The following is a 72,089-nucleotide window of genomic DNA, read 5'->3' on the forward strand; positions in this document are numbered from 1 at the left end:
ACCTCCAGGGCCCCTGTGCAAGAACAATATATGGCTCCCATACCTCCAGGGCCCCTGTGCAAGAACAATATATGGGCCCCCTCACCTCCAGGGCCCCTGTGCAAGAACAATATATGGGCCCCGTTACCTACAGGGCCCCTGTGCAAGAACAATATATGGGCCCCCTTACCTCCAGGGCCCCTATGCAAGAACAATATATGGGCCCCCTTACCTCCAGGGCCCCTGTGCAAGAACAATATATGGGCCCCCTTACCTCCAGGGCCCCTGTGCAAGAACAATATATGGGCTCCCTTATCTCCAGGGCCCCTGTGCAAGAACAATATATGGGCTCCCTCACCTCCAGGGCCCCTGTGCAAGAACAATATATGGCTCCCATACCTCCAGGGCCCCTGTGCAAGAACAATATATGGGCCCCGTTACCTCCAGGGCCCCTGTGCAAGAACAATATATGGGCCCCCTTACCTCCAGGGCCCCTGTGCAAGAACAATATATGGCTCCCTTACCTCCAGGGCCCCTGTGCAAGAACAATATATGGCTCCCATACCTCCAGGGCCCCTGTGCAAGAACAATATATGGGCCCCCTCACCTCCAGGGCCCCTGTGCAAGAACAATATATGGGCCCCGTTACCTACAGGGCCCCTGTGCAAGAACAATATATGGGCCCCCTTACCTCCAGGGCCCCTATGCAAGAACAATATATGGGCCCCCTTACCTCCAGGGCCCCTGTGCAAGAACAATATATGGGCTCCCTTATCTCCAGGGCCCCTGTGCAAGAACAATATATGGGCTCCCTTATCTCCAGGGCCCCTGTGCAAGAACAATATATGGGCTCCCTCACCTCCAGGGCCCCTGTGCAAGAACAATATATGGGTCCCGTTACCTCCAGGGCCCCTGTGCAAGAACAATATATGGACCCCGTTACCTACAGGGCCCCTGTGCAAGAACAATATATGGGCCCCGTTACCTCCAGGGCCCCTGTGCAAGAACAATATATGGGCCCCCTTACCTCCAGGGCCCCTGTGCAAGAACAATATATGGGCTCCCTTATCTCCAGGGCCCCTGTGCAAGAACAATATATGGGCTCCCTCACCTCCAGGGCCCCTGTGCAAGAACAATATATGGCTCCCATACCTCCAGGGCCCCTGTGCAAGAACAATATATGGGCCCCCTCACCTCCAGGGCCCCTGTGCAAGAACAATATATGGGCCCCGTTACCTACAGGGCCCCTGTGCAAGAACAATATATGGGCCCCCTTACCTCCAGGGCCCCTATGCAAGAACAATATATGGGCCCCCTTACCTCCAGGGCCCCTGTGTAAGAACAATATATGGGCTCCCTTATCTCCAGGGCCCCTGTGCAAGAACAATATATGGGCTCCCTCACCTCCAGGGCCCCTGTGCAAGAACAATATATGGGCCCCGTTACCTCCAGGGCCCCTGTGCAAGAACAATATATGGGCCCTCTTACCTCCAGGGCCCCTGTGCAAGAACAATATATGGGCTCCCTTATCTCCAGGGCCCCTGTGCAAGAACAATATATGGGCTCCCTCACCTCCAGGGCCCCTGTGCAAGAACAATATATGGGCCCCCTCACCTCCAGGGCCCCTGTGCAAGAACAATATATGGGCCCCGTTACCTACAGGGCCCCTGTGCAAGAACAATATATGGGCCCCCTTACCTCCAGGGCCCCTATGCAAGAACAATATATGGGCCCCCTTACCTCCAGGGCCCCTGTGCAAGAACAATATATGGGCCCCCTTATCTCCAGGGCCCCTGTGCAAGAACAATATATGGGCCCCCTTACCTCCAGGGCCCCTATGCAAGAACAATATATGGGCCCCCTTACCTCCAGGGCCCCTGTGCAAGAACAATATATGGGCTCCCTTATCTCCAGGGCCCCTGTGCAAGAACAATATATGGGCTCCCTTATCTCCAGGGCCCCTGTGCAAGAACAATATATGGGCTCCCTCACCTCCAGGGCCCCTGTGCAAGAACAATATATGGGCCCCGTTACCTCCAGGGCCCCTGTGCAAGAACAATATATGGACCCCGTTACCTCCAGGGCCCCTGTGCAAGAACAATATATGGGCCCCGTTACCTCCAGGGCCCCTGTGCAAGAACAATATATGGGCCCCCTTACCTCCAGGGCCCCTGTGCAAGAACAATATATGGGCTCCCTTATCTCCAGGGCCCCTGTGCAAGAACAATATATGGGCTCCCTCACCTCCAGGGCCCCTGTGCAAGAACAATATATGGCTCCCATACCTCCAGGGCCCCTGTGCAAGAACAATATATGGGCCCCCTCACCTCCAGGGCCCCTGTGCAAGAACAATATATGGGCCCCGTTACCTACAGGGCCCCTGTGCAAGAACAATATATGGGCCCCCTTACCTCCAGGGCCCCTATGCAAGAACAATATATGGGCCCCCTTACCTCCAGGGCCCCTGTGCAAGAACAATATATGGGCTCCCTTATCTCCAGGGCCCCTGTGCAAGAACAATATATGGGCTCCCTCACCTCCAGGGCCCCTGTGCAAGAACAATATATGGGCCCCGTTACCTCCAGGGCCCCTGTGCAAGAACAATATATGGACCCCGTTACCTCCAGGGCCCCTGTGCAAGAACAATATATGGGCCCCGTTACCTCCAGGGCCCCTGTGCAAGAACAATATATGGGCCCCCTTATCTCCAGGGCCCCTGTGCAAGAACAATATATGGGCCCCCTCACCTCCAGGGCCCCTGTGCAAGAACAATATATGGGCCCCCTCACCTCCAGGGCCCCTGTGCAAGAACAATATATGGGCCCCGTTACCTACAGGGCCCCTGTGCAAGAACAATATATGGGCCCCCTTACCTCCAGGGCCCCTGTGCAAGAACAATATATGGGCCCCCTTACCTCCAGGGCCCCTATGCAAGAACAATATATGGGCCCCCTTATCTCCAGGGCCCCTGTGCAAGAACAATATATGGGCTCCCTCACCTCCAGGGCCCCTGTGCAAGAACAATATATGGGCTCCCTTATCTCCAGGGCCCCTGTGCAAGAACAATATATGGGCTCCCTCACCTCCAGGGCCCCTGTGCAAGAACAATATATGGGCTCCCATACCTCCAGGGCCCCTGTGCAAGAACAATATATGGGCTCCCTTACCTCCAGGGCCCCTGTGCAAGAACAATATATGGGCTCCCTTACCTCCAGGGCCCCTGTGCAAGAACAATATATGGGCTCCCTTACCTCCAGGGCCCCTGTGCAAGAACAATATATGGGCTCCCTCACCTCCAGGGCCCCTGTGCAAGAACAATATATGGGCTCCCTTACCTCCAGGGCCCCTGTGCAAGAACAATATATGGGCTCCCTTACCTCCAGGGCCCCTGTGCAAGAACAATATATGGGCTCCCTTACCTCCAGGGCCCCTATGCAAGAACAATATATGGCTCCCATATCTCCAGGGCCCCTGTGCAAGAACAATATATGGGCTCCCTCACCTCCAGGGCCCCTGTGCAAGAACAATATATGGGCCCCGTTACCTACAGGGCCCCTGTGCAAGAACAATATATGGGCCCCCTTACCTCCAGGGCCCCTATGCAAGAACAATATATGGGCCCCCTTACCTCCAGGGCCCCTGTGCAAGAACAATATATGGGCCCCCTTACCTCCAGGGCCCCTGTGCAAGAACAATATATGGGCCCCCTTACCTCCAGGGCCCCTGTGCAAGAACAATATATGGGCCCCCTTACCTCCAGGGCCCCTGTGCAAGAACAATATATGGGCCCCCTTACCTCCAGGGCCCCTGTGCAAGAACAATATATGGGCTCCCTCACCTCCAGGGCCCCTGTGCAAGAACAATATATGGGCCCCGTTACCTACAGGGCCCCTGTGCAAGAACAATATATGGGCTCCCTTATCTCCAGGGCCCCTGTGCAAGAACAATATATGGGCTCCCTTACCTCCAGGGCCCCTGTGCAAGAACAATATATGGGCTCCCTTACCTCCAGGGCCCCTGTGCAAGAACAATATATGGGCTCCCTTACCTCCAGGGCCCCTGTGCAAGAACAATATATGGGCTCCCTCACCTCCAGGGCCCCTGTGCAAGAACAATATATGGGCTCCCTTACCTCCAGGGCCCCTGTGCAAGAACAATATATGGGCTCCCTTACCTCCAGGGCCCCTGTGCAAGAACAATATATGGGCTCCCTTACCTCCAGGGCCCCTATGCAAGAACAATATATGGCTCCCATATCTCCAGGGCCCCTGTGCAAGAACAATATATGGGCTCCCTCACCTCCAGGGCCCCTGTGCAAGAACAATATATGGGCCCCGTTACCTACAGGGCCCCTGTGCAAGAACAATATATGGGCCCCCTTACCTCCAGGGCCCCTATGCAAGAACAATATATGGGCCCCCTTACCTCCAGGGCCCCTGTGCAAGAACAATATATGGGCCCCCTTACCTCCAGGGCCCCTGTGCAAGAACAATATATGGGCCCCCTTACCTCCAGGGCCCCTGTGCAAGAACAATATATGGGCCCCCTTACCTCCAGGGCCCCTGTGCAAGAACAATATATGGGCCCCCTTACCTCCAGGGCCCCTGTGCAAGAACAATATATGGGCTCCCTCACCTCCAGGGCCCCTGTGCAAGAACAATATATGGGCCCCGTTACCTACAGGGCCCCTGTGCAAGAACAATATATGGGCTCCCTTATCTCCAGGGCCCCTGTGCAAGAACAATATATGGGCCCCCTTACCTCCAGGGCCCCTGTGCAAGAACAATATATGGGCTCCCTCACCTCCAGGGCCCCTGTGCAAGAACAATATATGGGCCCCCTTACCTCCAGGGCCCCTGTGCAAGAACAATATATGGGCCCCCTTATCTCCAGGGCCCCTGTGCAAGAACAATATATGGGCCCCCTTACCTCCAGGGCCCCTATGCAAGAACAATATATGGGCTCCCTTACCTCCAGGGCCCCTGTGCAAGAACAATATATGGGCTCCCTCACCTCCAGGGCCCCTGTGCAAGAACAATATATGGGCTCCCTCACCTCCAGGGCCCCTGTGCAAGAACAATATATGGGCCCCCTTACCTCCAGGGCCCCTGTGCAAGAACAATATATGGGCCCCGTTACCTCCAGGGCCCCTGTGAAAGAACAATATATGGGCTCCCTTACCTCCAGGGCCCCTGTGCAAGAACAATATATGGGCCCCGTTACCTCCAGGGCCCCTGTGCAAGAACAATATATGGACCACGTTACCTCCAGGGCCCCTGTGCAAGAACAATATATGGGCCCCGTTACCTCCAGGGCCCCTGTGCAAGAACAATATATGGGCCCCCTTACCTCCAGGGCCCCTGTGCAAGAACAATATATGGGCCCCCTCACCTCCAGGGCCCCTGTGCAAGAACAATATATGGGCCCCCTCACCTCCAGGGCCCCTGTGCAAGAACAATATATGGGCCCCGTTACCTCCAGGGCCCCTGTGCAAGAACAATATATGGGCCCCCTCACCTCCAGGGCCCCTGTGCAAGAACAATATATGGGCCCCCTTACCTCCAGGGCCCCTGTGCAAGAACAATATATGGGCCCCGTTACCTCCAGGGCCCCTGTGCAAGAACAATATATGGGCTCCCTTACCTCCAGGGCCCCTGTGCAAGAACAATATATGGGCCCCGTTACCTCCAGGGCCCCTGTGCAAGAACAATATATGGACCACGTTACCTCCAGGGCCCCTGTGCAAGAACAATATATGGGCCCCGTTACCTCCAGGGCCCCTGTGCAAGAACAATATATGGGCCCCCTTACCTCCAGGGCCCCTGTGCAAGAACAATATATGGGCCCCCTCACCTCCAGGGCCCCTGTGCAAGAACAATATATGGGCCCCCTCACCTCCAGGGCCCCTGTGCAAGAACAATATATGGGCCCCGTTACCTCCAGGGCCCCTGTGCAAGAACAATATATGGGCCCCCTCACCTCCAGGGCCCCTGTGCAAGAACAATATATGGGCTCCCTTACCTCCAGGGCCCCTGTGCAAGAACAATATATGGGCTCCCTTACCTCCAGGGCCCCTGTGCAAGAACAATATATGGGCTCCCTTATCTCCAGGGCCCCTGTGCAAGAACAATATATGGGCTCCCTCACCTCCAGGGCCCCTGTGCAAGAACAATATATGGGCTCCCTTATCTCCAGGGCCCCTGTGCAAGAACAATATATGGGCTCCCTCACCTCCAGGGCCCCTGTGCAAGAACAATATATGGGCTCCGTTACCTCCAGGGCCCCTGTGCAAGAACAATATATGGGCTCCCTTACCTCCAGGGCCCCTGTGCAAGAACAATATATGGGCCCTTTGCGGTCCAATAGCTCCTTATAATGCACAATTCCACCTGCTTTGGAGGTAGCAATGGGCCCCTGTGCAGCTGCATAGGTGGCACCAATGACCTGTCGGCCCCTGGCAGAATGAGCCCAGCTTCCAGGCTGTTTATCCAGGGAAGGACGGAGCAGTGAGTGGGCTCAGTGGAGCCCTGAGCTGGAGCAGAAGACTCCGCCTGCAGACCGTGCTGTCCCACCCTGCTCCTCTCCGCCTGCAGCCCGTGCTGTGACTGTCCCACCCTGCTCCTCTCCGCCTGCAGACCGTGCTGTGACTGTCCCACCCTGCTCCTCTCCGCCTGCAGACCGTGCTGTGACTGTCCCACCCTGCTCCTCTCCGCCTGCAGCCCGTGCTGTGACTGTCCCACCCTGCTCCTCTCCGCCTGGCACAGTCTGGGACTTCCTGAAAGTCTCTGCCCAGTGTGCATTGGCTCTAACCTCCGTTCTGTAGGCTGGAGTCCTGGGACACATCGCCCGCGCTGCTCCCGAGGCCGGACTACCTCAGGTAATGGTTCCTCTGTTTCCCAAACCCATCTGGTTGGCAGAATGTTCCCGGACAGCTGTCTGTGCAGAGAATCCAGAAGCAGCCGGGCAGCTAGAAGTGATGGTTAGTATTGGCCCGGCCTCTTGGCTGCACAGACGTCCCTGCTGGTGCCAGCCTTCCATCCAGCTGTGTTCTCACTTGTGCCATCCGTTTTCTTCCAGCAGCGGCTATTAACCATTTACGGTTCCCTAAGTTACAGAATTGCAATGTATCCAGAATAATCGGATGCGGCTCCGTGTGACGTCCGTTTTTTTGTTTTTCGTAGACTTGAATGGACGAGTCTCATCTAATTTGCAGAAGAAATAAGTCCCTTTGCGAGTTGGCGAGGGAGGGAGCGCCACTTGTCAGGCTGGCACAGCAGAGGGCTATTAGATCAGCCTGGCATTTGCAGATCGCTGCAGTAGCAAACGCTAAAACCGGTTTCTTGACAGTTTTTTTTGTCATTGAAACCTAAGAGCGTTTTGCTTTCACGGTGATGTCAGATGGCACCGTTATTAGAAAAGTGACTTATTGTGCAATTTCAGATTCTACCAACATTATGTTGCAATGGATCACACACACAATGCTGCTACATAGATCGCCGGTAATACAATTCACTAGTGTTTCCAGGGTTTTTGCTGACCTCAGTCGAACAATGGGCCATATTTCTCAGTGCCAGTGGCATGGAAAAGAATGGTGTTTATGTTAGATGCTTTAGAGGTTCCGATTTATCAGCTTTTGGTGTTTTCCTAACAGTTGTGCCCAGCTCCGTTGATTAAAGGGAACCTGTCACCCCGTTTTTTGAGATTGAGCTATAAATACTGTTAAATAGGGCCTGCGCTGTGTGTTCCTATAGTGTATGTAGTGTACCCCGATTCCCCATGTATGCTGAGAAATAACTTACCAAAGTCGCCGTTTTCGCCGAGATGCAAACTCGGCTTTGGGAAAATGGCCGCCGCGATCTCTAATGCGCACGCGCGGCATCCCGCGGCCATTTTCCTGAAGCCCCGTGCAGCAGAGCACTCGATCTGCGCACGCGCGGCCCCAGGAAGATGGCCGCCCCCACCGATGCAAGGGATTACAGCGCAGATCGCGCGCTGTGTCTTCACCACTACGCCACTACGCCACCAACGTAAAGCTGAGGAAGAACCACCGATGTCACCACGCCCTCCCGACCTGACCAGCCTGATTGACAGGCGAAAACGGCGACTTTGGTAAGTTATTTCTCAGCATACATGGGGAATCGGGGTACACTACATACACTATAGGAACACACAGCGCAGGCCCTATGTAACAGTATTTATAGCTCAATCTCAAAAAACGGGGTGACAGGTTCCCTTTAAAGTTTATTCAGGTACCCATTTTCTTTTCAAGTGAGGAAAACAGACCAATTTCATCGTAGAGTGCGCGGCTCCTCGTAGTGTGCGCGGCTCCTCGTAGTGTGCGCGGCTCCTCGTAGTGTGCGCGGCTCCTCGTAGTGTGCGCGGCTCCTCGTAGTGTGCGCGGCTCCTCGTAGTGTGCACGGCTCCTCGTAGTGTGCTCGGCTCCTGGTAGTGTGCGCTGCTCCTCGTAATGGTTTCTCCAGCTTCTCCTATCAGTGATAAATGGAAAAACACACAGATGGCATATGACTGTTGTCAAATTTTTTTCCATAGACTTCCTTTGATGAGTTTTATCTGACACTTGGGTCAATATTTGTCATGTCTTTGTGATTTTGCATTGACCGCCCAGTCTCGCACCTAAACAAACTTAAATATGTGAAAAGCTTCATAGACTACAATAGGTACAACGTCTCTCTGTTAAAAAATATGGAACATAATCATGCATGAAAAATTGTCTGAATGAATGAATGAACCCTAAGGCTAGGATCAGATTGCGTTAATGGGACCGCGCTAACGAACAGCGTTGCACGGCGAAATTAACGCTGTGCAACGCGTCCGTTAGCGCACCCATTGGCAGCAATGGGAACGCACATCGCTAGCGCGTGCCATTTTCGGCACGAGCTAGTGATGTGCCGGTGTTTTGTGACACGCCTCGGACGCTGCTTGCAGCGTCCGCGACGCGCCCGAGGTCCGTTCCCCGCTCTCGCAGATCGGGGATCTGCGAGAGCGGGGACGTTAAACGCGACCCCGAAAAAGACATTGCATTAGCGCAATCCGCTAGCGCTTAGCGCTAAACGGATTGCCCTAACGCAATCTGAACCTAGCCTTAGACCAAGTTCCCACAAATGGTGCATTTTTGATGCTGCAGATTTTCCGCAGCATTTCTATCCTAATTAGCTGAATTACGGTAGTTTGTGTTTTTTCATTGTGTACTTGAGTGCAGACTTTTTTCATACGTTTCTAGGGTATGTCCACTCTATGTCTTTAAGACATCGGCGTACCAGCTGTGTTTTGTCAGAGGAAGTTCTCTTCTGTGTCTTTTCAGTCATTTTGAAGCATCTTTTTTTTTCTAATTACGGTAAATTTATTTTTATTTTACTTATAAAATACTGAGTGGCTTCCGAACGATTGGTTCACTTTTTTAAGCCTGAAGTGGATAAAAAGAGTTTGTAAAAGACTGAACATATGCACAGCATTTCGTTTTAACTTAGCAGCTATCAAGAAGTAAGGTATGGAAACCAGACCAGAATTTGACCAGAGATGCATCAGTTTTTCTCGGAGGAGGAGAGGGAAAAAATTTCTCTATCTTCTCCATTCTGTCAGCCTGTGAAAATCTGATCCCATTCTGATGTCATCTGAGTGCAATGTTTTTCACTGACCGATAGACTTACATTGCCGATTTTAATCAAACAATCGCATCAAAATCTGACATGTCTGTGGTTGCTTCCCTCAGTCCACCTGGTCTGAGGAAAAAAAATGGACATGTGCACAGCACTGTAGAATATCGTGGATTTGAATGCTATGAGTGAGAACCATGGATAGAACAAACTAAAAGTGAGGCTGGTACAGAGGGGAGAGGACCCTGCCCTCAGAGTCTTAGGCCTCTTTTCCATTTGCGAGAAACACGTCCGTGTCTCGCATGTGGAAACAAAGCTCTGGTGCCGGCATTCCGGAGCGGAGCGTGTGGCTCCATGTGTTGCTATGCGGCCGCACGCTCCGCTCTGGAGTGCCGGCGCCAGAGCTTCGTTTCCACATGCGAGACACGGACGTGTATCTCGCAAGTGGAAAAGAGGCCTTACAATGTCCAGGATAAAGGGCAAATAGGGAGTAGGTCGGAGTGGAGCAGCTCTAGTGGTGGTGAGGTGATAGCAGCATTATTGCAGGCTGTAGACTTTCTTGAATGAGGAGTTTCAAGGTTACTTGTGAAGGTTCAAAATGTTGGAGACAATTTGGACTTGCTGAAGTACCGAATTCCAGAGGATGGGGCATGCTTGGGAAAAATCCTGGAGGAGATTGTGTGGTGAACTGACAGAGTGGAGAAGAGAAGGAGGTTCTTACATGTGGGAAGATATACCGGGAGATTATATTGGAGAAGTCTGGAGAAGATAGATTATGGGTGGCCTTGTAAATCGTTGTTAGTAGTTTGAACTGAATTGATTGGAAGCCAGTGAAGAGACTTGGAGAGGCAGAGATGGATTAACCAAGCAGAATAGTCAAGAACGGACTGGAGAGGGGCGAGAGTGTTAGGAAGCCACAGATGAGGATATTGCAGTAGTCAAGCCAGGGGATGATGAGGGCATGAACTAGCATTTTAGTAGATTCAGGGTAGAAGACTAGACTTATTCCGGAAATATTTTTTCGTTTGAAGTGGTAAGGGCTTGGATGAGTGGTTTGACGGATATCAAGATCAGCTTTACTGGTTCTACCAAGGCAACGGAATTGTGATACTGAGGAACGGGTGATGTCAATTATTGTGATAGATCGGTAGGGAAGCTGAGTGAGATGAGAGAAGGATGAGAAGTTCGGTGTTCACCACAATGAGATTTAGAAAATGTAATGAGAAGGCGGACATGTCAGACTCTCGGATTCTGGACAGCAGAGAGGTGACATCTGGGCCAGAGCGGTAGATCTGAGTGTCCTCAGTGTATAGGTGGTACTGGAAGCCATGGGACTTTATGAGCTGTCTTAGGCCAAAGGTAGATGGACCAGGTCAAGCATTTCCAGTTTTTGCTCTCATTATATTCCTGGTGCTCCACTCAGTATTTAATTTTTTTTTTTTCGTTTTTAAATCTGTCATGTGATTTCAGCCATTTTTTATTTTTTTTCTCCCAATATGCTAAATTCTGTGGTCTGGGGCACTGAGGGGAACTTCTTTAGTCGCCTCTGTACTATTTAAGTCCCCTTGGTAAAGATTTTTTAAAAGATTAGCACCTAATAATAAGGGCTCATATTTAAAAAAAAAAAAAAAAAAATTTAGAAAAAATATTGAGGCGAGCAGAACACGTATAATAGCAAAACACTGGCCACCTCTGACAGATTCCATTTAAATATCTCACTTATAGGTAACAAAAGACCCTGTCATGATGTAGAAGTCACAACCCCTTTTAAACACAAAGGGACCAGACATAAAACTGAAGAATTTTACCAACAAACCAAGAATTAAAGGTTTAATTATGAAAAAAATTCAGCAGAAATACAAAGAAATGACATACTGCAGTATAAGGCTACTTTCACACTAGCGTCGGAATCTCCCCGTCGCAATGCGTCGGGGAGAGATTCCGACGCTAGCGTTTAGCGCATTGCACAATGAAGGCAGTGGATGCATTTCTCCGGCGCATCCGCTGCCCCATTGTAAGGTGCGGGGAGGTGGGGGCGAAGTTCCGGCCGCGCATGCGCGGTCGGAAAAAGCGGTCCGTCAGGAGCAAAAAACGTTACATGTAGCGTTTTTTGCTCCCGACGGTCCGCAGAAGCACGACGCATCCGTCGCAAATGCGTCGTCAATACAAGTCTATGGGGAAAAAACGCATCCTGCAAGCACTTTTGCAGGATGTGTTTTTTCTGCAAAACGACGCATTGTGACGGATTGCAGAAAACGCTAGTGTGAAAGTAGCCTAAAAAATACGCTGCAGCTCAAAAACTGCGAGTAAAAGGATGCACAGTGTGAATGAGATATTAGGAATCTCATTTATTTTGCAACTACTATGAAATGCTGTTTTTTTTTCTGTACCAAAAATGCAAGGAAAAAGATGTTATGTCAACAGGCTCGGACTGGCCCATGGGTGAACAGGGGAATCCCCTGGTGGGCCCCTGTACATACATAGATCTCCAACTGCATTATTGTATGGGCAGTACTTGGCATAATTCACTTGATTCATTCTGTACAGAAAAAAACAGCATATCCTCATTCATTTACCACACTACCCAGTTTATTATTATGTAGAGGTAAGGTAAATTTATGAAAGAGGGTAGTATCATATTTGCATGCAGGTGAAAAGTGGGCCCCCCAAAGTCAAGGTTACTGGTGGGCCCTTAGCACCCCAGTCCGACACTGTGTGTGGGGAAAACCAATAACTGCTTTTATGGAAATAATGGGGTATATTATCTGCTCCTGGTTTATTAGGCATTTTGACAAAAAATAATACTGCTTGTGTGTGATGTGTATAATTTACGTCAGTTCTTTCTTTAGGCATTTTGACAACTTATGGGGAAAGTGGTTGCCAAATAAAAAAAAAATTTTTTCATTTCAGTGGAGTACTTTAAAACTGGCCACAAGCAGCTTTTTATGTTCATGGAGTCTCCTGTAGGAACAAACGGTCACGAATTGGGGGCAAAAAATGACTTTTTTTTACTGCCAGAAGACCAGGACATGGTCCATCACAAATATCTCTGATGGCATGCTGCTATACCACGTTTTCCCAGGCCTCATGCAGATGTCTGGTTTTCACGGCTGTGGTTTTCACAGATAGGACACATGCCCATTATAGTATATGAGGCTGTTCACATTTCAGTATTTTTTTTATTTTAACATAGATCATTTCTTCTTGCAAAAATCACAGAGACATCTCCATTTTTACTGACATGACAGGTAAAAAGATACCAATACAGGTCTTTGGGTCCAGACAAATCATGGCTAACACACAGATGGCATCAATCTGCTGTACAGTAAGCCATAGGTGAGTCTTTGGGAGCCTTATTATTACTCAGTACAAAACAAAGCTGTAATACAGTCATGTACAGGCTGTAAGGTCAGTGTCGTGCTGCTAGGTCTACTTTTCACAGAGCTCTAATCTGCTGACAGATGGTCTCACATTATCCCTAAATATCCTCTAGCGCAATTCTTAGTAGACATTAAACGAGTATTCACATCTCCAAGATCCTATTCCACTGTTTAGTGGGTGTAATAATATTAGCAAATAGTTCCAATTAGAAATGTAGTATAGTTCTTCTGATTCACTATTTTGTTTACCTCATGTGCAGGGCATTGCAGTACTTTAGGTATCCATGGTTACGACCACTACCAACAAGCTAACTGTCACTATATCAGTGGTTGTAACCATGGATACCTGAGGTCCTGCAATGGTCACTGTACCTCTACTAGGGGGCTCTGTAGGTCACTATTGTGGAGGTGCTCTGGTTGTCACTGTACCTCTACTAGGGGGCTCTGTATGTCACTATTGTTGAGGTGCTCTGGTTGTCACTGTACCTCTACTAGGGGGCTCTGTAGGTCACTATTGTGGAGGTGCTCTGGTTGTCACTGTACCTCTACTAGGGGGCTCTGTAGGTTACTATTGTGGAGGTGCTCTGGTTGTCACTGTACCTCTACTAGGGGGCTCTGTAGGTCACTATTGTGGAGGTGCTCTGGTTGTCACTGTACCTCTACTAGGGGGCTCTGTAGGTCACTATTGTGGAGGTGCTCTGGTTGTCACTGTACCTCTACTAGGGGGCTCTAGATGTCACTATTGTGGAGGTGCTCTGGTTGTCACTGTACCTCTACTAGGGGGCTCTGTAGGTCACTATTGTGGAGGTGCTCTGGTTGTCACTGTACCTCTACTAGGGGGCTCTGTAGGTCACTATTGTGGAGGTGCTCTGGTTGTCACTGTACCTCTACTAGGGGGCTCTGTAGGTCACTATTGTGGAGGTGCTCTGGTTGTCACTGTACCTCTACTAGGGGGCTCTGTAGGTCACTATTGTGGAGGTGCTCTGGTTGTCACTGTACCTCTACTAGGGGGCTCTAGATGTCACTATTGTGGAGGTGCTCTGGTTGTCACTGTACCTCTACTAGGGGGCTCTGTAGGTCACTATTGTGGAGGTGCTCTGGTTGTCACTGTACCTCTACTAGGGGGCTCAGTATGTCACTATTGTGGAGGTGCTCTGGTTGTCACTGTACCTCTACTAGGGGGCTCTGTAGGTCACTATTGTGGAGGTGCTCTGGTTGTCACTGTATCTCTACTAGGGGGCTCTGTATGTCACTATTGTGGAGGTGCTCTGGTTGTCACTGTACCTCTACTAGGGGGCTCTGTATGTCACTATTGTGGAGGTGCTCTGGTTGTCACTGTACCTCTACTAGGGGGCTCAGTATGTCACTATTATGGAGGTGCTCTGGTTGTCACTGTACCTCTACTAGGGGGCTCTGTATGTCACTATTGTGGAGGTGCTCTGGTTGTCACTGTACCTCTACTAGGGGGCTTTGTATGTCACTATTGTGGAGGTGCTCTGGTTGTCACTGTACCTCTACTAGGGGGCTCTGGATGTCACTATTGTGGAGGTGCTCTGGTTGTCACTGTACCTCTACTAGGGGGCTCTGTAGGTCACTATTGTGGAGGTGCTCTGGTTGTCACTGTACCTCTACTAGGGGGCTCTGGATGTCACAATTGTGGAGGTGCTCTGGTTGTCACTGTACCTCTACTAGGGGGCTCTAGATGTCACTATTGTGGAGGTGCTCTGAATGTCACTGTACCTCTACTAGGGGGCTCTGTAGGTCACTATTGTGGAGGTGCTCTGGTTGTCACTGTACCTCTACTAGGGGGCTCTGGATGTCACAATTGTGGAGGTGCTCTGGTTGTCACTGTACCTCTACTAGGGGGCTCTAGATGTCACTATTGTGGAGGTGCTCTGGTTGTCACTGTACCTCTACTAGGGGGCTCTGGATGTCACAATTGTGGAGGTGCTCTGGTTGTCACTGTACCTCTACTAGGGGGCTCTGAATGTCACTATTGTGGAGGTGCTCTGGTTGTCACTGGACCTCTACTAGGGGGCTCTGGATGTCACTATTGTGGAGGTGCTCTGGTTGTCACTGTACCTCTACTAGGGGGCTCTGGATGTCACAATTGTGGAGGTGCTCTGGTTGTCACTGTACCTCTACTAGGGGGCTCTGGATGTCACAATTGAGGAGGTGCTCTGGTTGTCACTGTACCTCTACTAGGGGGCTCTGGATGTCACTGTTGTGGAGGGACCCTGGTTGTCGCTGTATCGTTACTAGGGGAGTCTGGTTGCCATTTTATCACTACTAGGGTGGCTTCGGTTGTCATTTGAGTGGAAGCAATTCCTTGTCAGTTGTCGTGGTGTGATGATGTTCCAACTCCTCTCAGGTAGCTGCGGCAGCCAAACACCGCCCTCAGTGGTGATAGTAGCACACGTGGCCAGTAATTCCATGGAGTGGTCATCTGAGATCAGTCCTACAGTAATCACTGCAGGACAACCAACAAACAATGGCAGTACCACTGGAGCAGTGGATCTGGAGTCCTGCTATTGCACTGCACCTATGCCAAAACTCCTAGCAGCACTTATCTCACCTCAGTCTGCACAGTGTGCTGCACCGTGCTCGTGAAAAATATGGCTTTGCCCAAGTGGGATGGAGAAGGAGCTCACTTGGCACCATCAAGTCAACAAACCAGCAGCAGTTAACACTAAGGACTCGCTTACATGAGTGTATAACACAGTCGAGTACTGTCTCATGTTTTATAGGATAGCTCTCGGCCCACCATTGTTTTCTCATGCCTATTTGCAGCATGTTGTGGGGGGTTCTAGAATTCGGATCACACACATCCATACAAGTCTATGGGTGCATGTGAAACATGGGACTGTGCTCTGATTTAATCCGAGTGCAGTCCAACATCTACAGAGAGACAATGGAGAAGGAGAAATAAGGTTCTCCGTCTTTTCCCCAGTTGTCCTGTGATTCTCTCATGCTAGAAAATTGGATCACACTCAGATGACACTCAGATCAAACGGTGACAGAGTTTGAGGCGACCGTCATTAGAATAATCTGCCCGTCTCTCTTGCATGAGAGATTCTACGCTAGTGTAAACGAGTGCTTACCTCAAGTTCATGTAGATGCTCAAAGTTCAATGAGTAAATCAATAATGAAACAGGAAATTCTTATCACACTGGTTTGATTAGAGAGGTTGTGCGGTCATAAAATATTCATGACCTATCCTGAGGCTATGTTCACACGTTCAGTATTTGGTCACTATTTTACATCAGCCAAAACCAGGAGTGGAGCAATCAGAGGAAAAGTGTAATAGAAACATGTCATCACTTCTGTGTATGTCACCCACTTGTTTAATAAAATTGGTTTTGTTCATGTAAAAGGGTTTAAAAATGCTGCAAAATGTTTTTTTTCACAGCGTTTTTTTATCTGTGTCATTAGTGTTACACGTACTAGTGCCTGGGAATCAGCGGTACTGTTCGCGCTGTCCCCCCCGTGCCGGGTGCTGAAGACAGCACTCATTATTGTCACGTGCTCATGCAGAGGATAGTGTTGAGAGTTGTATTCAACTAATAACAGTGAGAGCAGATGGCGGCTGATAAGAGTATTCATCAGCCAGCGCATGTGCTATGAATAGATACCGTAATAAAAAAAAGGGTTTGTGTTTCCCTGGATGATAACCAGCCAGGCAAAACTGTCAGCTGCGGGCTGCAACCCTCAGATGTCAGCCTCAGCTAGGCTGATTATCAAGAATAGTGGGGTGTCACCTTTGTATTGTGTTGTGACATCAAGCCCACGGGTTAGTTATGGAGAGGCGTCTATAAGACCTCTATCCATTACTAATCCTATAGTTTATTTTGTAAATAAACACACAGCCAGAATAAAGTTTTTCATTTGCAATAAAAAAGAACTCACTCTTTGACTTTATTTAAAAATAACAAACACAGTTATACTCACCTAACGCCCATTCCATTGAAGCCATCGTCTCCTGTTAAAAAAACAAAAATAAAAAACAACAATATCCGTCACCTGTCTGACTTTCTGTCCCACGCCATAATCCATGTTTGGGGATAAATAGTTTTCAACCTGCAGCCGTCCAGGCTGAGAACCACTGGAGAACGAACTGCTGCAAGCGCAGTATCAGTGACCAGCGGTGACATTATCAAGGTTACCGCAGGTCACTGAGGCTGCCTGTACCCAGCTGGGCCCCTGAATTGCGGTGACCTCAGAACCATGAGAAAAAGTCTCACTGTGCAGCCTATTTTTAGGCTGGGGGGTGGCAATATCCATGGCCCCTTACCAGCCTAAGATTACCAGCCCCCTGGTGTCTGCTATAGCTTGGTTAGTTGTCAAAAATGGGGGAACTCCACCATTTTTTTTAATATTGTGTATTTAAAAAATACTCCTCTATTCTTGATAACCAGCCTTGGTAACGCTGACAGCTGAAGATTGCAGTCCACAGCTGTCAGTTTTACCTCGCTGGTTATCAAAAATACGGGGGAACTTACGCCATTTAAAAAAAAAAAATATTTATTTATAGAGCAGGCGGTGGTTTAAAAATACTCCCATCAGCCGTCGCCTGCTCTCGCTGTTATCAGTTGAATACAAGTCTCAACATTGTCCCTGGCTCTCGCTGATCGCTGCGCGAGCAGTTGACAATGATGTGAGCTGTCTTCTTTAGCACCCGGAGCCAGGGAACAGCGCGAACAATACTTCTGATTCCCAGGGGCCAGTATGTGTGATACTGATGAGGCACACGGTTGTCACACGTATAAGGCCGGCGTCACACTCAGCGTATGCAAATACGGTCCGTATATCACGGCCGTAATACGCTGAAAAGTCCCGAAAATAGTGGTCCGTAGCTCCTCCGTAGGCAGGGTGTGTCACCGTTTTTTGTGCATGGTATCCTCCGTATGTAATCCGTATGGCAGCCGTACTGCGTGTTTTTATCGCAGGCTTGCCAAACCGACATACGACTATACAAGGGATCCATGTGTTAAAAAAAAAAAAAAAACATATATACTGTGTGTATATATATATATATATATATATATATATATATATATATATATATATATATATATTATTCCTTCATACAGCGCGAGATAGCAAAAAGCCGGTAATTCAATTACCGGCTTTTCCTTTCTCCTTCCTAAACCCGACATGATATGAGACATGGTTTACATACAGTAAACCATCTCATATCACCATTTTTTTTGCATAATCCACACTACTGTAAAGGCCCCTTCACATTAAGCGACGCTGCAGCGATACAGACAACGATCCGGATCGCTGCAGCGTCGCTGTTTGGTCGCTGGAGAGCTGTCACACAGACCGCTCTCCAGCGACCAACGATGCCGGTAACCAGGGTAAACATCGGGTAACTAAGCGCAGGGCCGCGCTTAGTAACCCGATGTTTACCCTGGTTACCATGCTAAAAGTAAAAAAAAACAAACACTACATACTTACCTACCGCTGTCTGTCCTCCAGCGCTGCGCTCTGCTTCTCTGCTCTCCTCCTGTACTGTCTGTGAGCCGGAAAGCAGAGCGGTGACGTCACCGCTCTGCTTTCCGGCTCACAGACAGTACAGGAGGAGTGCAGAGCACAGCGCTGGAGGACAGACAGCGGTAGGTAAGTATGTACTGTTTGTTTTTTTTTACTTTTAGCATGGTAAGCAGGGTAAACATCGGGTTACTAAGCGCGGCCCTGCGCTTAGTTACCCGATGTTTACCCTGGTTACCAGTGAAGACATCGCTGGATCGGTGTCACACACGCCGATCCAGCGATGTCTCCAGGGAGTCCAGCGACGAAATAAAGTTCTGGACTTTATTCAGCGACCAACGATCTCCCAGCAGGGGCCTGATCGTTGGTCGCTGTCACACATAACGATTTCATTAACGATATCGTTGCTACGTCACAAATAGCAACGATATCGTTAACAATATCGTTATGTGTGAAGGTACCTTTAGTAGTGTGTATCTGCAAAATTTGGCCGTTCTAGCTCTTAAAATAAAGGGTTAAATGGCGGAAAAAATTGGCGTTGGCTCCCTCGCAATTTTTTCCGCCAGAGTAGTAAAGCCAGTGACTGAGGGCAGATATTAATAGCCTGGAGAGGGTCCACGGTTATTGGCCCCCCCTGGCTAAAAACACCTGCCCCCAGCCACCCCAGAAAAGGCACATCTGGAAGATGCGCCTATTCTGGCACTTGGCCACTCTCTTCCCATTCCCGTGTAGCGGTGGGATATGGGGTAATGAAGGGTTAATGCCACCTTGCTATTGTAAGGTGACATTAAGCCTAATTAATAATGGAGAGGCGTCAATTATGACACCTATCCATTATTAATCCAATTGAATGAAAGGGTTAAAAAAAACACACACACATTATTAAAAATTATTTTAATGAAATAAAAACAAAGGTTGTTGTAATATTTTATTTAACGCCCAATCCAGTCACTGAAGACCCTCGTTCTGTGAAAGAAAAAACATAATAAACCAACAATATACTTACCTTCCACAGATCTGTAAAGTCTAACGATGTAAATCCTTCTGAAGGGGTTAAAACATTTTGCAGCAAGGAGTTCCGCTAATGCAGGCTGCTCCTTGCTGCAAAACCCCGGGGAATGAAGCTAAAAATAGGTCAATGATCTATATTTAGCTTCATTTGCGGTGAGGCGCCCTCTGCTGGCTGTTCATAGATCGTGGGAACTTTCCTAGAAAGCCTGGGAGCTTTCTAGGTAAGTTCCCACGATCTATGAACAGCCAGCAGAGGGCGCCTCACCGCAAATGAAGCTAAATATAGATCATTGACCTATTTTTAGCTTCATTCCCCGGGGTTTTGCAGCAAGGAGCAGCCTGCATTAGCGGAACTCCTTGCTGCAAAATGTTTTAACCCCTTCAGAAGGATTTACATCGTTGGACTTTACAGATCTGCGGAAAGTAAGTATATTGTTGGTTTATTATGTTTTTTCTTTCACGGAACGAGGGTCTTCAGTGACTGGATTGGGCGTTAAATAAAATATTACAACAACCTTTGTTTTTTTTTTCATTAAAATAATTTTTAATAATGTGTGTGTTTTTTTAACCCTTTCATTCAATTGGATTAATAATGGATAGGTGTCATAATTGACGCCTCTCCATTATTAATTAGGCTTAATGTCACCTTACAATAGCAAGGTGGCATTAACCCTTTATTACCCCATATCCCACCGCTACACGGGAATGGGAAGAGAGTGGCCAAGTGCCAGAATAGGCGCATCTTCCAGATGTGCCTTTTCTGGGGTGGCTGGGGGCAGGTGTTTTTAGCCAGGGGGGGGCCAATAACCGTGGACCCTCTCTCCAGGCTATTAATATCTGCCCTCAGTCACTGGCTTTACTACTCTGGCGGAGAAAATTGCGCGGGAGCCCACGCCAATTTTTTCCGCCATTTAACCCTTTAATTTAGTAGATAGAACGGCCAAATTTTGCAGATACACACTACTGACATTAGTAGTGTGGAATCTGCAAAAAAAAAGGAGAGAAGACATGGTTTACTGTTATGTAAACTATGTCTCAAATCATGTCGGGTTTAGGAAGGAGAAAGAAAAAGCCGGTAATTGAATTACCGGCTTTCAAGCTGTATAGAGCTGGAATAAATATTAATATATATACATATATGTGTCTCACTGACATATTGTTATGTCTGCTAATGAAAGGTGTAATGAAGGCAATCCAGAGACACAGTGTGCCTAGCGATCAGAGCGCACACAGTGATCTGACAAATACCCAAAAACAAAAGAACGAGCTCTGAGACGTGGAAACTCTGTAGACTGCACACCTGATCCTATCCTAAACACAACTAAAAGTGGCTGTGGATTGCGCCTAACCACTACCTATGCAACTCGGCACAGCCTAAGAAACTAGCTAGCCTGAAGATAGAAAAATAGGCCTGACTTGCCCCCAGAGAAATACCCCAAAGGAAAAGGCAGCCCCCCACATATAATGACTGTGAGTAAGATGAAAAGACAAAACGTAGGGATGAAATAGATTCAGCAAAGTGGGGCCCGATATTCTTAGACAGAGCGAGGACAGTAAAGCGAACTTTGCAGTCTACAAAAAACCCTAAAGCAAAACCCACGCAAAGGGGGCAAAAAAGACCCACCGTGCCGGACTAACGGCACGGCGGTACACCCTTTGCGTCTCAGAGCTTCCAGCAAAACAAAAGACAAGCTGGACAGAAAAAAGGCAACAAAATAGCAAAAAAGCACTTAGCTATACAGAGCAGCAGGTCACAGGAACAAACAGGAGAAGCTCAGATCCAACACTGGAACATTGACTAGGAGCAAGGATAGCAGCATCAGGTGGAGTTAAGTAACGAAGCAGCTAATGAGCTCACCAGAACACCTGAGGAAGGAAGCTCAGAAGCTGCAGTACCACTTGTGACCACAGGAGTGAATTCAGCCACAGAATTCACAACAGTACCCCCCCCTTGAGGAGGGGTCACCGAATCCTCACCAGAGCCCCCAGGCCTACCAGGATGAGCCGCATGAAAGGCACGAACAAGATCGGGAGCATGAACATCAGAGGCAAAAACCCAGGAATTATCTTCCTGAGCATAACCCTTCCATTTAACCAGATACTGGAGTTTCCGTCTAGAAACACGAGAATCCAAAATCTTCTCCACAATATACTCCAATTCCCCCTCCACCAAAACCGGGGCAGGAGGCTCAACAGATGGAACCATAGGTGCCACGTATCTCCGCAACAATGATCTATGGAATACATTATGTATGGAAAAGGAGTCTGGGAGGGTCAGACGAAAAGACACAGGATTGAGAACCTCAGAAATCCTATACGGACCAATAAAACGAGGTTTAAATTTAGGAGAGGAAACCTTCATAGGAATATGACGAGAAGATAACCAAACCAGATCCCCAACACGAAGTCGGGGACCCACACGGCGTCTGCGATTAGCGAAAAGTTGAGCCTTCTCCTGGGACAAGGTCAAATTGTCCACTACCTGAGTCCAGATCTGCTGCAACCTGTCCACCACAGAATCCACACCAGGACAGTCCGAAGACTCAACCTGTCCTGAAGAGAAACGAGGATGGAACCCAGAATTGCAGAAAAATGGAGAAACCAAGGTAGCCGAGCTGGCCCGATTATTAAGGGCGAACTCAGCCAACGGCAAAAAGGACACCCAATCATCCTGGTCTGCAGAAACAAAACATCTCAGATATGTTTCCAAGGTCTGATTGGTTCGTTCGGTCTGGCCATTAGTCTGAGGATGGAAAGCCGAGGAAAAGGATAGGTCAATGCCCATCCTACCACAAAAGGCTCGCCAGAACCTTGAAACAAACTGGGAACCTCTGTCAGAAACAATATTCTCAGGAATGCCATGCAACCGAACCACATGCTGAAAGAACAAAGGTACCAAATCAGAGGAGGAAGGCAATTTAGCCAAGGGCACCAGATGGACCATTTTAGAAAAGCGATCACAGACCACCCAAATGACTGACATCTTTTGAGAAACGGGAAGGTCAGAAATGAAATCCATCGAAATATGTGTCCAAGGCCTCTTTGGGACCGGCAAGGGCAAAAGCAACCCACTGGCACGAGAACAGGAGGGCTTAGCCCTAGCACAAATCCCACAGGACTGCACAAAAGTACGTACATCCCGTGACAGAGATGGCCACCAGAAGGATCTAGCCACTAACTCTCTGGTACCAAAGATTCCAGGATGACCAGCCAACACCGAACAATGAAGTTCAGAGATAAGTTTATTAGTCCACCTATCAGGGACGAACAGTTTCTCCGCTGGACAACGATCAGGTTTATTCGCCTGAAATTTTTGCAGCACCCGCCGCAAATCAGGGGAGATGGCAGACACAATGACTCCTTCCTTGAGGATACCCGCTGGCTCAGATAAACCCGGAGAGTCGGGCACAAAACTCCTAGACAGAGCATCCGCCTTCACATTTTTAGAGCCCGGAAGGTACGAAATCACAAAGTCGAAGCGGGCAAAAAATAACGACCAACGGGCCTGTCTAGGATTCAAGCGCTTGGCAGACTCGAGATAAGTCAAGTTCTTATGATCAGTCAATACCACCACGCGATGCTTAGCTCCTTCAAGCCAATGACGCCACTCCTCGAATGCCCACTTCATGGCCAGCAACTCTCGGTTGCCCACATCATAATTACGCTCAGCGGGCGAAAACTTCCTGGAAAAGAAAGCACATGGTTTCATCACTGAGCAATCAGAACCTCTCTGTGACAAAACCGCCCCTGCTCCAATCTCAGAAGCATCAACCTCGACCTGGAACGGAAGAGAAACATCTGGCTGACACAACACAGGGGCAGAACAAAAACGACGCTTCAACTCCTGAAAAGCTTCCACAGCAGCAGAAGACCAATTGACCAAATCAGCACCCTTCTTGGTCAAATCGGTCAATGGTTTGGCAATGCTAGAAAAATTACAGATGAAGCGACGATAAAAATTAGCAAAGCCCAGGAACTTTTGCAGACTTTTCAGAGATGTCGGCTGAATCCAATCCTGGATGGCTTGGACCTTAACTGGATCCATCTCGATAGTAGAAGGGGAAAAGATGAATCCCAAAAATGAAACTTTCTGCACACCGAAGAGACACTTTGATCCCTTCACAAACAAAGAGTTAGCACGCAGGACCTGAAAAACCATTCTGACCTGCTTCACATGAGACTCCCAATCATCTGAGAAGATCAAAATGTCATCCAAGTAAACAATCAGGAATTTATCCAGGTACTCACGGAAGATGTCATGCATAAAGGATTGAAACACTGATGGAGCATTGGCAAGTCCGAACGGCATCACTAGATACTCAAAATGACCCTCGGGCGTATTGAATGCAGTTTTCCATTCATCTCCTTGCCTGATTCTCACCAGATTATACGCACCACGAAGATCTATCTTAGTGAACCAACTAGCCCCCTTAATCCGAGCAAACAAGTCAGATAACAATGGCAAGGGATACTGAAATTTAACAGTGATCTTATTAAGAAGGCGGTAATCAATACACGGTCTCAGCGAACCATCCTTCTTAGCTACAAAGAAGAACCCTGCTCCCAGTGGTGATGACGATGGGCGAATATGTCCCTTCTCTAGGGATTCCTTCACATAACTGCGCATAGCGGCGTGTTCGGGCACGGATAAATTAAATAATCGACCTTTAGGGAATTTACTACCAGGAATCAAATTGATAGCACAATCACAATCCCTATGCGGAGGTAGGGCATCGGACTTGGGCTCTTCAAATACATCCTGATAATCAGACAAGAACTCTGGGACCTCAGAAGGGGTGGATGACGAAATCGACAAAAATGGAACATCACCATGTACCCCCTGACAACCCCAGCTGGATACCGACATGGAATTCCAATCCAATACTGGATTATGGGTTTGTAGCCATGGCAACCCCAACACGACCACATCATGCAGATTATGCAACACCAGAAAGCGAATAACTTCCTGATGTGCAGGAGCCATGCACATGGTCAGCTGGGCCCAGTACTGAGGTTTATTCTTGGCCAAAGGTGTAGCATCAATTCCTCTCAATGGAATAGGACACCGCAAAGGCTCCAAGAAAAACCCACAACGTTTAGCATAATCCAAATCCATCAGATTTAGGGCAGCGCCTGAATCCACAAACGCCATGACAGAAAACGACGACAAAGAGCATATCAAGGTAATGGACAGAAGGAATTTGGACTGTACAGTACCAATGACGGCAGACCTAGCGGACCGCTTAGTGCGCTTAGGACAATCAGAAATAGCATGAGTGGAATCACCACAGTAGAAACATAGCCCATTCAGACGTCTGTATTCCTGCCGTTCCACTCTGGTCATAGTCCTATCGCACTGCATAGGCTCAGGTTTAACCTCAGGCAATACCGCCAAATGGTGCACAGATTTACGCTCGCGCAAGCGTCTACCGATCTGAATGGCTAAAGACAAAGACTCATTCAAACCAGCAGGCATAGGAAATCCCACCATGACATCCTTAAGAGCCTCAGAGAGACCCTTTCTGAACAAAGCTGCCAGCGCAGATTCATTCCACTGAGTGAGTACTGACCATTTCCTAAATTTCTGACAATATACTTCTATATCATCCTGACCCTGGCACAAAGCCAGCAAATTTTTCTCAGCCTGATCCACTGAATTAGGCTCATCGTACAGTAATCCGAGTGCCAGGAAAAACGCATCGACACTACTCAATGCAGGGTCTCCTGGCGCAAGAGAAAATGCCCAGTCTTGAGGGTCGCCGCGCAAAAATGAAATAATAATCAAAACCTGTTGAATAGGATTACCAGAAGAATGAGGTTTCAAGGCCAAAAATTGCTTACAATTATTTTTGAAACTTGGAAACTTAGTTCTATCTCCAAAAAACAAATCAGGAATAGGAATTCTTGGTTCTAACATAGATTTCTGATCAATAGTATCTTGAATCTTTTGTACATTTATAACGAGATTATCCATTGAAGAGCACAGACCCTGAAAATCCATGTCCACACCTGTGTCCAGAAACACCCAAATGTCTAGGGGAAAAAAAAAAAAAAAGTGAACACAGAGCAGAGAAAAAAAAAAAAAATGATGTCAGAACTTTTTCTTTCCCTCTATTGAGAATCATTAGTTGGCTCCTAGTACTGTTATGTCTGCTAATGAAAGGTGTAATGAAGGCAATCCAGAGACACAGTGTGCCTAGCGATCAGAGCGCACACAGTGATCTGACAAATACCCAAAAACAAAAGAACGAGCTCTGAGACGTGGAAACTCTGTCGACTGCACACCTGATCCTATCCTAAACACAACTAAAAGTGGCTGTGGATTGCGCCTAACCACTACCTATGCAACTCGGCACAGCCTAAGAAACTAGCTAGCCTGAAGATAGAAAAATAGGCCTGACTTGCCCCCAGAGAAATACCCCAAAGGAAAAGGCAGCCCCCCACATATAATGACTGTGAGTAAGATGAAAAGACAAAACGTAGGGATGAAATAGATTCAGCAAAGTGGGGCCCGATATTCTTAGACAGAGCGAGGACAGTAAAGCGAACTTTGCAGTCTACAAAAAACCCTAAAGCAAAACCCACGCAAAGGGGGCAAAAAAGACCCACCGTGCCGGACTAACGGCACGGCGGTACACCCTTTGCGTCTCAGAGCTTCCAGCAAAACAAAAGACAAGCTGGACAGAAAAAAGGCAACAAAATAGCAAAAAAGCACTTAGCTATACAGAGCAGCAGGTCACAGGAACAATCAGGAGAAGCTCAGATCCAACACTGGAACATTGACTAGGAGCAAGGATAGCAGCATCAGGTGGAGTTAAGTAACGAAGCAGCTAATGAGCTCACCAGAACACCTGAGGAAGGAAGCTCAGAAGCTGCAGTACCACTTGTGACCACAGGAGTGAATTCAGCCACAGAATTCACAACACATATATATATATATACCTATTCTATGTGTACACATTTATTCTACCTATTCTACTGTAAGCTGTCAGTGTGATTTTACTGTACACCGCACTGAATTACCGGCTTTTCTCTCTAACACCGCTGCGTATTTCTCGCAAGTCACACTGCTTGTCCGTGTGTAATCCGTATTTTTCACGCTTCCATAGACTTTCATTGGCGTATTTCTTGCGCAGTACGGTGACAAACGCAGCATGCTGCGATTTTCTACGGCCGTAGAAAGCCGTATAATACTGATCAGTAAAATACGGCAGATAGGAGCAGGGGCATAGAGAATAATTGTGCCGTATTTTTTGCGAGTTTTACGGACGTAGTTTCTGCGCTCTTACGTCCGTAAAACTCGCAAGTGTGACGCCGGCCTTAAACACATGGACACAGTTATCTCCGGTACTGATTTTTCCAGTACCAGAAATGTCAGGACATGTGATTGTCCTAAAAATCAGTAAATTATATGCAGGAAAACTAGGAAATCTGGCACAACTGTCCATCAATAAAAAAGGATTTTATTGTGAAGCTATTAAAAGGTTTAGGAATCCAAAGTTACAAAGTTAAAAACTTGACCCCTTAGACTAAAGATGCCTGTGTGTGCCAGAAATGCGTCTGGTTTTCTGCGCCATTTCTCCACCTCTAGTTTAAATTGGCTTACTTGCAGTTTTTTAACATGTGTTTTTATCACGTTTTTGACTCTGCGGTTTTTGTCTCTATTTGGTGTGTCATGCTTTAAATAAAGCTGCATTGTTTTTGATACTTCCTGGGTTTTTTTTTGGCAAACCTTTATTGAAATACTTAGATTTCAAGCATTTTCATGCGTTTCTGCCACTGAAGCGCAGGAGCTGGATTTCTTATGTGGATTTCCTTTAATGTAAGTCTATGGGAAAAACCCACACAGAAATTGACATGTTGCGGATTTGAAACAGGTCAGTGTACACAGCGTTAAAAAGAAGCAAAGAGGGCAGGAGATTTGTATAATCACATCTGGAACCACTGTTTTTTTTATGTCAAAAACCCATCATGGGCACTTTGCCGTATTGTCTGAAGTGCTGACATCACGTCTTTAGTGCTGCAGTCAGTGAGCTCAGCAGCTCGGTTATTGGCTCCAGCGCTGCAGACAATGACGGTCACCAAGAGTAAAGTTGGGCGAGTAAGGGCTCATTCAGACATACCTTTTTGCACTACGTAACATGTTTCACCAGCTATTTTGTTCAGCGTTTTATCAGATTTTCCACAGTGTCAACATTTTATTTGTTTCATCAGTTTGTCTATGATAAAAAAAAAATTCTGTACCTGATGGTACCCTAAGGCTGTGTGCACACGTGAGAAAAGAGGTGCAGAATTTTCTGTACAAAATCCGCATCTCCTGGCAGAATCCGCAGCCGCGGATTTGCAGCGGAGTTTGTGCGGTTTTTATGCGGAATTGCTGCGGATTTTGTCCGGATTTTCTGTGGTTTTTGCCACTGCGGATTTTTAACATGGAGGGGTGCAGAAACGCTGCAGATCCGCACAAAATAAGTGACATGCACTTCTTTGAAATCCACAGCAATTCCGCACTAATTTTTCCGCACCATCTGCACATCTTTTTTTTCTGAATCTGCAGTGTTTCTGCGCAGAAAGATCCGCTGCGGATCCGCAGCAAATCTGCATTGTGTGCACATAGCCTAACGCTGTTGGATTTTAGCTGCTCTCCTTCGAAACAAACTGCAGCCTGAATTCAAGCTTTGATGTGGCAGTTATGGGGTTAAGTGTGAGGAGACAGTTCGGCCACATCCCCCACTTAGCAGGAGACTAATTACCAGTTATAGCAGAAACTGCTGAGCAAGGTAGTCCCTTCTTCTCCCTGAGGCTCCCGCCAAAGCTACCAAGGATCTCGGCACCTCCTCGCTTCCTCTGGCAGCATCGGCTTCACCAATAGTAAGGCTGTGTGCACACATTGCAGATTTTTTTGCGTTTTTTTCGCTATAAAAACGCGAAAAACCGCATACATTATGCATCCCATCATTTAGAATGCATTCCGCAAGTTTTGTGCACATGATGCATTTTTTCCGCAAAAAAAAAAAAACGCATCGCGGTAAAAAAACTCAGCATGTTCTTTAATTTTGCGGATTTCCCACTATATTATTGCATTGGGAAAAATCTGCAAAAAAACGCGGTAAAAACGCATGCGGATTTCTTGCAGAAAATGTCCTGTTTTGCTCAGGAAATTTCTGCAAGAAATCCTGAACGTGTGCACATAGCCTAAAGGTACCGTCACACTCAGCAACTTTGCAACGAGAACGACAACGATCCGTGATGTTGCAGCGTCCTGGATAGCGATCTCGTTGTGTTTGACACGCAGCAGCGATCTGGATCCTGCTGTGCCATCGCTGGTCGGAGCTAGAAGTCCAGAACTTTATTTGGTTACCAGGTCGGCGTGTATCGTCATGTTTGACAGCAAAAGCAACGACGCCAGCAACGTTTTACATGGAGCGAACAACCAGCGAGAACGATAAGTACGTCACTGGATCGCTCCTGCATCGTTCTGGAGTTACTGTGTTTGACGTCTCTACAGCGACCTAAACAACGACGCTCCAGCGATCGGCTCGTTGTCTATATCGCTGCAGCGTCGCTGAGTGTGACGGTACCTTAAGACTGCGCCATCAGGGATGGGACTAAAATCAAATTTGCAAGTCTGAGAAAAAGCTCAATAGTGGATCAGATGGCATTGACTTTCCTCCCCTTTTGCTATCTACGGGCCCGACAGAAACAATCAAAGGGACAGATGTGCCGCCATTTTGCCCACTTCTGTGTTAATTGGATACTAATAATTTGTCTATAGAAATCAAAAGGTTTTTGGAATTATAGGAAATTGGACAGGTTCATGTACTTTATTATCACCAGGTGTTGTTTTGTGCACACATAGGCCACGTTCACACCTTCAGTACGGTATTTGGTCACTATTTTACCTCAGTATCTGTAAGCCAAAACCAGGAGTGGGTGATAAATACAGAAGTGGTGCATATGTTTCTATTATACTTTTCCGCTGATTGTTCCACTCCTGGTTATAGCTTACAGATACTGAGGTAAAATAAAATACTGATCATGGCCTAAGGCTATGTGCACACGACGTCTTTTAGATGCTGTACTCAAATAGTTTTTTCCTCGAAAAGACCCTCTAGGAAAGCAGCATTTTTCCTGAAGCATTTACTTGGACATCTTAGTGGACATCTTCCATATTCTATGTATTAATTTAGTACTGGCGACTACACGTCTTTATAAACCTAAAGCCATTACATATGCATAGCAAGTTGTTTTTAGTTTGCTGAGCATCTCTTTTTTGTGTTTTTGCAGTGCTTTTTCAGGCGGAATTAATCTCCGCTTTCCTTCTGCTAAACTTCGGGTCACCTCAGTTGTCTCTGCATGTGGTCTCACATCCCCTTCATCCCTTAGGGCTCCTTCACAGGTCAGTAATTTTTCTCTTTCATCAAACACGCTGATTACATTTCTATCATTTTTTGCTACAGTTTCATCAAAGTTTGGTCAGTTTATAATTTTTTACCATCGTATGTCCGTAATAATATGTATACATGTGACTCTTTATCATGCATACATATTAAAACCAAAGCAATAAGCCGGACTATAAATTGGTATCCGTGCAAAGTGTAAGAGCACTTTCACACTGTGGCCATTTCAGAGAGTAAAGCCAAGAAAAAGAAACAAAATGAGCATACATCATACAGCAAGTCAATAGTAATAATACATGTAGATAACATAGATGGTTTGGTTAATGCTATTTTGATTAAAAAAAGCAAACAAAACATACAAGCCATCTCACCGCGACAAGGTGTAGCCACGGTCCTAACCTGTCTCTAGTATTAAAACTTTTCCATGTCTCAAAGGGCGTCAATGTCAATAAGGAAGATCTGGGCAAAGTGCAGCCTGGACCGTGCCCTCCTGACGTACATCCGCCACTCGTCGTGACCACTCTCCGCATCCTCTGGATGCAGTGGTTAATACATTGGTGGATGATGGTGTCACTGGCTCCATCTTCTACCAGTCAATGTGTGAGTCCGCAGTCGCGATTATGTAATTTCATACTGTACATAGCCCCCTATGTGGAGCACATGCTGTATATAAGAGGCTATGTGGAGCACATTATGTATACAGAGAGGCTTCGTGGAGCACATTATTATTATTATTATTATTATTATTATTATTATTATTAATAAAAAAAATTATATATATATATATATATATATATATATATATTATATATATATCTAATATATAAAGCTGAGTGTGTGTGTGTGTGTGTGTGTGTGTATGTCCGGGATTGGCATCTGCACCGTCGCAGCTACAGCCACAAAATTTTGCACAGTCACACGTCTGGACCCCGAGAGCGTCATAGGCTATGTTGTGAGGCGAAATTTTAACCCCGCGCGTTCCAATTCACCAAACAATTTTGCCCCTATCTACATAATGGGGAAAAAAGTGAAAGGAAAAGTGTTAGAGGCGTCGCAGCTACAGCCACAAAATTTTGTACACTCACACGTCTGGACCCTGAGAGCGTCATAGGCTATGTTGTGAGGTGAAATTTTAACCCCGTGCTTTCCAATTCACCAAACAATTTTGCCCCTATCTACATAATGGGAAAAAATGGAAGGAAAAGTGTAGGAGGCAAATTGGCAGCTGCCAGATGTGAACAAGGGGGACTTAAAGAATGAGAGCGATGGCACCAAAGAGTATATACCGTACAGTTGCTAAGGTGGGGCCCCGACATGGGATACTCACCACACACGGGGATATGAACATACACACAAAATGCGCCACACACTACCACGTGCTTGAACACATATTACCCTCAGCACACATTTCACCACAAATACACCAACCTCGCCACATAAAAGTCAAAACACAAAAGTCGCCACTCAAAACTCGCCACGCGCAGAACTCGCCACATGCAAAAACTAGGCTCTTGCAAAACTCGCCACAAGTGCAAAACTCACCTCATGGAAAACTCGCCACACGCAAAACTTGCACATGCATAAAAGTTGCAACACATGCAAAAGTTGCCTCACACAAAACTTGCACATACTCAAAAGGCACCACACATAAAACTCGCCACACGCAAAACTCGCCATGCGCAAAACTTGCTGCACACAACTTGATACACTAACCTGTCACATGCAACTCGACACACAAAAAGTTGCTACACGCATGTTGCCACACAAAACTCATCTCACAAAAGTCGCTACATGCCTGTCGCCACACGCAACTCGACACACACAACTTGACAAACGAAACTCGCCCTAAAACACACACAAGTCTGGTATTATCCTTCAAAAATAAAAATCTGATTAATAAGCAGACAAATTACAACAAATGTACCATATAGGAAATACGGCAGCTGTTAGTCACATGACCTGTCTATTATGTGTATGTGTGAGCTAATATATACTGCCAGGGGGAGGGCTTCCTGTTGGCTGGGGATTTATCAGGCTGCCAATTTAGCTTACAAATACTGAGGTAAAAATACTGAGCAAATAACGTGTGAACGAGGTCTAATACAGGAGGAGATGACACACAGGTATATACTATATAGAGGAGGAGATGACATACAGGTACATATATATACAGGAGGAGATGACACACAGGTATATACTATATACAGGAGCAGATGACCTACAGGTATATGCTATATATAGAAGATGACATGCAGGTATATACAGGAGGAGATGACACACAGATATATACTATATATAGGGGAGATGACACACAGGTATATACTATATACAGGAGGAGATGACATACAGGTATATACTATATATAGGGGAGATGACACACAGCAGGTATATACTATATACAGGGAAGATGACATACAGGTATATACTATATACAGGAGATGACATACAGATGTATACTATATATAAGGGAGATGACAAACATGTATATACTGAGGTGATGAGGTGAAAATGAGAGGTGTGAGTGCAAAATGAGAGGAGTGAGGAAAAATAGTGGAGTGATCAGAAAATGACAGATGAGAGGTTGAAATGACAAGTGTTAGGGGGGAATGAGAGGAGTGAGGGAGAAAATGAGAGGTGTGAGGGGGAAAATGAAACATGCGATTGGGAAAATGAGAGGCGTGATGGGAAAATAAGAGAAGTGAGGTGCTATAACTAACCTCAGATATTTACTATGCCCAGGCAACGCCGGGCTCTTCAGCTAGTATGTGTATATATATATATATATATATATATATATATATATATTATATTTTTATTATTATAGCGCCATTTATTCCATGGTGCTTTACATGTGAGGAGGGGTATACATAATAAAAACAAGTACAGTACTCTTAAGCAATACAAGTCACGCCTGGTACAGGAGGAGAGGGGACCCTGCCCACGAGGGCTCACAGTCTACAAGAGATGTGTGAGGATACAGTAGGTGAGGGCAAAGCTGGTCATGCAGTGGCTTAGTCTACTTTCACACTAGCGTTGTTGGCTGCACGTCGCAATGTGTCGTTTAGGAGAAAAAACACATCCTGCAAAGTTGCCCGCAGGATGCGTTTTTCCCCCATAGACTAACATTAGCGACGCATTGTGACGTATGGCCATACGTCGCAACCGTCGTGCGACGGTTGCGTCGTGTTCTGGCGCACCGTCGGCACAAAAAAGTTACATGTAACTTTTTTTGCGCGTCGTGTCCGCCATTTTTAACCGCACATGCGTGGCCGAAACTCCGCCCCCTCCTCCCCGGACCTTACAATGGGGCAGCGGAAGCGTCGTAAGACTGCTTCCGCTTCCCACGTCGGCACTATTTTCACAACGCGCGTTGGCATGTCGGGCCGACGCATAGCGACGGCCCCGTGCCGACGCTAGTGTGAAAGCAGCCTCAGTCGACCGGCACAGCACATGCTGTATATCAGACTATGTGGGGTGCATGCTGTACATGGGAGGCTTGGTCAAAGTTTTCTGAGCACACAAATCTCCAAGGGTGCCCAAGCCTTTGCATTGGACTATTTTTTTCCTTTTTTGTAATTTTTAAAATGTAAAAAATGGCAATATTTTATATATTTTGCTAAAATACGAAGAAAATGTGTCATCTTTAGGCTGCCGTCACACTAGCAGTAGTTGGTCAGTATTTTACCTCAGTATTTGTAAGCCCAAACTTTTACATGCCACTGTGTGGGGGATGTCAGAAAATTCTTAATATTAAATACAAAACTTAATGTGTTCATATTAATATTGAGTACAATTAATTTCAGCCTATGGGTTCAGCCCGCCACAACAGACACAGTCTATCATTTTGCCCCTTGGAAAAATTAATTGCCCACCCTTGGAATAAAGGCAGAGCAGGGCCTGAGCTACGTATTTACTCTATATAGCTTCCCATTGATGGGTGTCTCAGTCAGGCCATACCTTGCTTATACCTTATTCATATTGACTTCGTTTGACACAAGGTAAGGTTAGGATCGTCTCGATGGGTACACCTTGTCATGGTGGGATGGCTTTTCTGAGATAAATATATATATTTTTAATCAAAATATCGATCACTAAGTATCTTATGTTATTTACATGCACTATTACTATTTACTTGCTTATTCTGTTTTTTTTCTTGATTTTTTTTTTTTTCATGTAGGCACATTGTCAGACATTTCAGTATACAGTTCTGGTAATAAGGTGGACAGTTGACTAGTTATTTTTATTGCACAATGGAATTAATAGAAATAAAAAATAAACAGACTTTGTATTGCGGCATTCCAAGATATTTGTGCAGGAATATATATATATATATATATATATATATATATATATATATAGCAAAAAAGTATTTAGTCAGTCAGCAATAGTGCAAGTTCCACCACTTAAAAAGATGAGGCGTCTGTAATTTACATCATAGGTAGACCTCAACTATGGGAGACAAACTGAGAAATAGGGATTTTTGTGTACTCACCGTAAAATCCTTTTCTCCGAGCCATTCATTGGGGGACACAGACCGTGGGTGTATGCTGCTGCCAATAGGAGGCTGACACTAAGTGATACAAAAAAAGTTAGCTCCTCCCCTGCAGTATATACCCTCCTGTTGGCTCTCGGCTAACCAGTTCGGTGCAAAAGCAGTAGGAGATCAATAACAATATATGAGCGTATAGCATTTCATATTCTAAAAAACAAGCATAAGCTAATAACAGGGTGGGAGCTGTGTCCCCCAATGAATGGCTCGGAGAAAAGGATTTTACGGTGAGTACACAAAAATCCCTATTTCTCCTTCGCCTCATTGGGGGACACAGACCGTGGGACGTCCCAAAGCAGTCCCTGGGTGGGGACAACAATAGATCAGGCCCTGTGTAACCGCTACTTACAAGTGCGCCACCGCGGCCTGCAGAGTCCGCCTGCCCAGACTCACATCTGTGGAAGTGGTTGAGGCTGCCTGTCAGCATGTGAATATCCCACTGAAGATGGATCCACTCACCATTGGTGCGCGTCCCGGCATGGAGCCGCCGCGGATGTGGGTTTCAGCGCTGTTCTGTGCAGCGTGGACGGTGCAGGGATAAGCCTCAATCCATCATCCGTTTGTTAGGGAGGTGGAGAGGAACCGTCCGCCTCCTTGTGCCATCCGCTTTCACAGTGGTGGGACAGTGGGGGCTGCTCGGACGCCATAGAGAGGGGCCTCTGTACATCCACGGAGTTCAGTCCGGGTGGACAGGGCCAGTTGTCCGGCATTAGGCCTGGCTCCAGGAGAGGATACATGGAGGCGACACTCCATGTGGTCGCCTGCTGCTGGTGTGGGGACATCGGGACCGTGAAGGAACCGTCGCCCCTGAAGTGAGCTCAGGCATGGCTTCCCACGACGCAGGAAAGGGTACGGGGAGGTATACTCGCCGTGCTCGCCTGTTGATGGTTCGGGGGAGATCGGAACCTTGAAAGGAACCGTCGCCCCCTTCACTCCGTTAATTAAAAAATAAAAATTTACAGAAAAGTAAACAATAAAATAAAAACGTTGGGGTCTGAAACAGACCCATGTGCCTCCTACAGACACTAAGCAAGAACTGGTTAGCTGAGAGCCAGCAGGAGGGTATATACTGCAGGGGAGGAGCTAACTTTTTTTGTATCACTTAGTGTCAGCCTCCTATTGGCAGCAGCATACACCCACGGTCTGTGTCCCCCAATGAGGCGAAGGAGAAAAAAAAATCCAGAAAATCACATTGTCTGTTTTTTTATCATTTTTTTTGCATATTATGGTGGAAAATAAGTATTTGGTCAGAAACAAACAATCAAGATTTCTGGCTCTCACAGACCTGTAACTTCTTCTTTAAGAGTCTCCTCTTTCCTCCACTCATTGCCTGTAGTAATGGCACCTGTTTAAACTTGTTATCAGTATAAAAAGACACCTGTGCACACCCTCAAACAGTCTCACTCCAAACTCCACTATGGTGAAGACCAAAGAGCTGTCAAAGGACACCAGAAACAAAATTGTAGCCCTGCACCAGGCTGGGAAGACTGAATCTGCAATAGCCAACCAGCTTGGAGTGAAGAAATCAACAGTGGGAGCAATAATTAGAAAATGGAAGACATACAAGACCACTGATAATCTCCCTCGATCTGGGGTTCCACGCAAAATCCCACCCCGTGGGGTCAGAATGATCACAAGAACGGTGAGCAAAAATCCCAGAACCACGCGGGGGGACCTAGTGAATGAACTGCAGAGAGCTGGGACCAATGTAACAAGGCCTACCATAAGTAACACACTACGCCACCATGGACTCAGATCCTGCAGTGCCAGACGTGTCCCACTGCTTAAGCCAGTACATTTCCGGGCCCGTCTGAAGTTTGCTAGAGAGCATTTGGATGATCCAGAGGAGTTTTGGGAGAATGTCCTATGGTCTGATGAAACCAAACTGGAACTGTTTGGTAGAAACACAACTTGTCGTGTTTGGAGGAAAAAGAATACTGAGTTGCATCCATCAAACACCATACCTACTGTAAAGCATGGTGGTGGAAACATCATGCTTTGGGGCTGTTTCTCTGCAAAGGGGCCAGGACGACTGATCCGGGTACATGAAAGAATGAATGGGGCCATGTATTGTGAGATTTTGAGTGCAAACCTCCTTCCAGCAGCAAGGGCATTGAAGATGAAACGTGGCTGGGTCTTTCAACATGACAATGATCCAAAGCATACCGCCAGGGCAACGAAGGAGTGGCTTCGTAAGAAGCATTTCAAGGTCCTGGAGTGGCCTAGCCAGTCTCCAGATCTCAACCCTATAGAAAACCTTTGGAGGGAGTTGAAAGTCCGTGTTGCCAAATGAAAAGCCAAAAACATCACTGCTCTAGAGGAGATCTGCATGGAGGAATGGGCCAACATACCAACAACAGTGTGTGGCAACCTTGTGAAGACTTACAGAAAACGTTTGACCTCTGTCATTGCCAACAAAGGATATATTACAAAGTATTGAGATGAAATTTTGTTTCTGACCAAATACTTATTTTCCATCATAATATGCAAATAAAATGTTAAAACAACAGACAATGTGATTTTCTGGATTTTTTTTTTCTCAGTTTGTCTCCCATAGTTGAGGTCTACCTATGATGTAAATTACAGACGCCTCTCATCTTTTTAAGTGGTGGAACTTGCACTATTGCTGACTAAATACTTTTTTTGCCCCACTGTGTGTGTATGTATGTATGTATGTATGTATGTGTGTATATATATATATATATATAATTTTTTTTTTTTTTTTTTAATACGTTTCTATAAATTTTCTATCCCAGTTTTTGCAAGGCGGATTTATCAGAATATGGCTATTCTGGCAATATTTTCAAGTGTTTGTTTATCGTGCATTGGATAAAAACGTTTTTTGTTCTTTTTTAAATAAATCATTAGAATAGTTGACCCTCACCAGCCACTCCTAACTGGTGAGAATGAGAGAGGGGATGTAGGGGACAGAGTATCATGAATGATCTGTATTACAGTTTATGGAGGGTATGGAGAAGAGGGGGGAAGCCACAGGGGTCAGTAGCACTGAAGTGAGATAGAGGGAGGACGTTAACCCTTTCTTCTCCTTATGCGCAACACAGGCACAAAAACTCACAAGCTGGATGCAGAAGGAGGAGGTAAGGGTTAATGTACACATGGAGAGGTGACAAGGACCAGAGACCTGGTGAAGATTTTCAATTCTGAAAAGACAGGAGATAAGGAACTGAAGGGCCTTTGTCAGATTTAGTGTGGGTTTCTGAGTACCTCTGATCAGCTCCTAGTCTTATGGGAATCTTACAGGAATATGTGTTGTTCTGCAGTACCCAGCAGTGGACGCTACACGCTAAATGGGTTGCGTAGTTCAGCTCTATTCCCTGTTCTATCCAGGGCTTGTAACAAATGGTTGGTGTAGGTGTCAGTTGCTGAACCCCCACAGATCTGATATTGATGACCCATCCTGAGGCCAGCTCATCAATAGCTTCTCACTGCAAAGCCCCTGTAGTTTCTGACCATCCCACCTCTTTCTTCCTCTAATCTCGCTTTCTTGTCAGCTTAGAAAAATGAGTCAACTTCCTTGTTTCAACTTGTGTTGCATTCTCGCATGGGATGTTTGCAGAAGATGTATCATATCTTATGTATGTATAACAGCCTCAGTGTCTCCTATATGATGCATGTACATCGGCCTCATTGTCTCCTATGTGATGTATATACACCAGTCTCAGGGTATCCCATGTGATGTATTCAGCAGTCTGTGTATCTTATGTGATATATAAAGAAGTTTCAGTGTATCCTATGTGATGTATACAACAGTCTTGTCGTATTCTACGTGATGCATACAGCAGTCTGTCTTCCATGTGCTGTATATGCAGCAGTCTCAATGTATCCTATTTGATATGCTGCAGCAGTCCCGGTGTATCCAATGTGAGATATAAATAGAGAGAGGGAGAGCAGCCGTTGTGTCCCCTAAGTGATTACCTGCCTTAGTATCTCATATATGATGTATATACAGCGGTTTCACTGCTTTTCCAGTCATTTGCAAGCAAATTGCACACAGATCAGTGTATCCTATATTATGTATATTTTGCAGACCTTCCACTATTTGAGTTGTGTAAATGTTACAAGAGCAGTGATGAATTTTCCACTTTGGAGACACATACAGTGAAATATGTATGTGTGTCCAGAACAACCTACCACATGTTTTTTTCAAAACTTATAATCACAAAAATGTGACTTCGTGTCAGACCGACACAAACCTGAAAAGCCGTTACGAGCAGCAACACCAATCCCACCTAACATCGCACACCTCACCAAACAGAAGCAGTTCCAGCCATCACAATAGGGGTGAGTTATTTAAATATTTGCCCAAGTATAGCAGGATAATTTTGTATGTCTCGTGAATGATGTTATAAATATACAAATGGCCCTTGGTAGAAAAAAGGTTCTCCACCTTTGTGTTAGACCCTCAGTGAATTGTAGCCTGAGCAGATTTAGAACACCACTGAGTCCATGAGATTAGTTGGGAGATTTATGAGGGAGACAGATTATAGACAGCCTTGGAAGTCATTGTTAGTATTTGGAACTGTATTCCCTGTGGTATTGGAAGCCAATGAAGGGATTAGTAGAGGTGGATGAGTAGCCAGAGAAGTGGATTACCAGGGCAGTGGAGAGAAGGATGGACTTGAGACGTGCAAGAATGTTATCTGAGAGGCCAGAGAGTAGAATATTGCAGTAGTTGTGGTGTGGTGGAAGGTAATGAGGGCAAACAATCACATTTGAATACATTTGGGATTGAAGAAAGGATGAATTCTGGAAATATTTTTGTGTTTGAGGTGATAAAGGCTTGGGTGTTTGGTTTAAAAGAAGGGCACAGTTGAGGGTTATTCCAAGGCAGCAGACTTGTGAAGTGAAAAAGTGTCATGTCATTTATATTGATATATCAAGTGGAAGGTTGAGTTGTGGGGGGTGCTGTTATGGACGGTAAGGAACATGCTGCCATTTTAAGAGACAGCACCCCCTTGTCTGGTGAGATGGAATGTTCTTCTCCCCCCTGCAATAGACTGTGTGAATGAACTGCCCTGTGGTGAGGGGTGTAGCCTTTAGAGCGTGTGAGCTAAAGCTGCTGCAGAGAGCGTCTGTGCATATAGCTGTGAAAGAGGACCCACAGCCTGGGACGGAGTGGACTTGTGAAATTGGACAGACTCTTCGGCTGTAGCAAGGGTGGCTGTCCTGTGCTAGTTTGAGAAGCCATGAAGATACCAAGAAGGAGATTTACATTTTCCAGGAGCACCTTCAGGACCCAGAAGCAAGGAGAAAACCACGTTTTCACAGAGCGGGCAGAGAGCCGTGCACACCATCTTACTAGACTATGGGGATGGGGGGTTAGTGTGTCTACCCGGAAGTTCTTGCTGAGCGAACAAGCAGCAAGATGGGAGGTCTCTGCACGCCGCCGTACCCTCACAGGTGATGCTTATTCTATGTAAATATTTCTATATAAACTCGGCAGGGTTGAAGTAAGATTTACATTTTTCCCTGAGGAAGAAGCGCTAGCAGCGTCGATACGCGTGGGGCTGTGGTTCCCCTACGGACAACACCTGGTAATGAGTTATTGCACTTGCAAATCTTACCACCATCATGGACTTTATACGCCAGCCGTTCATAGAGGGCTAGTGGTATTAGCCAGGATACGTAGTTTAGGCTTGGCACTATTTGTGTGACGGCTGGGGTCAGTATGACTTTTTGTTACCAGGTGGCGTTTTTGGTAATGCATTTCAATTGTATATAATATAGGGTTGGCAGGATGCATGGGTGTTGTACTTTATGTGAACAGGATATTTATTGTCATATTTCCCATGTCCTTGCATTAAAACCTGTGTGATACCATTAATGGTATATATTGGGTCAGCTGGCGCTATTATGGCTGATTAACCCCTCTGTCTTAGCACTTGACATGCTGGAAAATACTTTTGGGTTCATATCACAGAAGCTAACATCCTCAGTGACACACATCTCCCCTCCAGTAATTTTACCAGTTACCTTCTCTCAACTTGTGCACTTAGGCCGGCGTCACACTGGCGTTTAAAACGGCCGAGTGCAATGCGATAAAAAATCGCATTGCACTCGGACCAATGTTAACATATGGGGCCGCTCCCAGCAGCCGACTTTTTGTCGGCCGTTTTTCTCGGTCCGAGACAATCGCAGCATGCTGCGATTGTATCGGACCGAGGAAAACTGTCGGCTCACTCGCACCCATATAAGCCAATGGGTGCAAGTGAGACAGCGCACACCATGTTCTCGCATCGGATGCGATACGCCAGTGTGACGCCGGCCTTAAAGGGGTTTTCCCCAAGAACAAAGTTAATTTTAAAGTTGAGATAATCTTATAAATGTGACCCTACTGTGTAATTGATGTGTCTCACCATATAGGAACATGGTCTGATCATACCACATCTCCTGGGCAGGGGAGGAGGCAAAAGAGAGTATACAGATAGCACAGCATGGGATCACAGCAAATTCTTTTTGTGAGCTAAAGCATTTCCCTACCTGTTTCTTTTTTTTTTTTTAATGTTTTACCAAAAATAAATAATAATTTGCAATCCAGTGCTGTAATGTCTATATACTCTATTTTGCTTCCTCCCCTGCCCAGATGTGGCATGATCAGACCATGTTCCTGCACGGTACCTACCAGGGGAACATTTATAAGATTATCTCAGCAAAGTAACATTTTTGTTAAACACATCCAATTGTAGAACTTATTATAATTCCACGATCTATTGATTTAAAATGAACTTTGTCAATGGGACAACCCCTTTAACCCCTTTCTGTCATTGGACGTACTATTCCGTCTATGTGGGGTGGGCCTTAATTCCTACGGACGGAATAGTACGTCCAGCGCGATCGGCCGCGCTCACGGGTGATTGCGGCCAGGTGTCTTGCGGCCGGGTGTCAGCTGCCTATCGCAGCTGACATCCGGCACTATGTGCCAGGAGCGGTCACGGACCGCCCCCGGAACATTAACCCCCGACACACCCCGATCAAACATGATCGCGATGTGCCGGCGGTACAGGGAAGCCTCGCGCAGGGAGGGGGCTCCCTGCGGGCTTCCCCGAGACCCCCGCAGCAACGCGATGTGATCGCGTTGCTGCGAGGGTCTCTTACCTCCCATCCCTGCAGCAGGCCGGATCCAAAATGGTCGCGGCATCCGGGTCCTGTAGGGAGGGCGGTGGCTTACCAAGTGCCTGCTCAGAGCAGGCGCTTGGTAAGCCTGCAGCCCTGTAAGTCAGATCGCTGATCTGACAGAGTGCTGTGAAAACTGTCAGATCAGCGATCTGTGATGTCCCCCCCCTGGGACAAAGTAAAAAAGTCGAAAAAAAAATTCCACATGTGGAAAAATATATATATATATATATATATATTATTCCCATAAATACATTTCTTTATCTAAATAAAAACAAACAAACAATAAAAGTACACATATTTAGTATTGCCGCGTCCGTAACGACGCAACCTATAAAACTGTCCCACTAGTTAACCCCTTCACTAACACCGTAAGAAAGAAAAAAAGAGGCAAAAAACAACGCTTTTATTATCATACCGCCGAACAAAAAGTGGAATAACACGCGATCAAAAAGACAGATATAAACAACCATGGTACCGCTGAAAGCGTCATCTTGTCCCGCAAAAAACGAGCTGCCATACAGCATCATCAGCAAAAAAATAAAAAAGTTATAGTCCTCAGAATAAAGCGATGCAAAAATAATTCTTTTTTTCTATGAAAGTTTTTATCGTATAAAAGCACCAAAACATAAAAAAAGATATAAATGAGGTATCGCTGTAAACATACTGACCCGAAGAATAAAACTGCTTTATCAATTTTGCCAAACGCGGAACGGTATAAACGCCTCCCCCAAAAGAAATTCATGAATAGCTGGTTTTTGGTCATTCTGCCTCACAAAAATCGGAATAAAAAGCGATCAAAAAATGTCACGTGCCCGAAAATGTTACCAATAAAAACGTCAACTCGTCCCGCAAAAAACAAGACCTCAAATGACTCTGTGGACTCAAATATGGAAAAATTATAGCTCTCAAAATGTGGTAACACAAAAAATATTTTTTGCAATAAAAAGCGTCTTTCAGTGTGTGACGGCTGCCAATCATAAAAATCTGCTTAAAAAACGCTATAAAAGTAAATCAAACCCCCCTTCATCACCCCCTTAGTTAGGGAAAAATTAAAAAATTTAAAAAAATGTATTTATTTCCATTTTCCCGTTAGGGTTAGGGCTAGAGTTAAGGTACCTTCTCACTGAACAACTTAACCCCTTCATGACCGGGGGATTTTTCGTTTTTCCGTGTTCGTTTTTCGCTCCCCTCCTTCCCAGAGCCATAACTTTTTTATTTTTCCGTCAATTTGGCCATGTGAGGGCTTATTTTTTGCGGGACGAGTTGTACTTTGAACGACATCATTGGTTTTAGCATGTCGTGTACTAGAAAACGGGAAAAAAAATTCCAAGTGCGGTGAAATTGCAAAAAAAAGTGCAATCCCACATTGGTTTTTTGTTTGGCTTTTTTGCTAGGTTCACTAAATGCTAAAAATGACCTGCCATTATGATTCTCCAGGTCATTACGAGTTCATAGACACCTAACATGACTAGGTTATTTTTTATCTAAGTGGTGAAAAAAAATTCCAAACTTTGCTAAAAAAAAAAAAAAAAAAAAAAAATTGCGCCATTTTCCGATACTCGTAGCGTCTCCATTTTTCGTGATCTGGGGCGGTTGAGGGCTTATTTTTTGCGTGCCGAGATGACGTTTTTAATGATAGCATTTCGGTGCAGATACGTTCTTTTGATCGCCCGTTATTGCATTTTAATGCAATGTCGCGGCGACCAAAAAAACGTAATTCTGGCGTTTCGAATTTTTTTCCTGCTACGCTGTTTAGCGATCAGGTTAATACTTTTGTTTAATTGATAGATCGGGCGATTCTGAGCGCGGCGAAACCAAATATGTGTAGATTTGATATTTTTTTTATTGATTTATTTTGATTGGGGCGAAAGGGGGGTGATTTATACTTTTGTTTTTTTTATTTTTTTCACATTTTTTTAAACTTTTTTTTTTTAACTTTTGCCATGCTTCAATAGCCTCCATGAGAGGCTAGAAGCAGGCATAGCACGATCGGCTCTGCTACATAGCAGCGATCTGCTGATCGCTGCTATGTAGCAGAATTGCAGGTGTGCAGTGAGCGCCGACCACAGGGGGGCGCTCACAGCGACGGGCAATCAGTAACCATAGAGGTCTCAAGGACCTCTATGGTTACCATTCACAAGCATCGCCGACCCCCGATCATGTGACGGGGGTCGGCGATGACGTCATTTCCGGCCGCCCGGCCGGATGCGGTAGTTAAATGCCGCTGTCTGCGTTTGACAGCGGCATTTAACTAGTTAATAGGTGCGGGCAGATCGCGATTCTGCCCGCGCCTATTACGGGCACATGTCAGCTGTTCAAAACAGCTGACATGTCCCGGCTTTGGTGCGGGCTCACCGCGGAGCCCTGCATCAAAGCAGGGGAGCCGGCATCGGACGGTATAGTACGTCCGATGCCGGTAAGGGGTTAAAGGGAAGGTGCCATCAAAAAAAAATTTTTTGCAGAAATTGTAAAAATGTAAAGAATTAATGATTACATGTTCTTAAAAAATATTAGCATTTGTTTATAATTTAGTAAAATATGAAAAATAATTTGAAAAGTTTTGGAATTTCCATTTTTAAACACTAGGGGGAGCAGCTGCTGAAATTTCAGAAAAACCTAGTGTACAAATAGCTCACATTACTGCACTGCTGTAATTATGGGCGGAGTCTGCTGACGTGTGTGATGTCTCCTCTCCTCTCCTTATGGGTGTTTGCTAAGGGATTAGAGAGGATGATATTCAGGAACCCAGTGAGCAGCCATTTTGTTGGTGACTGCAGAGTATGGCTGCCGTCACACTATCAGTATTTGGTCAGTATTTTACATCAGTATTTGTAAGCCAAAACCAGGAGTGGAACAAATAGAGGAAAAGTATAATAGAAACATATGCACCACTTCTGCATTTATCACCCACTCCTGGTTTTAGCTACAAATACTGAGGTAAAATACTGACCAAATACTGCTAGTGGACGGCAGCCTTAGGCTACTTTCACACTAGCGTTGTTGGCTGTACGTTGTAATGCTTCGTTCAGGAGAAAAAAGACATCCTGCAAAGTTGTCTGCAGGATGCGTTTTTTCCCCATATACTAACATTACCGACATTACATGTAACGTTTGTTTGTGCGTCGAGTCCGCCATTTTTGACCGCGCATGCACGGCCGAAACTCCGCCCCATCCTCCCTATACCTTACAATGGGGCAACGGAAGCGTCGTAAGACGCCTTCTGCTGCCCACGTCGGACATTTCTTTCACAGCATGCGTCGGTACGTCGACCCGACGCACTGCAACGGGCCCGTACCGACGCTAGTGTGAAAGCAACCTTATACTGACAAGTAGATAGTCACCGAGGATGGCAGGCAGCAAGGATTCTGGGAGATATGTGGTGGAGGGAGCAGGGTGACAGCAGCACAGAGTATTTCAGGAGAGCAGTGTGCAGGTCTATGGGGGGGGGGGGGGGCCCTTGTTTGGTGCGCGGAGCAGCCAGGGATTGTACATAGAGCGCTGTCTTTTATACACATGGAGGTCTCCTGGAGACCCGTTGAAGCGCCACAGTAGGCGTGAAACGGCCGTCGTCTTTCCCTGCTCACCTCCTTGTCTCTCCTGCTCCCCCGTGCCGTCAGCATGTTATCTACACTGTAAGCGTTCTTAATAAAGGACTTGGACCACGCATCTTCGGTGAGTGCTGCCGCATTCTTTCTTATACAGTATATGGTATGGACTTTTACTTGTCATCATGCGAGCACCACTGCTGTTAGGATCAGGCTCTCCTATTTCACCAGGAGGCTATTGAAGCTGGTATTTACAGCGGCTGTGCAGCTCTGCTTTTCTCTTGGATCGATACTAATGCTGCCAGTGTTCTCACATAATACCGCCATATAGATCACACATAATGCTGCCATTGTTCTCACATAATACCGCCATATAGATCACACATAATGCTGCCATTGTTCTCACATAATACCGCCATATAGATCACACATAATGCTGCCATTGTTCTCACATAATACCGCCATATAGATCACACATAATGCTGCCAGTGTTCTCACATAATACTGCCATATAGATCACACACACAATACCACCATATAATTCTCACAATACTGATCAAGCATAATACCACCATACAGATCACATAATACCGTCATATAGATCTCATATAATGCCATAATACAGCATGACGCCCGCAGCTTCTGTTAACGCACGCATTGAGTTGTGTGTGCAATGGGGAGAGGAGTGCATAGAAGAGGATTAGATACACGGTTCACCAGACAGTATCACACGAGAGGATTAGATACACGGCTCAGCATAATATCACACAGGAGAGGATTAGATGCATGGCTCAGCATACTATCACACAGTATAGGATTAGATACACGGCTCAGCATAGTATCACACAGTATAGGATTAGATACACGGCTCAGCATAATATCACACAGGAGAGGATTAGATACACGGCTCAGCAGTCAGTATCACAGGATAGGATTAGATACAAGGCTCAGCAGACATTATCACACAGGAGAGGATTAGATACACAGCTCAGCAGACAGTATCACAGGATAGGATTAGATACAAGGCTCAGCAGACATTATCACACAGGACAGGATTAGATACACAGCTCAGCATAATATCACACAGGAGAGGATTAGATGCATGGCTCAGCATAGTATCACATGAGAGGATTAGATACACGGGCCAGCAGACACTATCACACAGGAGAGGATTAGATGCACGGCTCAGCATAGTATCACATGAGAGGATTAGATACACGGGCCAGCAGACACTATCACACATGAGAGGATTAGATGCACGGCTCAGCATAGTATCACATGAGAGGATTAGATACACGGGCCAGCAGACACTATCACACAGGAGAGGATTAGATGCACGGCTCAGCATAGTATTACATGAGAGGATTAGATACACGGGCCAGCAGACACTATCACACAGGAGAGGATTAGATGCACGGCTCAGCATAGTATCACTTGAGAGGATTAGATACAGGGGCCAGCAGACACTATCACACAGGAGAGGATTAGATGCACGGCTCAGCATAGTATCACACAGGAGAGGATTAGATGCATGGCTCAGCATAGTATCACATGAGAGGATTAGATACACGGGCCAGCAGACACTATCACACATGAGAGGATTAGATGCATGGCTCAGCATAGTATCACATGAGAGGATTAGATACACGGGCCAGCAGACACTATCACACAGGAGAGGATTAGATGCACGGCTCAGCATAGTATCACATGAGAGGATTAGATACACGGGCCAGCAGACACTATCACACAGGACAGGATTAGATACACAGCTCAGCATAATATCACACAGGAGAGGATTAGATGCATGGCTCAGCATAGTATCACATGAGAGGATTAGATACACGGGCCAGCAGACACTATCACACAGGAGAGGATTAGATGCACGGCTCAGCATAGTATCACATGAGGATTAGATACACGGGCCAGCAGACACTATCACACAGGAGAGGATTAGATGCATGGCTCAGCATAGTATCACATGAGAGGATTAGATACACGGGCCAGCAGACACTATCACACAGGAGAGGATTAGATGCACGGCTCAGCATAGTATCACATGAGAGGATTAGATACACGGGCCAGCAGACACTATCACACAGGAGAGGATTAGATACTTGGCTCAGCACAGTACAGTGATAGATGCACGGTCTGATGTCCTGTGAGGAGCTGCAGTGAGAGGTCCGAGCAGCACAGAGCCTCCCCCATCCCCCTCTGTTACCTCTCTGCAGCTCCAGATAAGAGGACATCAGACGGCAGCATTCCTTCACCCTCTCTAGGGATTACAGCCACACACCAGGCAGCAGAGGACAGGGAACGGCCGCTGACAGTGTGAGGGGAGCAGCTCCCAGTCACAGTGGAGCTCACAGGTACACTCCACTGTGGGCTGAGGCAAGATGGCGCCGATCTCCTGCCTCTGCTGTGATGTGGAGACAGCCCAGGGGGCGTGGCCACATCAGAGCAGAGAGCAGTTTATAATTGTAGCTAATGGGTCGGACGCCGACCGCAGCCTCCTATGTCCAGGGCAGCAGAGTGTAAGTGTCCTGCTGGGACTCTTACACTGCTGCAAAGCAAAATGGCGGCGCCCAGTGGCTGCAAAAATAATTAATAATAAAAAATATATTAAAGTTAAAAAAAATGATTTTGTATTAAAAATAATTGTTTATATAAACAATCATTTTTAATACAAAAACAAAATTGCGGCACCTTCCCTTTAACAACGATATCACTAGCAATCCGTGACGTTGCAGCGTCCTGGATAGCGATATCGTTGTGTTTGACACGCAGCAGCGATCTGGATCCTGCTGTGACATCGTTGGTCGGAGCAGAAAGGCCAGAACTTTATTTCGTCGCTGGATCTCCCGCAGACATCGCTGAATCGGCGTGTGTGACACCGATTCAGCGATGTCTTCACTGGTAACCAGGGTAAACATCGGGTTACTAAGCTCAGGGCCGCGCTTAGTAACCCGATGTTTACCCTGGTTACCAGTGTAAATATAAAAAAAACACACTACATACTTACATTCCGGTGTCTGTCGCGTTCCCCGGCATTCTGCTTCCCTGCACTGTGTCAGCGCCAGCCGGCCATAAAGCAGAGCACAGCGGTGATGTCACTGCTCTGCTTTACGGCTGGCGCTTACACAGTGCAGGGAAGCAGATGTGGTCACTTGTGGGGGGTTTCTACTGTTTAGGTACACTAGGGGCTCTGCAAACGCAATTTGACGCCTGCAGACCATTCAATCTAAGTCTGCATTCCAAATGGCGCTCCTTCCCTTCCGAGCCCTCCCATGCGCCCAAATGGTGGTTTTCCCCCACATATGGGGTATCGGCGTACTCAGGACAAATTGGACAACAACATTTGGGGTCCAATTTCTCCTGTTACCCTCAGGAAAATACAAAACTGGGGGCTAAAAAATAATTTTTGTGGGAAAAAATATTTTGTTTTATTTTTACGGCTCTGCATTATAAACGTCTGTGAAGCCCTTGGTGGGTCAAAGTGCTGACCACACATCTAGATAAGTTCTTTAGGGGGTCTTCTTTCCAAAATGGTGTCACTTGTGGGGGGTTTCAATGTTTAGGCACATCAGTGGCTCTCCAAACGCAACATGGCGTCCCATCTCAATTCCTGTCAATTTTGCATTGAAAAGTCAAACGGCGCTCCTTCCCTTCCGAGCTCTCCCATGCGCCCAAACAGTGGTTTACCCCCACATATGGGGTATCGGTGTACTCAGGAGAAATTGTACAACAATTTTGGGGGTCCATGTTCTCCTGTTACCCTTGGTAAAATAAAACAAATTGGAGCTGAAGTAAATTTTTTGTGAAAAAAAAAAAAAAAGTTAAGGCCATGTTCACACAATCCTTTTTTTAATGCGGAACCGCTGCGATTTTGCCGCTGCGGGTATGCAGCTGTTTTCCATGCAGGGTACATTACAATGTACCCTATGGAAAACAGGAACTGCTGTGCCCACATTGTGGAAAATACCGAAAAAAGCCGCGCTGAATAGCTGCGGTAAAAAAGAAGTACCATGTCACTTCTTTTTGCGGAACTGCAGCGGTTCTGCACCCATTGACCTCTATTGTGAGGTCAAACCCGCAATAAAACTCGCAGACGAAAAAAATATCTGCGGGTTTTCTGCGGTTTGTGGTGCAGAACCGCTGCAGCAGGAAGTGCGTGGGCGGAGTGTGGCTGTCCCCCCGTTCCCCAATCCCACCCCCCCCCATGCTCCGGCGCAACCCCCCCCCCCGTGCCCTAATCTCCCCCCTTATACTTACCGGGCCTCCCGGTGTCCGTCCGGCCGTCTTCTCCCTGGGCGCCGCCATCTTCCAAAATGGCGGGCGCATGCGCAGTGCGCCCGCCGAATCTGCCGGCCGGCAAATTAGTTCCAGGCACATTTTGATCACTGTGATAACCTCACAGTGATCAAAATAAAAAAAAAAGGTAAATGCCCCCCCCCCCTTATCACCCCCATGGGTAGTAACAATAATAAAATAAATAATTTTTTTTTTCTTCCCCCCCCCCCCCCCCACTACAGTTAGAACTAGGGTTAGGTTTAGGGGTAGGGTTAGGGTATTTTCAGCCATTTTAATTCTAAAAAAACTTCCTAGAAAACACACAGACTGTGCAGAGAAAACTGCATAAAAAACTGCACTAAAAACTGCATCAAAAAACGCACCAAAAAGCACCAAAAAACGCACCTGCGTTTTCTGCCAAGAGCTGCGGTTTTTAGTGCAGAAAAAACAGCAGGGAAATCAAGAACTTGTGAACATGGCCTAAATGTTCATTTTTATTTAAACATTCCAAAAATTCCTGTGAAACACCTGAAGGGTTAATAAACTTCTTGAATGTGGTTTTGAGCACCTTGAGATATGCAGTTTTCAGAATGGTGTCACACTTGGGTATTTTCTATCATATAGACCCCTCAAAATGACTTCAAATGAGATGTGGTCCCTAAAAAAAAAAAAAATGGTGTTGTAAAAATGAGAAATTGCTGGTCAACTTTTAACCCTTATAACTCCCTAACAAAAAAAAATGTTGGTTCCAAAATTGTGCTGATGTAAAGTAAACATGTGGGAAATGTTACTTAATAAGTATTTTGTGTGACATATCTCTGTGATTTAATTGCATAAAAATTCAAAGTTGGAAAATTGCGAAATTTTCAAAATTTTCGCCAAATTTCCATTTTTTTTCACAAATAAACGCAGGTAATATCAAAGAAATTTTACCACTATCATGAGGTACAATATGTCACGAGAAAACAATGTCAGAATCACTGGGATCCGTTGAAGCGTTCCAGAGTTATAACCTCATAAATGGACAGTGGCCAGAATTGTAAAAATTGGCCCGGTCATTAACGTGCAAACCACCCTCGGGGGTAAAGGGGTTAACTCTATCCTATCAAATCTCCTTGCCCACATGGTTATCCCAAGTTCTAACTAGTGTTGAGCGATACCTTCCGATATCGGAAAGTATCGGTATCGGATAGGATCGGCCGATATTCAAAAAATATCGGATATCGCCGATACCGATACCCGATCCCAATGCAAGTCAATGGGACCAAAATATCGGAATTAAAATAAACCCTTTCTTGCCTTGTAGGTTCATTCTACATGAAGGAAAACAACTAAGAATAATGTAGGATGTATTGTGGGAGGTGGCGGAGACATTAAAGGCAATGAGGTTTAGCCCAATCAAATAGAATAGCATGTTTTTTGTTTTTTTTTAAGACGTTCGGAGTGAAAAAGATATTGAGTATGTAAATTTTTTTTTATTTTGTCAGATATTGATGTTTCACTATTCCACGCCCTTCCCCTTCTTTTTTTTTCTTTTTTTTTTTACTTTTCCCACACTTTCATCTTCATCATCATCAGCATCTTTGACATCAACTTCTTCTTCACCTTATTCATCTTCTTCTTCATCTTCTACCCATTTTTTTTTTTTATTACATTCTTCATATTCATTTTATTCAACTATTATTATTCTTCCTATTCTACATATTCTTTTTATTCCACTGTTATTATTCTTCCTATTCTACTTCTTCATCATATTCTCATTTGTGACAGGCATTCCCGTAGTTGTTATCTATAAAAGTTGGAAGATTACACCTTCCGTTCTGCCAGTCACAAAAGTTACATTTGTCCGCGTTCAGTTTGGCCTGCAGCATCAGGCTTTATCCAGGGGCACCACGAGGAGGAACGGACTCACCCCCATACACTGCTTAGTCTTCTTCTGCATATAATTTAGATAATATCTTTTGCTCTGATATTAAGTCTTATGCTTAATGTTCTTCTGCTCTTTGTTCTGCAGCCTCTTGTTCTTCTGCTTCTCGGTCTTCCATGCCGTCGTCTCCAGGGTCGTCGTCTCCAGTGTCGTCATCTCCGCCGTCGTCGTCTCAGCCGTCGTCGTCTCCGCCGTCGTCGTCGTCGTCGTCGTCATCGGGGTGGTCTTCCGGGTCGTCGTCGTCGTCATCGGGGTGGTCTTCCGGGTCGTCGACTTTAGGGTCTTCAACTTGGAAATGTAGCAGAAGGTACAAGAAGGCTGAGAAAATGCCAAGAACCAGCTGATGGAACTGGAACTCGGATGGCTACCCGAAGGTTCAAGAGCCTATGGAACTACCGAGGACCAGCTGACGTTACTGGAACCCGGTTACTAAGCAGGAGGTACCCGTGCTAAAAAGAACTACCAAGGACCGCCTGACGTTGGCGGAACTCGGATACCCAGAAGGAGGCACCTAAGCCAAAGGCTCTGCCCGGAACCAGCTGACGGTACTGGAACCAGGATGGGGAGCAGAAGGTACAAGAGCAAAAGACACTGCCGAGAACCAGCTGACGGTACTGGAACCCGGATGGGTAGCCGAAGGTCCAAGAGCCAATGGAACTACCGAGGACCAGCTGACGTTACTGGAACCCGGTTACTAAGCAGGAGGTACCCGTACCCGAAAGCACTACCAAGGACCACCTGACGTTGGTGGAACTTGGATACCCAGAAGGAGGCACCTAAGCCAAAGGCTCTGCCCGGAACCAGCTGACGGTACTGGAACCAGGATGGGGAGCAGAAGGTACAAGAGCAAAAGACACTGCCGAGAACCAGCTGACGGTGCTGGAACCAGGTGGTGGACCTGAAGGTCCACAGGAGAGGAGAGAACAGCTAGGCCGCGAGGCAGCCGCAGTTACCGAACCCCAACAGTCCTACAGGGGGAGCTGGGCCTACTGGCACTACAGAACCAGCCTTGACTACCAGTTCACGCAGCCCACATAGGAAGCTCCTAAACTGGAGGCACCCTGGAGTTGGCTAACCCGACCGCACCACGACGGGGCAAGCATAGGCGTCTCAGTGAGCTTGACACAACCCGGAAACAGCTGGCGGTGCTGAAACCAGGCTTGGCACGAGGGAGTACCTGTGTCAAGAACACTGCCGAGAACCAGCTGGCGGTGCTGGAACCCAGATGCGTTGCCCCAGTGTGCAAGAGCCAATGGCACGACCGAGGACCAGCTGACGGTGCTGGAACACGGTTACTAAGCTGTAGGTGCCCGCGCTTAAAAGCACTACCAAGGACCGCCTGACGTTGTCGGAACTCGGATACCCAGGAGGAGGCACCTAAGCCAAAGGCTCGGCCCGGAACCAGCTGACGGTGCTGGAACCAGGTGGTGGACCCCAAGGCCCACAGGAGAGGAGAGAACAGCTAGGCCGCGAGGCAGCCGCAGTTACCGAACCCCAACAGTCCTACAGGGGGAGCTGGGCCTACTGGCACTACAGAACCAGCCTTGACTACCAGTTCACGCAGCCCACATAGGAAGCTCCTAAACTGGAGGCACCCTGGAGTTGGCTAACCCGACTGCAACACGACGGGGCAAACATAGGCGTCTCAGCGAGTTTGACACACCCCGGAAACAGCTGACGGTGCTGAAACCAGGTTTGGCACGAGGGAGTACCTGTGACAAAAACACTGCCGAGAACCAGCTGGCGGTGCTGGAACCCAGATGCGTTGCCCCAGTGTGCAAGAGCCAATGGCACGACCGAGGACCAGCTGACGGTGCTGGAACACGGTTACTAAGCTGTAGGTGCCCGCGCTTAAAAGCACTACCAAGGACCGCCTGACGTTGGCGGAACTCGGATACCCAGGAGGAGGCACCTAAGCCAAAGGCTCGGCCCGAAACCAGCTGACGGTGCTGGAACCAGGTGGTGGACCCCAAGGCCCACAGGAGAGGAGAGAACAGCTAGGCCGCGAGGCAGCCGCAGTTACCGAACCCCAACAGTCCTACAGGGGGAGCTGGGCCTACTGGCACTACAGAACCAGCCTTGACTACCAGTTCACGCAGCCCACATAGGAAGCTCCTAAACTGGAGGCACCCTGGAGTTGGCTAACCCGACCGCACAACGACGGGGCAAGCATAGGCGTCTCAGTGAGCTTGACACAACCCGGAAACAGCTGGCGGTGCTGAAACCAGGCTTGGCGCGAGGGAGTACCTGTGTCAAGAACACTGCCGAGAACCAGCTGGCGGTGCTGGAACCCAGATGCGTTGCCCCAGTGTGCAAGAGCCAATGGCACGACCGAGGACCAGCTGACGGTGCTGGAACACGGTTACTAAGCTGTAGGTGCCCGCGCTTAAAAGCACTACCAAGGACCGCCTGACGTTGGCGGAACTCGGATACCCAGGAGGAGGCACCTAAGCCAAAGGCTCGGCCCGGAACCAGCTGACGGTGCTGGAACCAGGTGGTGGACCCCAAGGCCCACAGGAGAGGAGAGAACAGCTAGGCCGCGAGGCAGCCGCAGTTACCGAACCCCAACAGTCCTACAGGGGGAGCTGGGCCTACTGGCACTACAGAACCAGCCTTGACTACCAGTTCACGCAGCCCACATAGGAAGCTCCTAAACTGGAGGCACCCTGGAGTTGGCTAACCCGACTGCAACACGACGGGGCAAACATAGGCGTCTCAGCGAGTTTGACACACCCCGGAAACAGCTGACGGTGCTGAAACCAGGTTTGGCACGAGGGAGTACCTGTGACAAAAACACTGCCGAGAACCAGCTGGCGGTGCTGGAACCCAGATGCGTTGCCCCAGTGTGCAAGAGCCAATGGCACGACCGAGGACCAGCTGACGGTGCTGGAACACGGTTACTAAGCTGTAGGTGCCCGCGCTTAAAAGCACTACCAAGGACCGCCTGACGTTGGCGGAACTCGGATACCCAGGAGGAGGCACCTAAGCCAAAGGCTCGGCCCGGAACCAGCTGACGGTGCTGGAACCAGGTGGTGGACCCCAAGGCCCACAGGAGAGGAGAGAACAGCTAGGCCGCGAGGCAGCCGCAGTTACCGAACCCCAACAGTCCTACAGGGGGAGCTGGGCCTACTGGCACTACAGAACCAGCCTTGACTACCAGTTCACGCAGCCCACATAGGAAGCTCCTAAACTGGAGGCACCCTGGAGTTGGCTAACCCGACCGCACCACGACGGGGCAAGCATAGGCGTCTCAGTGAGCTTGACACAACCCGGAAACAGCTGGCGGTGCTGAAACCAGGCTTGGCACAAGGGAGTACCTGTGTCAAGAACACTGCCGAGAACCAGCTGGCGGTGCTGGAACCCAGATGCGTTGCCCCAGTGTGCAAGAGCCAATGGCACGACCGAGGACCAGCTGACGGTGCTGGAACACGGTTACTAAGCTGTAGGTGCCCGCGCTTAAAAGCACTACCAAGGACCGCCTGACGTTGTCGGAACTCGGATACCCAGGAGGAGGCACCTAAGCCAAAGGCTCGGCCCGGAACCAGCTGACGGTGCTGGAACCAGGTGGTGGACCCCAAGGCCCACAGGAGAGGAGAGAACAGCTAGGCCGCGAGGCAGCCGCAGTTACCGAACCCCAACAGTCCTACAGGGGGAGCTGGGCCTACTGGCACTACAGAACCAGCCTTGACTACCAGTTCACGCAGCCCACATAGGAAGCTCCTAAACTGGAGGCACCCTGGAGTTGGCTAACCCGACCGCACCACGACGGGGCAAGCATAGGCGTCTCAGTGAGCTTGACACAACCCGGAAACAGCTGACGGTGCTGAAACCAGGCTTGGCACGAGGGAGTACCTGTGACAAGAACACTGCCGAGAACCAGCTGGCGGTGCTGGAACCCAGATGCGTTGCCTATTAAAGATTGTCTTCCTAGAGCCCCAACTAGCGGTGTTGGAGCTAAGGGTAAGCAGGGGGAGCAGAGTGTAGGCCGAAGCCTGCACTGGAGGCAGCTTTGTGTCTGCGTTGCGTTTGCAGGACACTTTGCCGGCTACACAGTGGGGGAACAGCTGGCGTTGTTGAACCCCACTAACACAATGGCGTGTGTTTTTCTCTGTGCAGCTAGCACTTGCGGTCAAAAACTAGCGATGTTAGAGCCCGTGTTGAAGCAGGAGGAGAGGAGCAGAGTGTAGGCCGAAGCCTATTTGAACCAATTTCAAAGGAAACCTTTAACCCCCCCTCAGGTGTTACAAAGTACAAGAGACACACCTTGTGCAGTATTAATGCTGCACAAGTGAAAGGTTGCTCTATTAATTTGTCTACTTGCACACGCTGAATGAAAGACGTACACAATTTAGCCCATTCTACAGTCAAACTGTAGTGGATGCGTGACTTGGCTTTTTAAGGAGACGCAGCACAGGTGTCCCAAATAACGCCTTGGTGCTTGGCGCAGCTTCCTGAGCGTTGTTATTTGCTGTACAGGAGTCTGCGCTCTTGTGTTATCCCTTGGCAATGCCCTGTTAGAGCTGCCCGTCTTATGACCTCATTTCATGTTGGCCGGTGCGGTTAATGATGGCCATAAATCCCAGACCCACAGTGCCTTTTCATAAAGTCACACTGCGGTGCTGTGATTCGTGGCCTTGAGCAGTAAATATTTTGGCCGCTCACACACGTCCTTACACCTGCTTCAGACTGGGCGGCCTCTGCTGATCCCTTCTCGCATGCCGCGGCCATGAGGCTGCACAGTCTGAAGAAGGCGGAAGGAGATGAGTTAAGACAGGTGAAGATATGCACTGCTCGTGCCCATCAATCACACCCTCGCAGTCAAAATAAGACAACGAGGAGCATTGTTTCAGGCAGGGCGGACGCACAGGCGCAACAAGCCAACCAATGATGTCAGAAGACGGGAAGCGCTACCAAGGGGGGTGCTGCGTATCATTAGAAAGGAAAGTCACACCTCAGGGACAGTGGAATGGTCTCAATGAGACACATTTTGTACGTGTTGAGTTCCACGTGGGCAAGGACAAAAAGTCAGCCACCTTGTACAGCAGTACTGCTGCATTTGTACAAGGTGGCTGTTATACATAGAAACACCTGGGGGTGGGGGGCAGGCTCCCTTCAATTTCAGTTCATGTGCCTGCGTGGCGTTTGCAGGACACGTTGCCAGCTACACAGCAGGGGAACAGCTGGCGGTGCTGAACCCCACTAACACATTGGCTGGTGTTTTTCTCTGTGCAGCTAGCATGTCCGGGCAGAAACTGGCGTTGTTTGAGCCCAGGGTCAGCAGGAGGAGGAGAGGAGCAAAGTGTAGGCCGAAGCCTGCACTGGTGGCAGCTTTTGTTCTGTTGTGCCAGCGTGGCTTGTGCTGGACACGTTGCCGACTACACAGCAGGGGAACAGCTGGCGTTGCTGAACCCCACTAACACATTGACTGGTGTTTTTCTCTGTGCAGCTAGCAGTTCCGGGCAAAAACTAGCGGTGTTTGAGCCCAGGGTCAGCAGGAGGAGTAGAGGAGCAGAGTGTAGGCCGAAGCCTAGTTGAACCAATTTCAAAGGTTACCTTTAACCCCCCCCTCAGGTGTTGCAAGGTACAAGAGCCACACCTTGAACAGCATTAATGATGCACAAGTCAAAGGTTGCTCTATTTAATTTTGCTCCTTGCACACGCTGAATTAAACACGTACACTATTTAGCCCATTATACTGTCAAACAGTAGTGGAGGCGTGACTAGTCTACTAGTCTTTTTAAGGAGACGCAGCACAGGTGTACAAATTTACACCTAGGTGCTGTGCGCAGATTCCTTACCGTTGTTATTTGCAGTACAGGAAACTGCGCTCTTGTGTTATCCCTTGGCAATACCCTGTTAGTGCAGGCCGTCTCATGACCTCATTTCATGTTGGCCGATGCGGTTAACGATGGCCATAAATCCCAGACCCACAGTGGCTTTTCCTAAAGTCACACTGCGGTGCTGGGATTCGTGGCCTTGTGCAGTAACTATGTTTGACGCTCACACATGTCCTTACACCTGCTTCAGACTGGGCGGCCTCATCTGATCCCTTATCGCCTGCCGCGGCCATGAGGACACCCAGTCTGAAGAAGGCGGAAGGAGATGAGTGAACACAGGCAAACATATGCACTGCATATGCCCATCAATCACACCCTCGCTGTTCAAAAAAATAAGACACCGAGGGGCGTTGTTTCGAGCAGGGCAGATGCACAGGCGCAGCCAGCTAACCAATGATGTCAAAAGACGGGCAGCGCTAACAAGGGTGGTGCTGCGTATCATTAGAAAGGAAAGTCACACCTCAGGGACAGTGGAATGGTCTCAATGAGACACATTTTGTACTTGTTGAGTTCCACGTGTGCAAGGAGAAAAAGTCAGCCACCTTGTACAAATGCAGCAGTACTGCTGTACAAGGTGGCTGTTATACATAGAAACACCTGGGGGGTGGGGGGCAGGCTCCCTTCAATTTCAGTTCATGTGCCTGCGTGGCGTTTGCAGGACACGTTGCCAGCTACACAGCAGGGGAACAGCTGGCGGTGCTGAACCCCACTAACACATTGGCTGGTGTTTTTCTCTGTGCAGCTAGCATGTCCGGGCAGAAGCTGGCGGTGTTTGAGCCCAGGGTCAGCAGGAGAGGAGCAGAGTGTAGGCCGAAGCCTAGTTGAACCAATTTCAAAGGTTACCTTTAACCCCCCTCAGGTGTTGCAAGGTACAAGAGCCACACCTTGTGCAGCATTAATGCTGCACAAGTAAAAGGTTGCTCTATTTGTTTTGCTCCTTGCACACGCTGACTAAAACACGTACACTATTTAGCCCATTATACTGTCAAACAGTTGTGGAGGCGTGACTTGTCTTTTTAAGGAGACGCAGCACAGGTGTCAAAATTTGCACCTAGGTACTGGGCGCAGATTCCTGAGCGTTGTTATTTGCTGTACAGGAGTCTGCGCTATTGTGATCCCTTGGCCATGCGCTGTGAGCGCTTCCTGTCTTCTGACCTCATTTCATTTCGGCCGTTGCGGTTAGCGATGGACATGAATCCCAGACCCACAGTGTGTTTTCAAAAAATCACACTGCGTGGCTGGGATTCGTGGCCTTGTGCAGTAAATAGGTTTGCCGCTTACACATGTCCTTACACCTGCTCCAGACTGGGCGGCCTCAGCTGATCCCTTATCGCCTACCACGGCCAGGAGGCCGCACAGTCTGAAGAAGGCGGAAGGAGATGAGTTAAGACAGGCGAACATATGCACTGCTCGTGCCCATAAACCACACCCTCGCTGACAAAATAAATATGACAACGAGGGGCGTTGTTTCTAGCAGGGCGGATGCACAGGCGCAGCCAGCTAACCATGATGACAAAAGACGGGAAACGCTACCAAGGGGGGTGCTGCGTATCATTACAAAGGAAAGTCACACCTCAGGGACAGTGGAATGGTCTCAATGAGACACATTTTGTACGTGTTGAGTTCCACGTGGGCAAGGAGAAAAAGTCAGCCACCTTGTACAAATGCAGCAGTACTGCTGTACTAGGTGGCTGTTATACATAGAAACACCTGGGGGGGTGGGGCCAGGTTCCCTTTAATTTCAGTTCATGTGCCTGCGTGGCGTTTGCAGGTCACGTTGCCGGCTACACAGCAGGGGAACAGCTGGCGTTGCTGAACCCCACTAACACATTGGCTGGTGTTTTTCTCTGTGCAGCTAGCACTTCCGGGCAAAAACTAGCGGTGTTTGAGCCCAGGGTCAGCAGGAGGTGGAGAGGAGCAGAGTGTAGGCCGAAGCCTGCACTGGTGGCAGCTTTTGTTCTGTTGTGCCAGCGTGGCTTGTGCTGGACACGTTGCCGACTACACAGCAGGGGAACAGCTGGCGGTGCTGAACCCCACTGACACATCACCTAGTGTTTTTTCTGTGTAGACAACACTTCCAGGTGGCAACTGACAGTGTTGAAACCCAGGGAATCAAAGAGGAGCAGAGTGTAGGCCGAAGCCTGCAGTGGAGCAAGTTGAAAGGGAACCTTTAACCCCCCCCCCCCCCCCAGGCATTTGTTGCTGAAAGAGCCATCTTGTACAGCAGTAATACTGCACATGGAAAATGGTGGCTCCGAAAATTATGCTCCTTGCAAACGCTGAAGTACACACTCATATAATGTGTCCCCTCACACCGTCAAACCATCCCGGAAGTGGGACTTTCCTTTGTAATGTGACACAGCACAGCCGTCATTCCAACCCCCTTGGTGCCGGGCGCCACCTCCTCAACGTTGTTTGGTTCTGTCACGGAGCCCGCGCTGTAATGTTATCCCTTGGCCATGCACAGTTAGCGGTGCCCGTCTTCTGACATCATGTAGGTGTCAGGCTGGCAGTGCCTGTGCGTCCAAGCTGCCCGAGATCCAACCTTGCAGTGTCATCTAATGTAGTCCCACTGCGGGCCAGGGATCCATGGGCATGCGCAGTGCATATCATCGCCTCTCACTCACCTCCTTCCTGCTTCTTCAGACTGTGCGGCGTCACGGCCGTGGCATGCTATTAGGGATCAGCTGACGCCGCCTAGTCTGAAGAAGCGTGAAGAAGGGGAGTGAGAGGCTAGTATATGCACTGCGCATGGCCATGGATACCAGGCCCACTGTGGGATCACATTAGACGACACTGCGAGGTGTGATTTCGGGCAGCGTGGACGCACAGGCGCAGCCAGGACAACAACAAATGATGTCAGAGGACGGGCAGCGCAAACTGTGCATGGCCAAGGGATAACATAACAGCGCAGGGTCCATGACGGAATCAAACAACGCTAAGGAGGCAGCGCACGGTGCCAAGGGGGTAGCAATGACGGCTGTGCTGCGTCACATTACAAAGGAAAGTCCCACCTCCGGGACGGTTGGACGGTGTGAGGGGACACATTACATGAGTGTGTAGTTCAGCGTTTGCAAGGAGCATAATTTCAAGAGCGACCTTTCCCTTGTGCAGTATTAGTGCTGCACATGGTGGCTCTTTCAGTAACAAACGCCTAGGGGGGGGGGGGAGGGGAGACAGGTCCCCTTACATTTTAGTTGTGCCAGCGTGGCGGTCGCATGACACGTTGCCGGATACACAGCTGGGGATCAGCTGGCGTTACTGAACCCCAATAACAGAGGAGCGACTGTTGACTGTGCACACAGCACTTCCAGGCACCAACTGGCGGTGTTAGAGCCCAGGGACAGCAGGAGGAGCAGATTGGAGGTATTGCCGCACACACAGCTGGGGATCAGCTGACGTTACTGAACCCCAATAACAGAGGAGCGACTGTTGACTGTGCACACAGCACTTCCAGGCACCAACTGGCGGTGTTAGAGCCCAGGGACAGCAGGAGGAGCAGAGGAACAGAGTGTAGGCTGAAGCCTGATTGGAGCAAGTTGAAAGGAAACCTTTAACCCCCCCCCCCCCCCAAGACGTTTGTAGCTGAAAGAGCCATCTTGTGCAGCACTAAGGATGCAAAAGGAAAAGGTTGCTCTTTTAATTATGCTCCTTGCAAACACCGAAGTAAACACTAAAAATGTGTCCCTTTATACCGTTAAACCGTTCCGGAGGTGCGAATTTCCTTCGTAATGGGACATCACAGCTGTCATTCCTATCCCCTTGATGCCGTGCGCTGCCTCCTCAGCGTTGTATTAAGCTGTCACGGAGCCTGCGCAATTATCGCTGCCTGTCTTCTGACATAATTTGGTGTCAGGCTGTCAGTGCCTGTGCGTCCACGCTGCTCCAGATCCCACCTCGCAGTCTCGTCTAACGTAATCCCACTGCGGGCCTTGGAACCATGGGCATGCACAGTGCATAACCTCGACTCTCACTCCCCTCCTTCCCTCTTCTTCACACTGTGCGGTGTCACGGCCGTGGCATGCTAGGGATCAGCTGACGGCGCACAGTCTAAAGAAGGCGGAGGGAAATGAGCGAGAGCCCGAGGGGAAGATATGCACTGCGCATGCCCATGGATCCCAGGCCCGCAGTGTGACTCAATCAGAAGACACTGCGAGGCGGGATCTCGGGCAGCGCGGCCAGCCTGACACCAAATTATGTCAGAAGACAGGCAGCGCAAATAGGGCATGCCCAAGGGATAACAGAACAGCGCAGGCTCCGTGACAGCTTAAAACAACGCTGAGGAGGCAGCGCATGGCACCAAGGGGGTAGGAATGACGGCTGTGCTGCGTCACATTACGAAGGAAAGTCCCAGCTCCGGGACGGTATAACGGTATCAGTGAACACATTTTATAAGTGTTAAGGTCTGCGTGTGCAAAGAGCTAAAAAAAAAGAGCTACCTTTTCCTTGTGAAGCATTACTGCTGCACAAGATGGCTCTTTCAGTAACAAACGACAGGGGGGGGGGACAGGTTCCCTTACATTTAGGTTGTTGTGCCAGCGTGGCGGTCGCAGGACACATTGCCGGCTACACAGCTGGGGATCAGCTGACGTTACTGAAACCCAATAACACTGGGTCGTATGTTTTTACTGTGCAGCCTGCACTTCTGAGCCGCAACTGGCGGTGTTGTAGCCCAGGAATAGCAGTTCAGGTGGTAGAAAGATGAACACAGCAGGAGACCTGGATGACACCCAATTACTTAATCAGGCAGAGGAGTGGCAAATTCCTGCGAGATCCAGGCCTGGTTCATTTTCAGGAAAGTAAGCCGGTCAACGTTATCGGAGGATAGTCGCATGCGACGGTCTGTTAGTACACCACCTGCGGCACTAAAGACACGTTCCGATAAGACACTAGCCGCAGGGCAAGCCAGCACCTCCAATGCATACTGGCTTAGCTCTGGCCATGTATCCAGCTTAGAGACCCAAAACTTGAACGGGGAAGAGCCGTCTGGGAGTACAGTAAGAGGGCAAGCCATGTAGTCTGTCACCATCTGACGGAACCGTTGCCTCCTGCTGACTGGAGCCGCCGGTGATGGTGTAGACATTTGGGGCGGGCACACAAAAGTGTGCCAGAGTTGTGCCATACTGGGCTTGCCTTGGGCAGAGGCACTGCTTCTGCTCCCTCTTTGGGCAGAGCCTCCCCCACTGCCTCGACGCACTGAGCTGCTTTGTAAAGCACTAGCAGCACTCCTCTCAGTTGGACAGGAGAAGATGATGGAATTCACCAGTGTGTCGTGGTACTCCCGCAATTTACGCTCCCGGGTCAACGCAGGGATGAGGTTTTGGACGTTGTCCCGGTAGCGAGGATCGAGGAGGGTGAACACCCAATAATCAGGCATGTTGAGAATGTGGTCGATGCGGCGGTCGTTTCTCAGGCACTGCAGCATGAAATCCACCATGTGCTGCAGAGTGCCAACTGGCCCAGAAACGCTGTCCCCTGCTTGAGACATGATCTCTGCCCGCTCGTCATCACCCCACCCTCGCTGTACACACTGACCACTGGACAATTGTGTCGCTACCTCCTCTGGACGGAGCTCTTCCTCCTCCATTGACTCCTCCTCATCCTCCTCACAAATTGGACCCTGCGTACCCCTTTGTGAGGAACCACGTGGCGCTGACTCTCCAGAAGCTGATGGAAAAGGTGACTCCTCATCCTCCACCTCTTCCACCACATCATCCCTTAACCCTTGCAAAGTTTGCTGAAGCAGGCAGATAAGGGGGACAGTCATGCTGACTAGTGCATCATCTGCACTTGCCATCCGCGTGGAATAATCAAAAGGACGCAAAACCTGGCAGACGTCCTTCATAGTGGCCCACTCTGTGGTTGTGAAGTCTGATCGGCGCTGACTGCGACTTCTTTGCGCCTGATGCAGCTGGTACTCCATAACTGCTTGCTGCTGCTCACACAACCGCTCCAACATATGTAACGTGGAATTCCACCGGGTAGGTAGGTCACATATGATGCGGTGTTCCGGAAGGCGGAATCGGCGCTGCAGAGCAGCAATGCGGGATCTGGCCAAGCTGGAACGCCGCAAGTGAGCACACTCTAGGTGGACCTTGTGCAGCAGGGCATCAAGATCCGGATAGTCCCTCAGAAAACTCTGCACAACCAAACTGAGCACATGTGCCAGACATGGGATGTGAGTGAGGTTGCCAAGGGCCAAAGCTGCCACCAGATTTCGGCCATTGTCACACACTACCATGCCTGGCTGGAGATTCGCTGGCAGTAACCACACATCGCTCTCCTGCTTGATGGCATTCCAGAGCTCCTGCGCTGTGTGGCTTCGATGCCCCAATGAAACTAGTTTCAAGACGGCCTGCTGACGTTTGGCAACGGCTGTGCTCATGTCGGTCAAAGGTAAACGTTCACGGGTCCATGTGGAGGTGGACTGTGACGGATCCTGCAGAGAGGAATCAGAGGAACTGGTGTAAGAGGAGGAGTCGATGCGTACAGACTGGATTCCTGCAATCCTTGGAGTGGGCAGGACACGTCCTGCGCCACTCGCACGATCTGTACCTGGCTCAACAACATTAACCCAATGGGCAGTGAGGGAAACATATCGCCCCTGTCCATGCTGACTGGTCCACGCATCGGTGGTGAGGTGGACCTTGCTACTGACGGCGTTCAGTAGCGCATGTTTTATGTTTGCCTCAACATGCCTGTGCAGGGCAGGGACAACCTGCCTGCTGAAGTAAAAGCGGCTGGGCACCTTGTACTGTGGGACTGCCAATGCCATCAAGTCACGGAAGCTGTCAGTCTCCACCAGCCTGAACGAGAGCATTTCCAGGGACAACAGTTTGGCAATGCCTGCATTCAGAGCCTGTGCTCGGGGGTGGTTGGCCGAGAATGCCCGCCTTTTCTCCCATGCCTGGACTACCGATGGCTGTAGAGTAGACTGGGAGTGTGAGGATGACTGGGAAGGTGGTGCTGTGGGTGGAATTACACTAGGTCTCTGGACAACAGTAGAGGAAGAGGCAACACGAGATGAAGAGGTGGTAGCTGCCGCTGTTGGTTGGCCTACGTCTTCACTGTGTTTCTGTAACTCCACCGCGTGCCTGTTCCGCACATGTTTCCACATATTTGTGGTATTGAGGTTGCTGACACTTTTACCTCTTTTTACTTTCTGATGACACAGCTTGCATTTGACAAAACAAATGTCATCTGCAACTGTGTCAAAAAAGGACCAGGCACTGCAAGTCTTGGGAGCGCCCTTTTTGGCTTTGGAAAGAGACAGGCTCCTAATGGGTGCCAAAGTGGAGGCTACAGGCTCCGCAGTCTTCCCCCTCCCTCTCCCTCTTTGGCCCGTAAGGGGAAGCTCTTCCTCAGAGCTGCTCCCACCACCTTCCTGTTCCTCACGCCACGATGGGTCAAGGACCTCATCATCTCCACTACCCTCTGCCACCAACTGCTCCTCCTGGGTAGTCTCGGCAGCACAGTACGCATCAGAAAGCGGCACCTGAGTTTCATCATCAGATGCGTACTGCGCTGTGGTCACCGGAGGCACTGGCCCACCTGCCTCTTCAGAGTCAGAGAGATAAAGCTTTTGGGCATCACTGCACACTGCCTCTTCTTCCATTTCTCCAATGCTGCTTGGCTGGCCCCCTGTTTCCAAGCCAAGAGATTCAGAGAACAGAAGTAGAGACGGCTCCTGTCCTGGGCTCTCTGACTGCCTGGCCAATTTGGCAGGTGGTGAAGAGACAGATGGCTGCTCTCCAGTGCTCTGTGCCTGAGAGGATGTGGCACTAACTGAAGTCGATGCCGAGGCGTTAGCTGCCATCCACCCGACAACGGCTTCAATTTGGTCTTCACGTAGCAGCGGTGCACGGCGCTCTCCGACAAAGCTGCGCATGAAGGACTGTTCCCTGCTGAAACTGAGTGACGACGAGTCACCGGCGCCCGCAGCAGGCACAGAATCACCACGTCCTCTCCCTGCTCCTCTCCCTGCTCCGCGCCCACGCCCACGTGCCTTACTCCCTGCCCTCTTCATCTTGGTTGACAGATAAAGATAAGCAGAAAAGTACTAGGGCCTTAGTGTGCTTATTCCTGAAATGCTCCTCCTAACAGGTGTAAGAAACACTAATGTTGTAAATTGTGGACTAAACTTTATTATTTTTCAAATGTGGCCTACACAAGTGTTAAGTTGTGTTTGGTGAACTTAACTTTTTTTTTGGTGCAGATCGGGCTACAGAGCTAGTTTAAATCACACGGAGACCGTGCAGACAGCCGTAAACGGCGCTGCAAGGCCAAAAAACCCTCCTCTAGGTTATCCTATATAGTGTTTTTCCACTATTTAGCTGGATACGAGTGGAAAGACACTAATAGGAATTTTTTTTTTTTCAAATTTTAAACAGGCTGCACTATTTGAAAAAAAGTAAAATTTTTCTCAAGGTATGAGCCAGTAACGAACCCTGAGCTGAATCCAACCGGCTATGGCTGCACACAGACTACAGGGCGAGCTGGGCTCACACGGAGACCGTGCAGACAGCCGTAAACGGCGCTGCAAGGCCCAAAAACCCCCCTCTAGGTTATCCTATGTAGTGTTTTTCCACAATAGAGCTGGAGACTGGTGGTAAAACACTAATAGGAAATTTGAGAAAAAATGTGCAGCAGGCTGCACTAAGAGCAAAAAAGGACAACTGTGTGAGGCAGTGTGAACCCCCCCTGAGCTGAATACAACCGGGTATATGGCTGCACACAGACTACAGAGTGAGCTGCACACACACACACACACACACACACACAGAGACCTTGCAGAACGCTGTTAAAACAGCGCTGCAAGGCAAGAGCAAGGTGAACAGTGAAGAACACACAGCGTTTTGCTAAATTAGCCTTTGGAAAGGAAAATAAAGCAATTAGCTAGCTCGACTGGCCCTCAGTTAGAACACAGCGTCCTGTCCCTAACTGAAATCACAGCAGAGTGAGCGCAAAATGGCGGCAGCGTTTTTTATAGTGCAGAGTGACATCATTTCAGCAGCCAATCCAAGCCTTGCCAGTACTTACATGCCCACCATGCTAAACAGGATGTGCCCACACTTCCAATCATTCCTCATTGGCTGCTGCATTCAGTTTGAATTCTGGGAACTTCCGATTCCGGTATCCGATACGCGGGAAGTATCGGAATTCGGTATCGGAATTCCGATACCGCAAATATCGGCCGATACCCGATACTTGCGGTATCGGAATGCTCAACACTAGTTCTAACCCATCTCTTCAACTTATCATTAACCTCTGGTGTCTGCCCTTCCACTTTCAAACACAACTATCATGCCTGTCCTTAAGAATCCATCCCTTGACCCAAAATCTACATCGAACTATTGCTCCATACCGCTACTTCTTTTTGCCTTAAAACTCGTTGAACAGCCCATCCACATTGAACTTTTATCCCACCTCTCATTGAACACAATCTGCGCCAACCTACAATCTGTCTTCTGTGCCTTCTACTCCACTGAAATTTCACTATCCAAAATTACTAAAGGCTTACCATCCGCCAAAGCGAACAGACAATATTCTATACTCGTCCTTCTAGACCTATCCTCTAGCTTTGCCACAGTAGATCACTCCCTCATATTACAGTTCCTCTCTTCCCTTGGCATAAATTCCCTAACCCCCTCCTCATTCTTCACCATCATTCACATCCTACCTCCTCATTCTGCACTCTGTTGGGGCCCAGATGTCACTTCTCAGCTGTCCAGAATCCCAGAGTGTCTATCAGCCATATCTGCGCTCTCATCACACTTCCTAAAACTCAATGTAGACAAATCTGAGCAAATCTTTCCTTCATCTCACTCTGAAGTGATGGCCGGGGAACCACCAAGGTGCAGGGAGAATCCAAAAACACAAGATGATGTGCAAACAACAAAGGGTAAAGTTATTGGAAGGCAAGAAATGAAGTAGATGAGGAAGGTGCAAACGGGGGTATGCAATGGCAAAAGATAATTTACAAGAGTTGTATTCTTTAGCTGGGCCGTCAAATAGCACGGTGGTCCAACTATTACAGACTCAATATACGTACGCAAGCAAATGCAAACAATAAACAACAAATGATGCTACTCTACGTATAGCCTCCCTGGCCTCTACTAAGCAGGCCACACCGATGCCGTGTTCTGTCTGTTGAAGCCTACACTAGGCCCTGACGTGCACAAAACAGGAACAAAAAAAGGGACAAGAAAAGGATATGCACACCAAAGGGATCAATCTGGGTATTAAATTTTATTATTATAACTATACAAACAGGGCAAGATTGGATGGCAGGCTGCTCACCTTATCTCCACCACAGGGAAGGCTGCAGAAGGTAAATGTGGAGCCTTTGGACTCATTTGGTGTATCTGGAGATGAGATCCCCAGAGCTGTGCTCATGTTAGAGTGCTGAACAATGTTTTTTTTTTTTTCCTTAGCAGGTACACTCTGCAGCCGTACTGACTCTACTGTATGCTATTTTGTTTTTCCCCTTACACCTGTCTATGCAGTATGTTTTTTAATAAACCAATAGAAAACTTAAAGGGAACCTGTCAGCAGGATTGTGCTGAGTAACCTACAGACACTGTTAGGTCCGTTATACTGATTAAAATGATACCTTGGTTGATGAAAACTGTCTTGTGATTGTTGCTTAACCCCTTAACGACCAGGGGTATTTCAGTGTTTGCATATTCATTTTTTGCTCCCCTTCTTCCCAGAGCCATAACTTTTTTTATTTTTCGGTCAATATGACCATATGAGGGCTTCTTTTTTGTGGGACAACTTGTACTTTTGAATGACACCATTGGTTTGAACATATCATTTACTGAAATACGAGACAAAAATTCCAAGTGTGGTGAAATTGCAAAATGGTACAATTCCACGGATGTTTTTTTTTTAACCATGTTCACTAAATGCTAAAAATAGCTGCCGTTATTCTCCAGGTCATTCTTAGTTCATAGACACCAAACATGTATAGGTTCTTTTTTATTTAAAAAAAATTCCAAAAGTTTGAAAAAAAAAAAGTGCCATTTCCGAGACCTGTAGTGTCTCCATTTTCTGTGATCTGGGGTTGGGTGAGGGCTTATTTTTTGTGCGCCTAGCTGACTTTTTTAATTATACCATTTTGGTGCAGCTTCGATCTTTTGATTGCAATAAAATGCAATAACGGACAATGTAGCGGCGGCCAAAAAAACGTAATCTTGACGTTTTTAAGTTTTTTTTTTTCTTGTTGCGCAGTTTACCGATGGGGTTACATTTTTTTTTTATATTGATCGGGCGATTCTGAACGCAGCGATACCAAATATGTATATATTTGATTTTTTTTATTGTTTTATTTTGAATGGGGCGAAAGGGGTTTGATTTGAACTTTTATATTTTTTTTTATATTTTTTTTTTATTTTTATTTTTTAACTTTTTGCATGCTTCAATAGCCTCCATGGGAGACCAGAAGCTGCAGTACTTTGATCGCCTCTGCTATACACCGGTGATGATCAGATCGTCTGTGTAGCAGTAATGCTCACTTGCTATGAGCGCCGACCTCCCGCCAATCTAGCTATGACAACCATAGAGGTCTGCTGGACACCTCTGGTTGTCATGCCGACCCAGCATTTAACTAGTTAACAGCTGCGGGTGGATTGCGATTCCACCCGCGGCTGTTATGGGCATATGTCAGCTGTATAGATCAGTTGACATATGCCTGGAAAGGTGTGGGCTCCGGCGCTGAGCTCAGCACCGGAGCCTCACACCAAACTGGGAGACCGACGTGGGTGTACAATTACGCCCAACTCGGAAAGGGTTTAATCTTTATTTTCAGTTTTGAGTTAATGATATGCTGATACTTCGGGGAGGTCTGTGTACTTTATATACATGTGATCATGCTGATTTTTTTTTTTTTCCCCCAAAACATATAATATTATGTAAAATAGAAGACATGTCAGTGACCCCACAGGTCGCCCCATAGCACGAGTATATCATTAACTCAAAACTGAAAATAAAGATTACACAACAACCACAAGACGGATTTCATCACCAGGTATCAGTGTAATCAGAACAACGGCGCCGACCTGACACTGCCTGTAGGTTACTGTGCACAATCCTGCTGACCGGCTCCCTCTAAACAGAAAGCGTTCCTGTGGCTACCTCTCTGAGCAGCTGATCTAGCACAAAGGTGTAATTTGGAGAGAAGATGAGTCCGCTTTTCTTCAGCAATTGTGGAAACAAATAAATCTAATTTGGTAGGGACAATATTCCGTTATACAGAGGTTTTGGCTTTGTCTAATTTGGTCGATCTTATATTTGATATTTGAAATGTGAGGCAAAGTCTTCCTCAGAAATGAGGGAGGTCAAAGAGGGCAATGGTGACAGAGGTGGGGAAGAAGATAGAGATAGGAGATAGAGAAAATCTGAGAGTTGTGAAAGATTCCTGTTTTGCAGATGTGAGGGCTGACTTGAATGTGAAAATTGTTTGAATGTGGTAATGTCTTCCTGTGAGAGTGTTTTCTTCCAGCGCTTATCTGCAGATGACAAGTGTCTTCAAAATAATGTTACATAAAATCAGCATGCACGATAAATGTTTTGATCGGTAAATGGGCACCATTTGACTATATTCCAGTCATTTGGCGCTTATTTACCACCCCTTTACACAGGCTGTAAAAGAATGACGGAGTTAGATTGATCTATTATTGATCGTTCTATCTCCTTACATATTATGTTCTCATCAGCACATCTACTATATAATTGTCTAAGGGTCACTTCCGTCTTTCTGTCTGTCTGTCCTTCTGTCACGGATATTCATTGGTCGCGGCCTCTGTCTGTCATGGAATCCAAGTCGCTGATTGGTCTCGCCAGCTGCCAGTCATGGCTGCCGCGACCAATCAGCGATGGCTACAGTCCGATTAGTCCCTCCCTACTCCCCTGCAGTCAGTGCCCGGCGCCCACTCCATACTCCCCGCAGTCAGTGCCCCAGTGGCGTAGGAAGGGGGGGGGCAGGGGGGGCGGGCCGCCTTGGGCGGCACAATGCGGGGGGCGGGCATCTAGCTCTGCTGGCACAAGCATCTTTTTAGTCAGTGCAGGGCCAGGCAGTGCAGGCAGTGGCACATAGGGGTTAAGAACGCAGCCAGCGTGTCATTGTTTGTGGGCGGAGAGTTCTCCTGCTCTGCTCTCCCGCCCGCCCCTCGCTGGCTGCTGAACTTATCAGGACAGGCAGATTCCGGAGGAGCTCCTTGCCGCCCTGAGGTATTCTGACAGTCTGGGTGACCTGGGGTGGCCACAGCTGATATACCATATATTATATACTTCAGCAGCCGCCCAGGCCCCCAGCACCTGTCCTGTATATGTATATACTGTATCTGTGCAGCCTGCATGACAGTATATATAATATATATACAGGACAGGTGCTGGGGGCCTGGGCGGCTGCTGAAGTATATACACTGCACAGTACCACTGCCCTGTATATATACACTGCACAGTACCACTGCCCTGTATATATACACTGCACAGTACCACTGCCCTGTATATATACACTGCACAGTACCACTGCCCTGTATATATACACTGCACAGTACCGCTCCTCCTGTATATATACACTGCACAGTACCACTGCCCTGTATATATACACTGCACAGTACCACTGCCCTGTATATATACACTGCACAGTACCACTGCCCTGTATATATACACTGCACAGTACCACTGTCCTGTATATATACACTGCACAGTACCACTGCCCTGTATATATACACTGCACAGTACCACTGCCCTGTATATATACACTGCACAGTACCACTGCCCTGTATATATACACTGCACAGTACCGCTCCTCCTGTCCTGTATATACACACTGCACAGTACCGCTCCTCCTGTCCTGTATATACACTGCACAGTACCGCTCCTCCTGTCCTGTATATATACACTGCACAGTACCGCTCCTCCTGTCCTGTATATATACACTGCACAGTACCGCTCCTCCTGTCCTGTATATACACACTGCACAGTACCGCTCCTCCTGTCCTGTATATATACACTGCACAGTACCACTGCCCTGTATATATACACTGCACAGTACCGCTCCTCCTGTCCTGTATATACACACTGCACAGTACCGCTCCTCCTGTCCTGTATATACACTGCACAGTACCGCTCCTCCTGTCCTGTATATATACACTGCACAGTACCGCTCCTCCTGTCCTGTATATACACACTGCACAGTACCGCTCCTCCTGTCCTGTATATACACACTGCACAGTACCGCTCCTCCTGTCCTATATATATACACTGCACAGTACCGCTCCTCCTGCCCTGTATATATACACTGCACAGTACCGCTCCTCCTGTCCTGTATATTCACACTGCACAGTACCACTCCTCCTGTCCTGTATATATACACTGCACAGTACCGCTCCTCCTGCCCTGTATATATACACTGCACAGTACTGCTCCTCCTGTCCTGTATATATATACACTGCACAGTACCATCACTCCCCTGTATATATACACTGCACAGTACCACTCCTCCTGTCCTGTATATATACACTGCACAGTACCATCACTCCCCTGTATATATACACTGCACAGTACCATCACTCCCCTGTATATATACACTGCACAGTACCATCACTCCCCTGTATATATACACTGCACAGTACCATCACTCCCCTGTATATATACACTGCACAGTACCACTCCTCCTGTCCTGTATATATACACTGCACAGTACCGCTCCTCCTGTCCTGTATATATACACTGCACAGTACCGCTCCTCCTGTCCTGTATATATACACTGCACAGTACCGCTCCTCCTGTCCTGTATATATACACTGCACAGTACCGCTCCTCCTGTCCTGTATATACACACTGCACAGTACCGCTCCTCCTGTCCTGTATATATACACTGCACAGTACCGCTCCTCCTGCCCTGTATATATACACTGCACAGTACC

General features: G+C 47.7%; 1 long non-coding RNA gene across 1 annotated transcript; it reads left to right on the forward strand.

The window, feature by feature from the left end:
- Positions 1–6,719: 6,719 nt before the first annotated feature.
- LOC138642171 (uncharacterized) lies at positions 6,720–38,019 on the forward strand. Its single transcript, XR_011314006.1, has 3 exons — positions 6,720–6,856; positions 29,762–29,873; positions 37,941–38,019. It is a non-coding gene; the product is annotated as an uncharacterized lncRNA (long non-coding RNA).
- The last annotated feature ends 34,070 nt before the right edge of the window (positions 38,020–72,089 follow it).

The sequence above is a fragment of the Ranitomeya imitator genome, chromosome 1, assembly GCF_032444005.1.
Source record: "Ranitomeya imitator isolate aRanImi1 chromosome 1, aRanImi1.pri, whole genome shotgun sequence".
Taxonomy (NCBI): Eukaryota; Metazoa; Chordata; class Amphibia; order Anura; family Dendrobatidae; genus Ranitomeya; species Ranitomeya imitator.